Source organism: Juglans microcarpa x Juglans regia, chromosome 2S, assembly GCF_004785595.1.
Source record: "Juglans microcarpa x Juglans regia isolate MS1-56 chromosome 2S, Jm3101_v1.0, whole genome shotgun sequence".
Taxonomy (NCBI): domain Eukaryota; kingdom Viridiplantae; phylum Streptophyta; class Magnoliopsida; order Fagales; family Juglandaceae; genus Juglans; species Juglans microcarpa x Juglans regia.
The window spans coordinates 24333590-24405678 of NC_054597.1; the positions used below are offsets into that span (position 1 = coordinate 24333590).

General features: G+C 35.2%; 4 protein-coding genes, 2 long non-coding RNA genes and 1 other non-coding gene across 8 annotated transcripts in view; 2 read left to right on the top strand and 5 right to left on the bottom strand.

Annotated features, from left to right (window-relative positions):
- LOC121251664 overlaps positions 1–2300 on the bottom strand; it is a 15157-nt gene extending 12857 nt beyond the window's left edge. For both annotated transcript variants that reach the window (XR_005938076.1, XM_041150974.1), the window contains exon 1: positions 2096–2300. The gene's annotated coding sequence lies outside the window, so the exon portion shown is untranslated. The remainder of the gene's footprint in view (positions 1–2095) is intronic.
- Positions 2301–12256: 9956 nt separating this feature from the next.
- Positions 12257–14079, bottom strand: LOC121252576 (protein ALP1-like). Its single transcript, XM_041152285.1, has one exon. The coding sequence runs from the start codon at positions 13964–13966 to the stop codon at positions 12407–12409; it is 1560 nt and encodes a 519-aa protein (XP_041008219.1). The 5' UTR covers positions 13967–14079; the 3' UTR covers positions 12257–12406.
- Positions 14080–19206: 5127 nt separating this feature from the next.
- Positions 19207–24695, bottom strand: LOC121252471 (U-box domain-containing protein 34-like). The gene is made up of 9 exons (XM_041152138.1): positions 24362–24695; positions 23582–23703; positions 23381–23496; positions 22617–22738; positions 22290–22543; positions 22103–22204; positions 21284–21712; positions 19557–20297; positions 19207–19462 (listed from the first exon to the last, which is right to left on the bottom strand). The coding sequence occupies exons 1-9, from the start codon at positions 24519–24521 to the stop codon at positions 19268–19270; spliced, it is 2241 nt and encodes a 746-aa protein (XP_041008072.1). The 5' UTR covers positions 24522–24695; the 3' UTR covers positions 19207–19267.
- A 2872-nt stretch (positions 24696–27567) lies between these two features.
- Positions 27568–34279, bottom strand: LOC121252472 (lycopene epsilon cyclase, chloroplastic). The gene is made up of 11 exons (XM_041152139.1): positions 33789–34279; positions 32998–33169; positions 32274–32409; positions 32046–32156; positions 31848–31950; positions 31246–31389; positions 31046–31153; positions 30730–30826; positions 30518–30646; positions 28884–29016; positions 27568–27988 (listed from the first exon to the last, which is right to left on the bottom strand). Exons 1-11 carry the CDS (start codon positions 34086–34088, stop codon positions 27823–27825), a joined length of 1599 nt encoding a protein of 532 aa, XP_041008073.1. The 5' UTR covers positions 34089–34279; the 3' UTR covers positions 27568–27822.
- Positions 34280–36309: 2030 nt separating this feature from the next.
- On the bottom strand, positions 36310–36416 carry LOC121253765. Its single transcript, XR_005938484.1, has one exon. It is a non-coding gene; the product is annotated as a small nucleolar RNA R71 (small nucleolar RNA).
- Positions 36417–45929: 9513 nt separating this feature from the next.
- On the top strand, positions 45930–51323 carry LOC121251874. Its single transcript, XR_005938133.1, has 3 exons — positions 45930–46023; positions 50550–50557; positions 51313–51323. It is a non-coding gene; the product is annotated as an uncharacterized LOC121251874 (long non-coding RNA).
- Positions 51324–56440: 5117 nt separating this feature from the next.
- LOC121253625 lies at positions 56441–59114 on the top strand. The gene is made up of 3 exons (XR_005938410.1): positions 56441–56519; positions 57899–57942; positions 58762–59114. It is a non-coding gene; the product is annotated as an uncharacterized LOC121253625 (long non-coding RNA).
- The last annotated feature ends 12975 nt before the right edge of the window (positions 59115–72089 follow it).

The window sequence follows — 72089 nt, forward strand, 5'->3', positions numbered from 1 at the left end:
CATCAAACTTTCATGATCAAGACACAAGGGACTAGAATATCCTCCACATACACACACACACACAACATGATATAATAATAAATGAATATATTGTCAATGTACACCCTAGAAAGAAAATAAAAAAATGATGCAGCAATAAACAAGCACTTGCCTTTCAGGATATACAGCTGAATGCTAGAGGGGATACTTTCAAAAACAAAGACGGCCAAATTAAGTAAATCCTTTCAACTGCAATGTACCAGTTCTTCTTCACTGTGTGCTACCTGTAGCTTTTAACAAATTCCTCTCTTCTATGTTTTCTTGTACTGTTACTTGTTTGTCCCAAGTACTCTTTGCTATTCACTTTTTTATTTAAACAATGGCATTTCCATGTCCCAGAAGATTTAGTTGCAGCATCTCTGAATTAAACTTAAATATCACCCATACACCCGAAAATAATTCAAGAGTGACTCATAATCAAATTCTCTCTCAAATTTTGCAGGGGTAGTTGCTTTAAGTTCTTTTGGCAGATCATAGTTTTGTGGCTCTTTTTTTCTTGTTTCGAATTGATGATAAGAAAGTAAGTGAGCTTAATGTGATGGTATTTTTTTTTTTTTTTTTTATATAGGTAATCATAGAGATTTTATTAATAGAAAAGGCAAAGCCCAGGTACACAAGTAGTATACATGAGAAACACCTAGCTAGGGTTTACAACAATGTGATGGTATTTTATGATAAGCTTGTTAGTTCTTTTTTTTTTTTTTTCTTTTTTGAAGATGTTGGCTTACTTTGACTGGCCAAATCTTCAAATAGGGTTCCAAGACTACGAAACCACTGGATGACTGGAGTATTCACATTTTGATCCTTGCATAAATATATATATATATATATATATATATATATATTAGTTGGGACTCATATAATATGTAATTAAATTCAGATATAAGGGCTTGCATGCTGCATTGATAATAAAGGGAATCAACAACCTCAACTTAAACCTTGAAATACTTTACTGTGACAACGTAAATTTACAACTCTCTCTCCCCCCACCCCTTCACGTAAGGAGGGCATAACTTTTTTTGATAAGTAAAAATATTATATGTATCAAAATGAGTAACCAAGTACATGAAAACACCTTGCCCATAATAGAAAGCCCCTAATGACCCAAAAAGCCCGTGAAAAACAACCCAAAATACACCAAGCCGACCCAATCTCATCTCATCATTACAACTTTCCTAAATTCTCACACAAAATATAATAAACAATTCAACTTTTTCAAATCTCAAAACAATAATAATATTAAAAAATAATATTCTAACAATATTTTATTTAACTTTCAACTTTTATTTAAAACTATCTCATCTCATTTCACTATCCAAACGGGGAAAACAATTAAATGAGCCCAAAAAAAAAAAGAAAAAAGGGAAAGAAAGAAAAAAATACCCAATTGCAGGCTCCCAAACAATGGCTGCAATTTTTTACTATGACATAAAGTACAGTAAAACTATCCCAACTGATATAGCTAGTGATAATTAATTTAAGGAAAAAATGCCACCTAAGTATCAGTAAGGAAGAATATCACTTTTTTTTAATGATCTTTCCCAATTCAAAAATAAACCTCCACTCTTTTATTTTGAGCTACTATTTCCCTCAAGTTCACTTCCCTGGTTAAACTATTATCCACTAGTATTGCGCCCGATGACGGCACAACAAAATATTTTCCAATTTTTATCTATATCTGATTGTGAAATTTCCTCCATTCCCTAGGATCATGCTGATAAAGTCTCAAAAGAAAATTGATAGTTTCACATGAACTTTGGCCACTCCATAACTTTGAAAACACTGTTTTCTTTTTAATCTTTATTTTTTTTTCCCAATATCAGTTCATTGAACAGAACTTAAAAAATAAAAATAAAAAACCCCAAACCAATCCCAAACACCAAAAAACATCTTGGGCAAAAAAAGGGTAAACCCTAGAAGTCGAATCAACATGAAACTCCAGAATATGAAACCATACTATACATTGAATTAAGCAAAACAAAAAACTTCGAGGAAGAAAAAAAGTAACCCTAGAAGTAATATCAGCATAGATTAATATAGACAGGGATTTGTATACCTTCTCAATTGTGGCAACGGTGACGCTACTCGTTCTCGAGCTGCGACGATTCCGAGATTTAGAGATTCAAGAACTAGTTCCGAAGTGGAATATTTTAGAGACAGTAATGAGTTTGGAGCTCGATATCGAAGGTTCGTGCAAAGCTATGGAGGACGAAGGCAGCCGTGTGTTTTGATCGGCAATGAATCGGGCTATAAGAAATATACTGTCATGCCCATGTTTGGTTCCGTTGAGGATTTTAGAGTAGTTGCTCAAATAGGGGTATTGCTGGAATTAGAGGTGTTGAGCCGGCTTAACCAGCTCCCCAGTTTTACATGTGACTAATCTCTCTTTTTTTTTTCCTTTTTTTTTTTTATTTTTTTTAGAGAAACATGTAGTGCAGACCGGCAGAGGCACACGCGACTGAGTGCTAAAATCAATGTCGGATTTATTGCATCAAAGCAAAAACAAGTGAAATTCGTTCATCAGGCCTGAGAGAGGCTACTAACAAGTTGGAAATGCATTATGGATTCTTCCATGAGAAATCGGACTGTATCGTTTGGATTGGAAGATGAATTAAGATGGATTGTAAATAGTAATGAGATAGATTATGAATAATAGTAAGATTTATGAATTAAAATTGATGAATAGTAATGACTAGTAGTAAGATAAATTGAGATGAGTTACGAATACAAACCGATATACTCTAATTTATACCGTTCACTTTATCCTCTTGATGTGTTAAAAATACAAATATAAAAGAGTAAATGAAATTCAAAGTTTTCATCTTCATTTTTTTGTGTTGTCAGACCCGTTTTGTTATGAATATATATTTTTTAAATTTTTTAATAAATCATGTAGCATCATGACACGTTAAATGAACAAAATGAATGGTATAAATTAAGATGTACAGTAACATTATTCTTCTTCTATTAATTAGTTTTATTGAGAGTGGATGGCGGATCACCCGAACCCACCAGTCTCAATGGGCATCAAGACAGGCCCAATAGGAAGACGGGATGTTGTATTAAGCGTTTTAACCAAGCATATAGATGTTGTATAAACATTTTTCACAATACAACTCAACCTATATAATGTTTAAAATTTTTGAGTGGTTTGAATTCAGAGATAAATTGAGATGATTTATAAATAGTAGAATACAAGTTGAATTATTTATTATATTTTGTGTAGAAATTTGAAAAAGTTGTTTTGGGATTAAAAAAAGTTAAATTGTCTATTATATTTTGTATGTGAATTTGAAAAAGTTGTAAAAATGAGATGAGATGAGTTGATGTGGGTTTTGAATTCAAACGAGGCCAAGATTTTTGCTCTCTCCCCTTGTATTCTTTCCAATTGGCGGCACTCTCATTTTTCCTCATTGTCTTCTTCTTCTAGCCTCTCTTTCTCTTCTTTTCCTCTTTCTCCACTCTTCTTCTCCATTTCTTTCTTCTCCTCCTCTTCTTATCTTTTCTCTATGTACAAATTCAAAGCTTAGCCGTGGGTCTTCTCCTCTCCCTAGATTTGTAGATTTTTTATTATGAAAATGATCGAAAGGCTGGTTTAGATATGTAGATTTGGTACGCGGGGTTTGTAAGTCTTGGATTTGGATATGTGAATTTTGGATTTAGGGTTTGTGTTAATGTAAAAATAATATGATAACATATTCTTTTGACAAAATTCAGTCAAATTGAGTAAAGTTTAGGTTGAAATTAGAGTAAAAATACAACAACGATAGGTTTATTAGACTTAGTGATATCAACCTAGTCGGAGTAAAATAGTTTTACCTCTTAATCCTCATATCGATGAAGGTGATCTTAGTGGTTTTAGAAAGCTGATTCAAAGTTCTACAACTTCACGTTTCATGGATATCTTCAAATTCCACCAAGTCAAAATGGCTAGGGAATGAAATTGAGAGGACCTGTGCTAGAAACTAGATCAAGCAAATTTAACAAAATCTGAGATGGATCACGCTTCTACAATCCAAATTTGACTTGACCTTAACCCTACCTATTTAAGCATCAGGATGCATGATTTTTGTAAGTAACGTGGGCATATTTTTAGGAATCTAATATTTATTTCTTGTGAGGGAAAACTATTGTGAGATACTAAGCCTAAAAGCCAAACAATTTTCTCTCCTATATATAGACCATCCCTATTGTTCTTTCAATCGCTTTGTTATTGGGTCGTTGCTAGTGAGTTCTTGGCGTACTACTTGAGTTCCAGTAGATCAAACGAGGTTATTTCAAGTGGGAAGTGATCAAAGAGGTCGAAGGTTCAGAGCTGCCTAGATGCAAGAATTGAGTGAGTCATTCATAGGATTGCAAATTAGGCTTAGGCCTTGTTTAGTTACACAGATGAGATGAGATGAGAAATATATGAATAGTAGTGAAATGGTTTGTGTTGGAATAGTGGTTTGACTTCTTGTTGAAAATGTCATTCTAGAAACTTGACTTGACTGTGGCTCAACCCTAGCTCGAGTGAACTTCAGACAGATTATTCGCTCGACGTCCGCTCGAGCAAATGTTTTAAAAACCTAATTCTTGCGCCGTTTTATATATAAACATACTTTTGTTGAGGGGAGTGAGGCCATAAAAGAGAGAGAACTCATTTTGTGATATTTGAGAGCTTATTGGGTGTATTAGAGCTTTAGAATTGATGAGTGATTTGTGATACCTTTCTTGTACTCCATCTTTGTTAGTGAATTCCTTTGAAGATCGACTCCGCCAGTGGACGTAGGCTATCGTTTGAATTCGAACCACTTATATCTTGGTGTATTTGTGTGATTGCTGATTTTTGTTTCTATTTTGACTCTGATTTGTTTCTGCTATTACTTTCTTTGCATCTAATTCTTATCATCTCCACTTGATCCCAACAAACTGGTATCAAAGTGTCATGCTTTATGGTAGATCTCTGTTCTTGAGATGGATTCGATGAAGTTTGATGTAGAGAAGTTTGATGGTCAAAATGGTTTCAGCTTGTGGTACATCAAGATGAGAGCCTTGTTACCACAACAAGGGTAGGTGAAAGTCTTGGAGGAGAAGGTGCCGGATGAACCTTCTACATCAAAAAAGGAAGAAGAAGAGAAAGCACATAGTGCGATTTTGTTATCTCTTTTTGATGGAGTTTTGCGTGAAGTGGCCGATGAAGAGACTGCCTTGAGTCTTTGTAGGAAACTGAAAAGTCTGTATTTGAAGAAGTCACTCACCAACCATTTGTATTTGAAGCAATAGTTGTACAATCTCCTAATGAATGAAGGTACTCCTATATCCGATCATCTAGTTGAATTTAACAAAATCATTATGGATCTAAGGAATATTGATATTAAACTTAACGAGGAAGATCAAGCAGTAATTTTTTTGTGTTCGTTGACTATGTCATTTGATAATTTTGTGAACTCAATTTCGTACAGTAGAGATACCATCTCCTTGGCGGATGTAAAATTTGCTCTGAATTCTAAGAAGTTGAAAACAAAATTTGGTGTACACAGTGCGGATAATGAAGCCGATAACTTGTTTGTGAAATATTCCTATGGTGGTAGATCTGGTGGAAGAGGTTTGGACTAGGGTGGAGGTAATTCCAGTGGAAGCTCTAAATCTAACAAGAAAAATTTTAAATGACACTATTGTCATAAATTCGATCATTACAAGAATGAGTGTCCGAGATTGAAGAACAAGGGGGAAGGTACAAGTTCCTCTAATGTTATTAGTGTTGTTGAGAACACTATCAACTCTGATGTTGTCCTAGCAGTTAATGGCTCTAGCGGTCGTTTTGCTAACAAGTGGGACATGGACTCAGCTTATAAATTCCATATGTGTCCTAGGAGAGATTGGTTCAAAAAATTTTAAATGACATTATTGTCATAAATTCGATCAATACAAGAATGAGTGTCCGAGATTGAAGAACAAGGGGAAGGTACAAGTTCCTCTAATATTATTAGTGTTGTTGAGAATACTATCAACTCTGATGTTGTCCTAGCAGTTAATGGCTCTAGCGGTCGTTTTGCTAACAAGTGGGACATGGACTCAGCTTATAAATTCCATATGTGTCCTAGGAGAGATTGGTTCACTATCCACGAATCAATCAGCGGTGATTCCATTTTGGTTGAGAATGATTTGGCTTGTGATATTGTTGGGATCGGTTCAGTCAAGATTAAGATGTATCATGAAACCATTAAAATTTTGTCTAACATTCGGCATATTCCATCTTTGAAGAAAAATTTATATATTTGGGCATTCTTGACTCCTTTGGTTATCATTATTCGGCTAAAGGTGGAGTCATTCGAGTCTACAATGGCTCTTCGGTGATAATGACAGGGAAGAAGACAAATGGTCTTTATTTTCTTCTTAGTGAGACAGTGATTGGTGCAGCTACATCTTTAGACATTTTAGATTCAGGTGTTACTCATTTATGGCACATGTGATTGGGCCATATGGGTGAACAAGCGTGGTCATTTGTGAATAGATAGTTTTTTGCTTTGTGTGATCAGAAGACAGGGAAGCTTGATTTTTGTGTTGGCATTGTATTTTTGTGAAGCAGTGCAAAATCAAGTTTATTGTAGTCTTTTTGTTCTGATCTTTAGGTACATTTTGTGCAAGGTGGTGCCCTGTTCTTAGTCATGTTGTTTGATGACCATTTTGATAAAAGGCTGGACTTGTTTTCTGAAGCAGTGAGTGACGCGTTTGACACGTTCAAGCACTTGAGAAAGTTAGTAATCTACAACCAAGAAGGTAGAACATTTTTCAGACCGTACAGTTGGATCCACTCTACAAAAATGGAGTAACTGAACGAATGAATCAGACGCTTGAGGAGAGCCCGTAGTATGATTTTGAGTTTGCCAAGATTGTCTACAGATTTGAGTAAAGCGGTTAACACAACTTGCTATTTGGTGAATCGTTCTTCTTTTACAGCGTTTGATGTCTTCCACAATGAAGGAGAGCAGAGTTATAGCAAAAAGGTGGAGTTGTTGGAAAAGCTTCACAATATAGTGTAGGTGGTACTCTAGATCATGCTATTGGAAATGAGTATGATTTTGATTTTGGTTATGGCGCACAGTGAGAACAAGTCTACAGTTTTGTCGTGTATATAGAGGAGACAGTTTGGCCACCTTTGGGATATGTTCATGCAGACTTTGTGGTGTTCTTACTTTGACAAAGAATACTTGTTGTTAGTCTTCGTGTAAATCAGAAGTTGTTGTTCAAGTAAGTAGTCTATATCGTAGTGCGTTTGTCTTTGTGTGAAGAGATTGAGATTCTTCATTAGGACCAAGCCTCTGATTTGGTCAATTTGTCTATGGACTTGAAGACTTTTGGATGGAAATTGAGTTCTTCAATGATAGATATTGTATTATGTTTGGAATTTATGGAGGAGTTTGTTTTCGATCTTCTTGGTGTAGAATTCACTTATTTTGTTTAGGTTTGACGGAACTCAAGCCAAGGTGGAGATTTGTTGGAATGGTGGCTTATTTTTTGTTAAAAAGACATTTCAAAAACTTGGCTTGGCTTGGCTGTGGCTCTACCTTGGCTCGAGTCAATTTTGGCTAGACCTTGACTCGAGTGAACTTCAAACAAATTGTTCGCTCAACATTCGCTCAACAATTCACTCAAGTGAATGTTCAGAAAACCTAATTCTTGCACCATTTTATATATAAACATATTTTTGTAGAGGAGAGTGCGGGTAGAAAAGAAAGAGAACTCCTTTTATAATATTTGAGAGCTCATTGGGTGTATTGGGATTTTGGAATTGAGGAGTGATATGTGAGACCTCTCTTGTACTCCATCTTTGTTATTCCTTTGAAGATTGATTTTGCTAGTAGATGTAGGCCATCGTTTGAAGTTGAACCATTTAAATCTTGGTATCTTTGTGTGATTGCTGATTTTGACTCTGATTTACTTCTGCTATTACTTTCTCTGCATCTAATTTGTCTCTAGATCTCCACTCGATCCCAACAGTTTGAGTTAAGATGTTTTATAGGATTTTGAAAAATGAGAAAGAAAAAGTTGAATAAAAAAAATTATAAAGTTAAAAAAGAGTTAGAATATAAATATTTTAATATTATTTTTATTTTGGGATTTAAAAAAGTTGAATTATTTTATGTGTTTAGTTTGGAAGTTTGAAAATTTTCTAATGATTAAGTAATGATTAGATTAAAAAATTAAAAATTTAAAATTGAAAAATGTTTGTATTTGTTATGTTTGGATGTTGAGGTGAAATGAGATGTGATGAAATATTTTAAAATGTTTGTAAAACAAAACCAGACCTTAGAGTTTGGCCAAGATTTATGAGCGTCTATATGTAATCATAATCAATTACTTCTATTGTAATCTATAGTGGATTCAACAGTGGTGGTTGAGCACCCAAAGTGATTTTTCTTTTGAAGTTATGGGAAACTTTTTCCTTCATCACCAAAATCCCGTGTTAAATGTTTGTACTACTTTCTTAGCTTTTGGTATGATATCATGCGTTAATTGTCAATTAATTTCTATTGTGCATGATTTTTTAGTTTCGATTGTTGGAGATCGAACGAGGGGCTGGAAAATACATTCAACAATTTGGTGGTGGTGGGCAATCAAGTGGTCATTGTGGATGGGAGGGGTGGGCTCCGACGGAGTTGGAATGCCCACCTCCAACCTCCGACTCCAACTGGGGTCATAGGTCAAAACTCCCTCCGACTCCGACTTCGACTTCGATTGGAGTCGGAGTTCGACTCCGATTAGAGTTCGAAGCTCGAAGTTGGAGCTCTGATCGAAGTAGAAAATGGGCTTAAGCGAACAATCTGTGTGACATTCGCTCGAGCCACACTTGAGCGCCACTCGAGCGAACGTCACCTGGAACAAAAAAAAAAAACTCGATTTTTACAAAAAAAGTCAGAGTTCGGAGCCCACATGAGCTCCGACTCCGAACTCCGACTACTAGAGTTGGTGTAACTCCGACTCCGAATCTGAATTCCACAAACTCATAATTGGAGCCTTGTCGAAACTCGAACGGTGTTCGAAACTCGAAAATTTTGCCCACATAGTGGATGGTCACCCCGCCCAGGCAAGGCCAACGGTGAGGGAGGGTGCTACTCCCCCATGTAGCAGCAGTCCTCCTTTTATAGTATCTAAAAGAAGGATGAAGTCATGAATTCCAATATTCATATATGCATCTTTTTTTATAGTAGCAAACAGGGAAGAGGAAGATCATAGATCTACAAAGTATTGAAAAAAAAAAACGTACATGCTAGAAAATAAAATTACCAAAAAATATATATTGACAAATTAAAACAAATGTTGGGATGTATTTCTTTGGTTTTAGGAGCATGGGAGAGGAAGATCATAGATCTGCATGAGCGTCTATGTGCACAAATAGAGACAAACAATGGAATTACTGTTCATTTATTTCAGAATTCTTCTACTTAACATCCTTTCACTACAGCTTGCTGATGTAGGTATGTGATATAGGACTTCTGAGTATAATTTTTCTTTATTATTCATGCCTCTATCCGTGTACGTACAGATGTCTGTTTGCTTAGCATGACTCAAGTCCTATACATACATGTAAAAATGAAATTCAAATATCCCGAAGTAAAGTAAATCCTGCCAACAGTGAATGTCCCGAGTGAATAAATAATGCATGTGTAATTATTATTCACGTTAATTGAGTATTAAAAAAAATTGAGATTAAAATTATATTTTTCTCAACAAAATTTACAAGTATGTCATTATTTATACAATAAATTTCTTATCATTGTACTTTATATAAATGTAGAAGCTCATAATTCTTTTAGGTACAAGATATTAATTTTCATATTTTAGTTATTTAAATGTTATTGATATATTTATATCAAGAGTTTTATTCAATATACATAATTTGTGTGTATATATATAGTTAAAATATAGGGTTTCTACCTCTCTATATAGTCGGGTAGTTCTCCTTCCTGCACCCCCACCCTGCCTGGGCAGGGTGGCCATATCACCGAGCAATGCTACATACAGTCCCTATTTAGGGACTGCAATGTAAGCCTAGGTAATTTTATCCTTATAAAATTACAAAAACATCCCTCCTAAAATGATTTTTTTTCTCATTTAATAAAGAGTCTACATATATAGTCCCCGAGTGGGTACTGCAAATAGAATTTATCCATATCACCCCTTGTTCCCGACCCTAGCATGCTCCATTTATTTATGCCCTATTGATTGGGGTGTTACCCTTATGGCGGACTAATTGGATAGGGGATATGTGCCAGTCATACTAACATATATTATATAAAGAATAAATTCACGTAATTATAACGTCAATTTTATGAATTTGATTTTTTCTTCAATTTCAATGATAAATAATCTTCGATTTTTCAAAAGTTCTAATACGTCCTAGAAAAATAAATATATTGCAAAGGAATTGAAAGTAGATGTTGAATTGTGAAAAAGATTATGGTTTTCAAAGTGTATACAATGAAAGCAATGCACTTTTAAGGTTGTTATGGTTGTGGTTTTAATGCCGTTATAACCTCATGACTATTTGCAGCTGTTACTACCTCCTTAGAATCTCCTTCAAACACAACATCAGATATTCCCGGCTCTTGTCACAAAGTAATTAACTGCCCTTCTAAGGGCACAAACTTCAACTACAACAGGTTTAATAGAGTGGTTTATGTTTAAACACACAGAGGCCATCAGCTCACCATCATTGTTTCTGATCACAACTCCAATTCCCCCTTGATGTTTTTGTTATCAACTGCAGCATCCTTAAGATGACTAACTTAGGCATCAGAGACGATACCTTATCCCAAACCCCGAGCCACACCCATTTTTCTGATTTCAGGTGATTGCACTAGGAGGGAGCATGATCGTTGTTGGTGTGCGAAACACGTCATCAACAACCATAACATTAGGCAAAGATACGTGTTGTGGGTAAGTCAGTAATAATGTAAACTAGAGTGAGAATGCAATTAGACCAAAGATGATAAATACGTGTTGTGTGCTAAAGCACCGATAATAAACAATACAACCCAAATTTTTGTGGATAGATACAAGACCTCCTTAAGTTCAGCATCTTCCTTTCCCCCTTAACACCATACTGTTGTTTTGATCAATAAAACTTCACAAGGCATAGATGCTCTGGCATAGTCTCAAAATTTCATGTTACTCTTCTTCTTATAACAACTATTTGTTTCCATAACGTTGTAGAACCAGGTATGATATACAATATAAGCTACGCCACTATCAATGGCAGGAAAGGTGTTGATTGAAGTCAATCTTTCCAGGCACTCCTATCAATGGCAGTAAAGTCGAAGAACATAAAAAGCAGCAGCTGTATTAGCGCAAGCAGCTGAAATTTAGGTCAAACCTAATGGGACAAAAGAACGACGGGAAAAAAAAAAAAAAAAAGGTCGTGACAAATTCATTATGGAAAAGAAACGGGTGGACATTATACAATAGAAAAAGACATAAATTCTGTTAAGATATAAAATAAATAATAAAATCTATCTCTTCTCATCAGTTTAAACTTTTAAGATAAGTGGTGATTTTACATGATATCAAAGTAGAGGTCTTGAGTTCGAACCCTGACTCTACACTCTATCCCATTTAATTAAATATTTCATGTGTTAGGCCATCCATTAAGGAGGAGTCTAGCTTACACGTGAGGGAGAATGTTAAGATATAAAATAAATAATAAAATCTATCTCTTCCCATCAGCTTAAGCTTTTAGGATAAGTGGTGATTTTACAAATTACTCTTTGATAAATTTAAAAGAAAAATTCTATCATCATTCCTACATCACATATTATACATAATTTTTTATTTTTTTTCTTAACAAATATGTGATGTATGGATGATAAATAAAAAAACTCAATTAGTTTAGTAAGAATAAGATCAAAAAATAAAAATAAAATAAATGTACAATATGTTATGTAGAATGATGAGTAGTAAAATCCTTCAAACCTAAAGTTAAAGTGGCCTATGATTTGGTCCTGTGGACATGAGCAAATCTATGTGATTGATAAAGGAACAAACGGTTTGACTGCCCATTTTGAAGTCTAGGTGAGCATTTAATCTTATCTATCTCTGTGTGTTGGATCATCTAATTGGGTCGAGCAAATGAGGAAGATTTCAATTAGACAAACGACATGTCTGCATAGACCCAAAAATAAATAAATAAATAAATCAATCAAATGGAGATATTGCTATGTTGAAGAAGAAGAAGTAAAAAAATTTGTTAGATGGCAAAAAAAATTATACTTAAAAAAAAAAAAGCCCGTTCTTTCTGTACAAATATGAATAGCTATATAAACGAGCTATAGCCAAAAGAATGACAAAAATCACAGTACAAGAATTCCAACTAAAATCTAATCAACTAAGATGAAAACATCTCATCTGTATTGTAACTATAACGAGTGCCTGCTTGGCCATGGTGCAACAGATCGTGAGCAATCTGATCCCTAGCCTGTACTGAACCCACGGACCTCAAACCATTCTCAGAAATCATTTCATCATCAAAAAACTCAAATTTCAGAACCGGATCCATCTCTTCATTCCTCATCTCACAGATATTGTGCAAGACACAGCAAGCCCCAAGAACCACTGGCAATTCTTCGAGTTTCACCTCTGTTCTCTTCTGCAAGCAAGTCCATCTCCCCTTAAACCTCGCAAATGCCTCCTTGGCAACCCTTTGAACCTCCCCGATCTTCTCGTTGAACGCGTGCTGACACCATGTGAGGTTCTGGTGCGTGTATGGGACTAAAACAGAGTCCGTGAGAGGGTACCCAGAATTCCCAACAACCCATACGTCCTTCAAGAGCCCCATCTGGGCCCTCTGGCTGAGCGCAGACTTCTCCAACACCTGCTCATCAGGCATCGAACCAGGCCAACCAATGCAAACATCAGTGAAAACTCCCCTAGGATCGACAACCCCCTGAACTGTTATAGAGTACGAGGTCTTCTGGTTCCTCTCTGTGTGCCGCTTGTTAAAGTAAGCAGCAACGTTAACCTTTGGCGCTTTGATGGGAACATGGGTCGTATACATCGAACCGCCAATGTTCGGTATCCCCGAAAGTAACGTAAACTCATCCTTAATGATCTTCAAATTATTCTCGTCAGGCCATTGGAGGAACTTTGGCATTAGAACACTCCGAATCGCGGAGCAAACCTCGAGAACAAGCTTGTGACAAGTGGATATACCCAACCCGAACCGCTTCGACACAAGTCGAAGAGGCTCACCTGTAGCCAATCTCCATATGCACACCGCAACTCGTTGGCGGACCGGAATTGCATCGCGGAGCATCGTGTTTTTCTTAGTAACAACGGCTTCGAGCTCATCGCAGATCATGTTGAACGTCGCCTTGCTCATCCGAAACGCGCGGCGGAACTCCTCCTCGGGAAATTCCGGGTGGTTGTGCTGGTCCCACCAGTCCTTAGACCGGTCCTTCACCCACAGCCGGCGATGGTGCTGCTGGGCCCCTGCTCCGGTCGCCGCAGGCTGCTGTGGCGGACTTTTCGACCCGGCATTTTCCACTGCAACCGTGGCGGCGGCTGAAACAGCAAAGCGTCGGGTCCGTTTAATCCTTGATGAATCCAATTGCTCCAAATCAGAGTAATGGTTTTCGAGCTGGGAATGGTAATCGTTCATAACTCGAGTCTTCTGCTTGTGGGTGGCCTCGAAGAGGGCCTTATCTTGCTGAGCCTCCGTAACCCATAGTTCTTGTGCTTGCTTCTCCTCCTCGTTTAACAAGACTAACGAAGTAAGTATCTCCTTCAACGCGCTCTGCTTCGTTTCATCTTTATCGCCGCCATCGCTGTCTTTCCTTCGCCGCTTTATCGAATTGTTGTTCACATTGGAATTCTCCATTTCTTGAAATAAACTGTAGAAGTACGAATGATCTTCTTGATTAAGAAATGGGAAAGAACCAATTTCCATCACCGAGCGTGAGGAACGAATGGAGAGAAAGAGAGAGAGAGATATGTGTGAAATTGTTCGATGAAACGTCTGACCGAGAATGTGAACACCAGAGACTTCTGATTATGGGAAGAGAAGGTTAGAACGAAGATATATATACGGGGGGCAAAGCCTGCGATCAGGTGTGAACGCGGAGGATGAACCGCGTGGCGCGTGGCGCGCTATGAAGGTCACTCGAGACTTTTCGTAAAAGATCATGTGGGGGGCATTTTACGCGGTTGGTAGTTTTGTGAGCTTTATCTGGAAGATACACGTTGAGAAAAAGCGAGAGGATGTGGGGAAGTTTCCTTGCGAGCGGTCAAAAGGATGGTGTAGGGAAACTGCAAAATGCCAAAAACAAAGAGGAATATATATATATATATATTTAAAAAGAATTTAAAAAAATAAACTAATACTCTATGAATTGGGTTATTAAAGATAAATAACATCTGTAAAATAATAAAAAAATTTTAAAATTAGTCACTATTCACTACTCCACATCTTATAAAATAAAATAAAAAAATTATAGATTTGAGATCTGAGAGTGAATAGTGACTGACATAAGCCTTTAAGAAAAAATGTTTTTTTTTTTTTTTTTTTTAAAGCCAGTCTTTCCCAAAATTTGGTCAATAAATATTTTATTTTAATGGGGTCACAATTAATAAAGCAAAAGAATATTGTAAGTCTTTGGATATTTATTTATTTTTTTTCCTTCAAAGCCACTCTTTCCAAAGTTTGTTCAATATAAATCTAATTTTTTTTAGAACTCGTTTTTGCAACATAGAAATTTACGTGCCCAATCAGACCAATCAAAAGACGATACATGTCATATTAAGTATAGTCAATATTTCAAAACTAAAAAAAAGAAAAAAATGCTACTTAGTAGCATCCCATTTGAAAACCATTTTTTGAAACCACCAAGAAAAAACTAAGTGTTTTCAACTTTCTTTCATTTTTTTTTTTCATTTTCTTTAAATGAAAATTACTTTTTATTGACGTTTGCCGTATATGATTGGAAGAAAAAAAATAAAAGAAATAAAAGAAAATATTTTTGTTGATAGTTGTAAAAAATGGTTGTCAAATGGTGCCTTAAGTAGTATGATCCTTAGAAAAAATGCACAGTCAGCATGAATTATAAAAAAAATAATTAAAAAAATACATAGTAAAGAAAAGTTTCACACAAAATCAAGTTATAAACTTTAGAAAACCAACAAAGTTAAAAATTAAACACAAAAGAAATTAGAAAACCTTAAAAAAATTAAATAAAAATTATAAACTAAAATTTACAATAACATTCGAAATTTCTAAAAGACATAAATTTATAAAAATTGTTTAAAACATTATTAATAAATTTAAATAATATAATAACTATTAAATAAAAGTAAAGTAAATTAAGAAAAACTTATAAAGACAACAAAATTGAAAAAAGAAGATGGCCACCAAGGGCGGTGGCCATGGATGGTCAACCCTTTGGGCAAGCTGCCCAAGTGGTTGTGAACAGTAGCCACCCCATAGGTAGCCCCAACGAGACCCAGTGAGGCAGCCAACTGCCATGTTAGAATCATCTTTTGATTAAGAGTAATATTAGATATAGTAATAGGTTGTTCAAATGTCGCATACTTCTTTTTAAAATAAATGAGGTTCATCATTAAAAAATAATTTTTTAATGTGGATTTCCTATTTACTCTTTTTTTTTTTAAATAATTGCGCGACGCTTATATACTCTATGACTGTAAATGTCATTTCTCTAATTGATGGTACTAGCAGGCGGCCCAGCGTTTACCGTTGGGCGTACTGCTAGTTATAAATTTTTTTTTTCTTTTGATATTCTTTCAAATATTTTTTTAACATTCTTAATCATTAACAAAAATTTAAAAAAATATATAATTTCACTAATAATCACTTTTTTAACCATTAAGTAAAAAATAAAAAAAATAAAAATACATAAACGTAAGATTGAGCGGTAAATTTGAGAGACTCCACTAGTATTTTCCTTCTCTAATTATGATGCGTAAGCTATCATGTCAACATTTTCAGTCAGGACATGCAAAATCTTGATGGAGTGATTATTTTATAGAAAAATGCTAGGTCACCGATATTTGGATATGATTGGGTCCTGATAAAATCTTTTCATTTTCTTTTTACAATTAACGAAATGTTTTTAAGTGGTATTGTGAATTTTTTATTTTCAAAATATATATATATATATATATATAAAGGAATAAAAAAAAATTGTTCCGGTCTCGTGCTATTGCTCCTATTTTACAACTTGACCATAACCACACGTGCTAATTTTAAACTTTTTAAATCAGAGGTATTAGTTTTGAAAACTACAAACCCCATGGACTTTGAACACTAATTTTCCCTAATAATATTAAGACGTTGACTGACATATCTATTTAGTATTTTTTTTTCTGGTCGTACCTTTATTTAATTCTTTCCCTACACATTTTGCAAAAATCATATTTTTATATTTTAAAAATATAATGCTAGATATAAATTTAAGCAAATCTCGTATAATATTTTTGAAAAAAAAAATAATATCCCTCATAATATTAAAGAATGAATTTTTTTCAAGTGAATTTTATTTTTTTAAGTCCCGTATGAAACTAACATATCTTGATAAAATAATATTATATGCAGTCTCAGAATATACAGTATTTGCATACTCTCTTAAAAAAAAATAAGAGTTTATTATTAAAAAAGTTAATTTTTTTATATGAATTTTAAATTTAATGATTTTTTTAAAAAAAAATACAAAAATTGCATACGCCAAAACTGCCCATGTTATTCTCTATATTTTAGATACTTAAAGCATTGACATTGGCTTCATCAAAAACCTAGTCAAATATAAAATTTGATGAATTTCATCAAAATAGGGCTGCATTGGATTAGTCAAATATATAAATGTGAAACTTTGAGTTACAGTAAATGGATATGTTTTTTCAAATTTAAAGGATTACTATTTACTCATCAAATCTATTTTTTATTCACTTTTAATCTCTAAAAATCTTTTTTATTCACGTTTAATTTTCAACCGTCTTATAATAATAATGTAAGAATTAAATTAAATTATTAATTAATATATAATTAATGTAATTGTAAAATATGAAAAAAATAAAAATATTTTTATTAAAAAAATAATATTATATTTTTATTTTGATGAATTCAATAATTAATTTAATGTGAAGTTATTATTAAGAAAATTTTTAATTTATAAAAATTATGTATTTTTTATTAAATTTTAAAAATAATTTTGATAAAATCAATGGTGTTAATACGGAAGGATATGAGCCAGATGTTGAAGTTTGGACATTTTCCTGTAAGAATACAAAGGTACAAAAGAGAAGCGTTGGGTCAGGTACGAGAATCACCGACTATGCAATAAAGTCAACCTATTGACAGCCACGTCGGAACAGAGAAAAAAGTCATCCCAATCACTACAAGTCATCCAAGTCAATGATGTAGACAAGTTTTTGTTGGTACTATTAACCGATTGTGTCATCCATTGCATCATAACTACGTGGAAATATATTATTATTTATAAATAATTTATTATTATTATTATTATTTATTTATAAATTATCTAATATCACGTCAACGTTCAAACTAGTCTTAAATAACTTTTAATGGGACAAAAGACTTGTGGGTGATCTCGGGAAAAAATCCATCACGATTTCTCCATTACAACAAGTGGAAAAGAAAATAAAAATAGAAATGGAGTTAAAATGTTCAAGTGCCGAATTTGTATGTTGGAGTGGTGACAAATAAAAAAAAAATATAGTTGCAACGACAGTTGACTTAACATTTCAAATCGGTGCTATCCTCGAATTTAGATAATTTAGGTTTGATTGGATAATAAATAATTTATAAATAATAATAAATAATTTGTTAATAATAATGAAGTAGTATGAAAATATTTAAAAATAATTGTGTTTTCTAATAGACCTTTCACAATATAATATTACGAGCCCTTAGAGATGAAAGAGAGATAAATATATAATATTACGAGCCATATATATTTTTTATTTTTTTAGTTTTATTCTTCTTAAACTAATTGAATTCTTCTAGTCATCATCCATACATCACGCATTTGGTAAGAGAAAAAAATAAAAAATTACGTATGGTGTGTGAAGATAATGAATAAAATTTTTCATAGTTTATACATATATTATTTAAGAGATTTATTACTTTTATCCCACACATCACACACCATATATATATTTTTTTTAATTTTTTAATTCATACTAAACTAATTAAATTCTTCTATTCATCATCCTTACACGACATACTTTCTAAGGGAAAAAAATAAAGAATTATGTATAGTATGTATAGAATGATGAGTATAATTTTTCATTATATAATATCTATAATTTGCTATATATGTCATATCTTTTAATAAGTACTATGTTAATTTTCTAATTATAGATTAGAAATCTAGATGCAGATCCGAGTACTTGACTATATCCAAATTCACATCTGAGTTTATAATACAGTCCAGATACCCGTTCGGATTAATCTAGTTATCACTTAGGTGAGTACTCAACTTCATACCGTTATAAAAATCCAATTACCTGAATCGCAACGAGATACCTAAATTTATATAAAAAATTGTTTTAAAGAGAGATATCACAAACATAAAACAAAGTTACAAACTGAATTGTTGGAAAAAGTTTTCGATGTTAATTTATTCTTTATTTTAAGTAATTAATGTAAATATTATAACCTTACTAGAAAAATGAATCAATCTGGAAGCTCAACATGTTGACTTTGTTAGAACTTGAATTTGGTTATTGAACCAAAGAGCCAACAATTTTTATTTAATTGAGATGATTTTTTTTTCTTTGCCAAAGGGGAGGCAGGGGCGACCAGCGAAACAACCCTCCTTAGGCATAACCATAAGAGCCTCTCCTCGCTATAGAATGTCCGGTTTGAGCCAAAGCTACTGCCCCAAGGGCGAACCCGTCACCACAGTACCTCCAAAGTATCTAGTTGATCCAAAGCTCATCCCTTGGCCCAAAGGTCAAGATTTACTCCACAAGTGGTTTCAACTTATATCCTGACTCGAATTTCTGACCTCGAAGCCATGAAATACCATCTCATACCAACTGAGCTTTGGTGGTTATATAGCTGCTTTTCGGCTCGAAGTTAAAAAATCTTTCAAATACAAGAAGAATGAGAGGTACAAGTGAAATAAACCCAAACTAAAAACATGTAGAAAATAAAAAATAAAATACTGTGGTTCTTTTTATTTTTTTTTGGTTTTCTGAAAGGCTTGATAATCTAGGCATGTGAAAATTTCGCACGTGACCTCCAGTCCTGAATGGCAGAACGTAGTGTGTGGTTTGGAGTTAATGTAAAATGCTTGAGTCTAAGCTTTGTAACGGGTGATACATCATGTTTCTTAAGCCATGCCTGAATTGCTTCATGCTCGTATGTAAAACCATCAGCAGCAATGTGTGGGTCATCCATGATTTCCTGCATTACCAATGAATCAACAAATGAGAGGAAAGCAATATTTGAAATTCAAGCTCATTTAACCAATTCTATCTGATAAAGTGCAAGATTTTACCTGTAGGATTGGACAGAAGTAGTGTTTTGGTGCATTAATATTATCTCTTGAACTAGCATTTGCAACATCACTGAGTCTTTTGAGGACTGGCAGCACTTCTGTATCAAGATCTGGTCTATCCCTGCATCTAAGTTTTGAACACCTCAGTGCAATTCGAGCTAGTTCCTCTGTTTCGGCCAATGGCCAACCTCTGACTGACTTATCTAAGATGTCAGGAAGGGAGCCCTTTGTCATGGCATTTTCAACAGTCAATGGAAGCCCATTTGGTTTGCGACCTGTTAGCAACTGCAGGGTTATGACCGCAAAAGCATATAAATCTGACTTGGGTCGGATCGTGCCAGTTCTCAGATACTCTGGGTCCATGTAGCAGAGTGTACCAGCAATGATTGAGTTTCTGTACTCCGAAATGTCGTCAGGCACAGTGTTGGAAATGATTTTTGCAAGCCCAACATCTCCAATTTTGCTTACATAATTTCTGTCTAGCAAGATATTACCTGGCTTTAGATCGCGGTGAACAATTGGCTCTGGTTTTGAATTATGTAAGAATGCAAGTCCACAAGCGATTTCAAAAACTATCTGGAATCGAACAAACCAAGGAAGTGGTGCTTGCCCATCTCGGTGGAAAATATATTCCTCCAAGCTTCCATTTTCCAAGTATTCATAGACCAGGCAAGCATTCTCAGGACAGGCTCCAAGCATCAATACCACGTTGGGATGTCGTAACTGGCTTAAAACTTCAACCTAAAAAGGATTGGGAGAATACAGAGGCAAACACTTGCATCATAATTGCAGCAACAAACCATGGATTCAGGATATTCAGCACTGAAGTAATTTGCAATCAAGGATTTATTGGAAGATGCCATTTAAAATATAAGAAAAGCATAGGTTACCAAATTCAAGAAGAGTTCTATTACAAAGTAGTAAGTTGAGAATCAGCTTGAGTGGTGCCATTGCTGGCACAATAAGTCAGAAATAAGGGGCTTGAAGAACTGAAAAAAGAAAGTCCTGCAAAAGGAAGGTCTGTCTGCAAGTGTTCATAGGGAGACCAAACCCATTTCCGCAAAACCAACTGTTTTACAGTTATGTTTGGCTCTTTTGGGGGTGGGTTCGGTGTTGAGGACAAGGGTGGAGAGAAAAGGGAGGGAGCATAGGGGTTCTCCTATGTTTGGTATGCTGCAAAGGGATGGAAAGAACCTACCAAAAGCACATGGGAGGGGGGAGGGGTGTGAAGGGAGAACAGGGAATCCCCTCTCCCTCACTGGCCACCATTTTGTTTCCTCTCTAATGCAAGGAAGAAGAGAAAGAAAATCTGCTGCAATGTTTTAACTCTTGCAAGGCCCACAACACAATCTGCTCTCTCACCAACTTTGTCTCCACAATCAAACTTCTAAAGGGCAAATAGCATTCCTCTCTTTCATTTCCATTACTTCCCACCCTCTTGCAACCAAACATAGTGCATGGACTTCGAGGGAGCTCAAAGGAAATTTAATAGCTTTCACTGATACACATGATATTATTGAGGATAATGGACATGGAATAAAACAAAGATGATTGTCTCACTTCTGAATTTCTAAAAGAAATTCAAGAATTCAACAACGGACCTTCGGTAGAAGACAGCAGGGGGATCGACTGAGTTTAGAAACATTACTGTAACTGAAAAGTGAAAAGGATCTAATCTAAAAATACCACAGTACTTATTAAAAAAAAAAAAAAAAACCAAAAAATACCTCTTTCAGAAACTCCTCTTTCTTGCCAATTGCATCATGACTTAGAACCTTAACAGCTACTGGAGTGTGATCAAGACTGCACTTGTGAACTTTCCCGTACCCACCTTCACCAATCACATTACTCTCTGAGAAGAATTCTGTTGCTGTCTCTATTTCATCCCTAGTATACCTTCTGTACCTCTTGTCACCAGAGAATAGTGCATCAACAATTTTCTGTTTCTCCAAGGACTCCTTGAGGGCATTCAGTTCAGCTATCTTCCTTTCGTAAGCCTCTTTAGCAAGCAAGTTTCTTGCCTCCTCAACCTCCTTTATGGCTTCCAAATACTTGGCTTTGTCTTCAGCAGCAATTTTCCTCAGAGTTTCTTCTCTATCTCGAGCAGCATTTACTCTTCTAGCCTCTTCAAGGCATTCAGAGGAAAGTAACTCAACCTGCAAATTGAAGAACCAATGGAAAAAGATCAGAGTTATATTAGATAGCTTAGATATAACACATTCCTTCTCTGAGCCAACCAAAATTACACATTCTTCTCCAAGATCTTTTTTATAGTTTAGATATAAGTATGTGATTTTGCTAACATAACACAAGAAACTTTGGATGCAAGTATGTTACTTTGGTCTTGAAATATACTACAAACCTAGTTTAAAACTGAAAGAACTCCTAAAATACTGATTTCTTATCTTTTTTTTTCCCCCTGAAAGGTTGGATATAAATAGAAGTTTAGTTTAAGTTTTTAAATCTTATACCTTCAGATCTTTGAAACATCACTAAATAATAAAACATCCACCATAATATCATTTATCAGCATTATGAACCCTTACTTTTTTTTGAGCATGGACCAGCTCTTCACAAGCCCGTTTGTACATGGCAACAGTATTCTGAATTTCAAGTTGCAGTTGTTCTACTTCAGGCTGAATACCTGTCTGCACAAAGGTACTTCATATTATACTCGCACACTACAACAACAGAAAAATCGAAGAGTTGTATAACCGTCATAAAATCTTTTACCTGCCCAGATTTTGTAGAGGAAAAGGAATTGCAGTGCTTAATCGTTTCAAAGTCACCTTCAAATCTTTGATGATTAATTTCATGATCCACACTGGCATTGGTAAAAGAATCCATATTTGTGAATGCTTGAGAATTTACGTTACTAAGCTGCAGCATTGATGATGTTCCAAAGCTGTCGTAAACCTTGGGTTCAACAGAGGGAAAATCAAGCCTAGATAGTTGTTTAGTAATGTCACTGGAACCTTCTTTATTATCTGTAAGAGGAATGGATAAACAATTAAGGAAGTGACAAATTGTTGCCTGATATATGATGCACTTTCAACTTACCACCAGTGGATAAGGAATCGGCTGGTTTTGCGAGGATATTGTCTCTAGATACAATATAAATATTGCAACTGCCAGTTGCACATCTCAGAACAGTTGTTGGTACCCCAGGTCCCTTTAGCTTCCTAAAAGCAATTGTGTTAAATCTCAGAAGCAGTACCAAAAAGGCAGATTATGAAACAAAACACCCCTCCCCAAAAGAAAGCTGCAAAAGTGTAAGAAAAGTTAAGGAACTACAGTTATGAGCGTCGCAAATTTACCATAAATACAGCCGAAGAAGGGCTTCATCAGATTATACTTACCAAATATTTAGGACTTGGATGTCATTTGATTATCTTTTCATGTAGCCAAGACTTGTTCTACTAAACACACACTTATAAACTCCCATGATTAAAATCCTCCAGCTATGTTCCCATGAACTCCACTAAGCAAAGGAAGTAGCATAAATACTAGAGTAATGCCTAAGTTCTAAAATAGCTGAGATAAAACATCAGATTGTACGTAAGATATCAACAAAAATAGGTTGTAATAACATAGTTTCTTTAGACATGAGAAGACATTTAGACATCAGTGTCTTCTCAAGTGTAGTACAGGTGTCTTAGGCTGGACCTTCATGGTGTCCTCAATAAAGTTGATACAAGTTGTTCCAGTTAGTCATAACCTCACTGTTTCAATGATTTTATATCACAAATGGATATCTTTCTAACCATATGGATTAGCAGCATATAAAATAAAGCATGATACTCAAAGTAAGAATGATACCATACCTCATAACAAAGTTTGGAGAGCAAGATCCTAGAACTAAACTTTTAATTCCCGAAGCAGATACATATCTAAGGAGTGCAGTCCCGGGATCATCATCCTCCAGAAGCAAAGTTTCCATCTATACAAGTTACCACAATAAAATGCATACTTTCCTACAACCTCAACATGAGCAGAACCTAGCTTGAGCGAGAAGAAAATCTCACCTTTCTCGTCTTGCATAGTTCCTTATATGGAACAAATATCTTTTCAAACTCTAGTTTCACATCCTCCACGTATGTTGCCACCACATTCTCAGCCAGTTCTTCTACAGGAATATGCTCTCCCGCTGTTATAAAAAATTAAAATAAATAAACAACAGCCGACTAACGTGACATTGTAGCTCACTACCCCACAACTCAACAGCTATAAAATCAATGTCCAATTTCCAACAAATGTTGGCCCTTGATTACTTGTTTACTACGTTCTTTGGATGGGAAATTCAGTCAATTGCCAAAATCGTCCGTAATAGTGTCTTCGAAAATTCACCTCAGGCAGATATAATTCCATCAATGGTAATTGTCACGATAACACACGAACACCTACCTTCCTTTTGTTGGAGTTTTAAGAGTAAAATCCCACATCGAGTAATAACAACAAAAAATAAATAGACAGCATGATATTATTGTAACCCGACCCACTGATTTGGCCAAACGTAGTCTAACAATATGTGTTGGAGACTCTGTTTTTCTCTCCCAACATCGTTCTCTTCTCACATTTTTGTAGCAGCCAAGCAAAAGCCTTATAAAAAATTAACCCAGGCAAGGCAGGCGAGCGCCAGAAATCACTCAAGCAGAGAAAAACTGATTTGACAGCTTGAGTGTCCACGAGGCGAAGATTAGAGAAAATTGGAAACTTAGAACATAACGCGGTCCGGAAGGAATTCAGTTTTTTTCTCGAAATCAAACAAACGGAGCAGAGAGAAATGAAGAGAGAAAGGAACGTACATGGAGTCGGGATTGAAGCGATTCTGGGCATGACATGGACTAAGACAAAGCGATCGGGTTTGGGCATGAGATTCTCCACTGCCCAGCGAACCGCGCGTCGACTTCCTCTGCCTCCTCCTCCGCCGGAGCTACTGTTCACTGCGACCGCCACTGATGTCATCTTCGCCTGATCAAAACCACCGGCGAGGATCCCGAGGAGCTCTGGGCTTTTGAAGCCAGGTAGCCGGAAGAAGTGTTTTCTGCCAACGGGGAATGTTGCTGTTTTTTTTCAAACAGGGGAATGTTGCAGTTGACCGACATCAAAAGGTTGTTTCGTCATTTCGCACGTAGAAGAAGATAGGTGGATAATCAATAAATAAGAAAAAGAGCGGTGCTACAGCTTCGAGTGGCTTGTGGCCCGCTCGTTTTGACTTAGCCGTACTTTTTTTTAAAATTTTTTTTATTATTATTATTTTAAAATATTTTTAAAAAATAGAAAAAAAATAATACATTAATAGTTACTTTTTTAACTATTAAATAAAAAAATTAAAATATATAAAATGTCAAAATGAAAAGATAAATTGAATGGAGAAAGTAGTATTTTTCTAAAGGAAACTACTCATCTAGTGTTGGGTTTCCATAAAAATAAAATAAAATATTTATAAGAAAAAATTGTGATCTCCATTTTTTTTAAAAAAGAGTGCACGATATTTATATATTTTAAGATTATATCTAACATTATTCAATAAATAATGATATATATTATATCATTATGTTAATACATATCGATATGGTGTAACGTAGGATATAATTATAAGATATGCAAGTTTTTTACATTCATTCCTTTTAAAAATATGAATAAGTTTGAGATCCATACGAAAAAATTTATTTTTTACTTTTTAATGATATGTTTCACTTTTCTTTAAAGGGTGTATGCGGGTCTTTACATTTTAGAATTGTATCTAGACTTCTAGTATTACTCTAAAATATAATTTATAACATTATTGTAGAAGTATTTTTTTATTTTTAAAAATAAATTTCAAATATAATTTTGATTTTTAATTTTTTTGAGAATTCTATTTTTTTTCTATTTTTTAATTTAAATTTTATACTTTAATAATATAATAATATTTATACAATATGGTTAAGTGATTAGAGCATTCACAATAGTTTATTTATCTTATCATTTAAAATACATAACTAAAATTTACTTTTTTATTTTACTGTATACTATACATCAACTTATTTATTTATTTTTCATATAATTTAAATAGTCATTTTTAATTCTTTTAAAATATTTTGTCTAATTACGAATAAATTTACAATATCCTTATATCTTTTGATATTTGTAATATATTTTTATATACAGTGAGATATAATTCTATCATATACACATAAAATTAAAATAATGAAAAAAAATCAAAAAATGAAAAAAATGGGATCATATTATAAAAATGTTTTCAAGATATTTTGTAGAAGAGAATGAAATAGAGGTTTTTTTAGATGATTAACAATAAAAAGAATTTGCTTAGATGGTGAAAAGCAATGTAAAAGAAAATGAAATACAAATAATAAAAAATTATTTAGAAGATAAATAGTACCCGCTATATGAATGAAAAATAGAGGAAGTTTACGTGATCCATTGGATCTGGTTTTTAACCAAATTGTGAGAGAATTAGATGTATTTTACAACATCCATTAATTGTGAGTGCTCTTATTACTATATATATATATATATATATATGAGGAATTCTACTCATCATTTACTATTCACTCTCACACTCCATTTCTACAGTTTTTTATAGGATGTGGGATAGTAAATAGTGATTGATGAGAATAATTTTAATTATATATATATATATATAGAGAGAGAGAGAGAGAGAGAGAGGTAGGTTAATTAATGAGGCTTGGTCCAGTTTGTAATACAGGCGGGCTTGGTTGGAAACTCTATCCTACCAAGATGAACCTCTGTAAAAGGACGATATATAGTGGGGTGTCCTAATTGTCCAATTTGCTTGTCACAATCAAAGACGATAGAGCATGCATGCATGCCTCGTCGTGTTGTCCCTCAGCTAAAGATGTATGGAGGCAGTGCTCTGGAAGGCTTTAAAAGTGTTCTTTATCGGGAGCTACTGTTATGAATTTGCTAGAGGACCTCTTTGTTATCATGGATGGTGAAGAAATGGAACAAACTGTTGCATGCAGTAGTAGCCTGCAAGATCATATATACGTACATTAGGGTACTTAATTTCAGTCATCCTTGCAGTTTGGTCTCCCATGCCAAACAGCACCAAATCGATTTTAGAGCTCTTCAACAGAAGCAACCCGTATCAGAAAGGACTGCTTCAACTCCAGTTATGAAATGGGAAGTCAACTGAGATGCTGCGGGCTAGCAGGTCCATAAGGCCAGATGTAAACACTGCAGAAGCCATGCATGGCTGCTCTGCTGACATGCAACTTGTCTATGCCGACATATGGGGTTCAAAAGAGTGATAGATACTTGAGGGCAACTCTCTCCAAATTGTATTAGCCATTATGAGCAATGAGACTCAATGGAGTAGTAGATATGGGCTGTGGGCATACACCTGATTAGTGACATAAAAAAGACTCTTGTATTGCTCCATTAATGGGAAGTTAAGCATGTTAAAAGAGAAGCGAATATAATTAACAAATAAACAAATATAATCTATTAATATACTTATAATTTATACTACAATCAGTACCAAATGTAGTTATAGACGTAAGAACAAACATAAGGTATATGGTTATGACACCATATGAAATAATACTTCTACCATAGAGTTTATTATTTTTAGTGTATAATACATGCACCCTATACGCATATCATACAATATGCATATAGGAGATCAAAACACTCGTTCCTTTGTTATGGCAAATTATAGGAGACGTAAGAACAAATATAATACATGCACCCTATACGCATATCATACAATATGCATATAGGAGATCAATGCACTCGTTCCTTCGTTATGGCAAATTATAGGAGATCAATACACGTTTACGATGGTTCTTGCTCTGGTAGGAACACTTTTACGATCAAAACACTTTTACTTTGCCCAAAAGGAATGAGAATCATTAGTAAAAATTGATGGTACAATTGATTTTATTAACCTCACTATTTGCACATATATTTTTTCTGTAGTGAGGCATACCTGAAATTGCTAGAGAGAGAGAGAGAGAGAGAGAGAGAGATGTAGGGATAGATATATCAACGTATGACCTTCTGAATTCTGCTTCCAAAAATACCAAGTCTATATATGTGCAGCTTGAGATTTGGGTGCAAAATAACAAACAAGCATGTCATCATGCCCAGACTAGAGGAGATAAGATAGGATAGACACATCTATATATGTATACACAAGTACCTAACAATAGTCAAAAAGTGGTTGGGGGTCCTAGTGTTGTCTAAATAATATTCTTTTGATAGAATCTAGCAAGGGCAAAAATCACAAGGATACAGACTATATTGTAAGATATGTTCTTATCATGATTGCTCCAGTGGGATCAGAAAGAAGATGTCTAATAAGGCACTTTCTCAAATCGTTTGGTGCTATCACAAACATATAGAAGGCAAACAATACAAGGTCTGCCGAAGAGAGAGTCGAGCCAAGAAATCCCTGCCACATCCTGCAAGGAAAATACACCATCAACTATTCCATACCCTAGATTAAAGAGAAAAAAAATAAAAATAAAAGAAGCAAGCTTCACTGGCTTATCTTTGACAACAGTCTTTGATTGTAACTTTGACTATTCAGACACGCCGACTCGCCCAAAAGCTTAAACTGGTGAAAATTTCAACATTTTTTGTTTTTCACAAGTAAAAAGGAGGGGTTTCAACATTGGGACTTCCCAAGAGGTCATCCATCCTAATACTATTCTCACCCATGCATGCTTAACTGCAGAGTTTTGATGGGATCTGGTGTATTATTCTTTATTCTATTAGCCTCCTTCACATGTTGACCCAAACTCCCCTCGGTGAGTAGCACCCAACATGTGATATTTATAACTTTTAAATGGGAGGTATAGATGAAGATATGGTTCATAACTAGGGCTACTAGCTCCAATAACCATGATAAACTACTGCTTGTCTCAAAAAATGAAGTTGATGGAAAATGACGGATTTTCCATCACTAGCAAAGCATTGCTGGTCAGAGCTCACTAACAAAGCTTATCCATTCCGCATCTCAACCCTTTAGCTAACACCCTGAGATTAGTATTCCAATGACTCTCACATTGACTACTACCACAATAACATGAAGACACCCCTTCAAGTTTATCTATGAAGTCACATAATGCAAAGAATCAATTCATGTTCTGTCTCCTTTCTGTAGCCTTGGAATGGATCTTTATAGCTGGTCCTCAATATCATGGGTCACAGATTTTGTCAAGTTGAGTTCTATGCATATGCAACATGTAGTGTGCATTGTGGGAATTGCTAGTCAGTATTATTAAATCAAGAGAGAAACCAATATCATTATAGACAAAAAATCTACCACATAAATGATAGAAAAAATGATCATACCAATTCGGTAACCGAAAGAAAGTACGAAAGAATGTCCTAATGCCCTCGATATCCAGTTGAAGAATCAGTGCTAGTCCAAAGAGAAAGAATGCCCTCTGGCGTTTTCTTTCTTGTGGCCAGAGGGAGTTCCATGCTGAAACAGAAATAAAATTAACAGATAAAGAGCAAATTTTAAATCAGGAACAAAATCTTACAGAATTTTCTGGTAAGAAAAAGGAAAACCACAATAATAGGCTCATGATTACATGCCAAAGTTTCCAAAATCAATAATACACCTGAAATACAGCATATCAGCCAATACTTGCAAAAAAACATAAAATTATAAAAAAGATAGTATACCACCCAAGCATAAAATGGGACAACTACAAGTATCCAGTAAAAAATTACTTGATTTTGATTACTAGGTAGATAACCCATTCGCTGCCTTGTGCGTGTGTGAATAAAAAAACATCCATTATTGAGTGCAAGTTCATAAGCTTCATATAATGGCAGGCCAGCTCAATGGTAAGGAAATTTAGGCCATTGACTAAGGCCCCCACCCTATGCAAGGCCCCAAAAATAAAAGTTAGGTGTTTTTTTAAAATTTATTTTTCAAAAAAATAAAAATAAAAACCATTCATTAAATAAAATTTTAAATAATTTTTATATTTTTCAATGTGTGCAAGGCCCCATATTACTAAATTTAATATTTAATACAATGAATTATTTATATTTTTAAATAAATTTTTTAAGATCTTGCTAAATTGAGGCCTCATTTTAAGTTGTTGTATTAAATATAAATTCAAAAAAATTTATTTCAAGATTTTAAATACAATCTCATTTTATTGAAAATTTTGAAAATATTCCATATATTAATTTGTATTTTATTGTATTATAATTATGAATGACTTACTTAAATTTCGCCTTAAGCCTCAATTTGTATCGAGCCACCTTTGTATAATGGACACAAGTTTCAAAAGCATGAGAAGCCAAAACGTATATATATATATATATATATATATATATATATATATATATATAGAGAGAGAGAGAGAGAGAGAGAGAGAGAGAGAGAGAGAGAGAGAGAGATATGGGCTTCTTTTTTAGAAGTGAAATTCTGAGTAAAAAAGCATGATACATGCAGCCTAGGAACCACATATAAAAATAAGTTCTTTTTCAAGGGACATGAGAGATAAGTCATGGTCCATTCTTGTGAGGTATCTCACTAAGATGTAGAAGGTGTAATGCAATAAATAGCCTGTCCAAGCCCCAACTGAAGGGTTAGGAGCCAAAAAATATAGTTGCTAAAACAGGCAGGAAAGAGAACTTGTTGCCACAACCCTGAAAACATCACCAAAATAATTTGGACGCCATAATGGTATCAAACATTTTGAGGTGTAACTCTTATACAATATCTGGATAGGTAATCGAATTGAGCTGAAAGTAGGTTTCAAATATGTTATATCGGTAAATGCAGAGGCAGCCACGTCTAAGCTACCCATGGAGGAATATCAATTTTTTTTACTGAAAGGATGATTTTTACTTCAAAATATAGCAAGTGATATGCACATAACAGAACGATTGACTCGGATAAGTATCTGCCCCCCCCCCCCCCCCCCCCCCCCAAAAAAAAAAAAAAATCTCCATGTAAATACCTTGCATTGAGATATTTGCATTAAGCTGTTCATAAGTAGAAGCATCCTTGGAATGGCTCTGCTTCAAAATGTTTGCAATTACAGAAGCATATTTTGGAGCTTCTGACAAAGATCTCACAACTGAATAGCCTGTGCATTAAAGATAGAAATATAAGCGAATTTAATTTGAACAGGTAATAGAATGACATTGTCCAATACCTGTATTTCCTTACCCGTTGCTGGATGCACCATGCTGGCAGCAGCACCAAACGCAAGGTTCTTTTGCTCTGTATTTGGTAAAGATCCACCAACTGGGATATAGGACCATTCCTACATAGAAGGTCCATTGTAGTAAAAAAACCCAAAATCTTGGAAGCATGAGTTGGTAGTAGATGCAACAGGAATATTGCCAGTACAAATGCTCATGCCATATTGTGGACTGACACGTGTATCTTTATTTCATGGAAATGTGTATATATATATATATATAAAGATGGCCATTCTTCTAATAAAAATTGTGAGCATCAATGTTTGGCCAACTAATGTTACCTCTTCATAAGTTTTTGTAATTCGGATCCCCATTGTCTGTAACCTTGACCAGAGTTTTTCCTTCAACAAACCAAAAGGCATGGCATTTTTTGAAGCCAGACAAGTTTCCTGCATTTCAATCCCTAAATATTTACACATAATTCTGAGAAGTAATCAACCAAAAAAAAAAAAAAAAAAAAACTAAAAAGCATTGAGTAAACCTCAAAGAATACTCTTGTTGGTGACATGGGCATGGCATATAAGAATGTTGGATATTCTGCTTCTAAACATGGAACCTTTTGTTTCATGTAGTCCCTGTAGTCCATGAAAACCATCAGGCTGGGATCATATGGATTGTTTTCAACCTGAAATTGTAAGAATTGACAAGAGTTATTGCAACCAAAAACAAGAAACCAGCCTACATATAAACCACAGGAAAACATAGATGTAGAACATGATTGCTTCTTTGACAGAAGGGTATTCACACAATTGCACAGCTTGCAGACAAATACCTACAGTTGGCGTAGTTTAAGATACAATGAATTGATGTTTATTTTTTATATCATAATGAAACAAAAATATCTCTCTCAGTGAACACCATACCAGAAGTAACCATGCAAAGAGAACATCCAGCAATGTAAATATTATAACATTTCAGATATTCCATGATAGCTTTTCAACAACTTTTTCAAGAAATGCAGGAGATGAGAAAAACAGAGCTAAGAAAATAAAGATAAAGGATATGAGGAACTATTTGTAGCAAGCAGATAGATGCAGAAAAACTAACCTGAATCTGTTAATTTAAGTATAATCTAATTCCTACCTCAACGTCCACACCATAAGCCGTTTGGACAGACACCTTTGGACCACCCACCTCATACTGCAACAACTTTCCCGAAGCTGCTCCTGACGCAACAGTAGCAAGCCTATAACACCATGTTAGAAGTTTGAAACAAGGTGTGATAGATAAATTAGAGATATTCATCTACTCCAGAGTGAGAACTTGAAAGTAAGACTGTACCTGCAGTGAACAATAATATTGTGTTCACAGGCTACAAGACTGTGGCCATTAGTAGCTTCAACAATTCTTTCCACTTTGGAACTAAGATATGAAACACCTGACTTGACACACCTAGGAGAGATTATTACAAATTATATATCTATAAAGTACCATTTCCACAACCACCAACGAGTAGAAGAAAAACTAATAACAGAGATCATAGTGACAAGAAAGTGGGACCTGTCTTACCTTCTTAACAACTCCTCATGGAGCAAATGTCGACTTACACGTCCATAGGCACGACCAATCAGAACGGGATCATGGTCATCAAGATATACGATGGTATCCTGCCAAACATGCTCAATACAGCCTTCAAGTCCAAGATCTGAAAAATAGAACAAGTGGGTTCAACTTAGATGCCAAAGAAACTACAGTTTGGAGTTTTGCCAGAGCTTGATGCATTTGCAACATTGTTATAAAGTTCACCAGTAACGTGAATTCGCTCCCTAGCTTTAGAGTAAATGACAATGACTAATTTAAATTCCTCAAAAATAGAAAAAGAAAAGAGAGCAAATAGCTCACTGGTTCAGCAAAGGCATGATCAAATATAGTAAGCTAATTTAGAAAGAGAAATACATCTACATCCTATGCTGAAGAAGCAACACATAAAATGCATTTGAGAGAGTAACTAAATATGGAAGAGAAATTGAGAGAACATTAAGGGTAAAGCAGCCACCCCGGTATATGCTCCAGCGCAAATGTGTAAAAGAAAGTTGGTGTTCCTATTCACACTACTAACGAAAAACATTTGTGGACAAGACATTTGGCTATAAGTAGACGTAGGATTGTAGGGCAAAGTCAGCACTCAGCTACATATTACACCAGTTCCCTGAATCCCTAGTATAAGAAGAAGAAGAAATAGTATACAAATAATACCATTGAAATGCGTCTTTGTTAGAAAAAAAAGTGATACCTTTAAATTCATCCTCCCACACGCCGTAATTATTTGTAAAAGGGAGATCTGGACCAATAAGTCCAACTTTGAGCCCTAACTTGGCTGACTCCGCAGCCAGAGCAAGCCCAGCTGGACCACAACCGATCACCACCAAATCCAGTACATTCTCCCCTAATGATATAGCTGGTAGCTGCATAAGTAGTTCATGGTAATAAATTGATCAGGGAAATTCCAACATTTCCACAGAAAGACATACAGATACAAGATATTGCTACATTCATTTCGTACATTTAATCCATTTAGAAATAAAAACAGGAAAATAGAAATGTAATTCATAAAAAAAAAAAGAAGTTAGCTATGAGCGCCCTTTTATTTGTTTAACAGACGGAGTAATTCTCATGTAAAGTCTACTACTATCCGATGCAGGATTTAACCACCCGCATTCGCATTCAATGTATATACTCCATCAATATGAATTTCCAGAACAATTCTGAAGTGGTCAAAGATCTTATAATTTTTCATCACATGAAACTTTCAGTCCGGCACAACCAAACTCATCGAACTTCACTAATACATGAGAAAGGACAAGTGCATTACTTGGCTTGGCACGCTAAGCTATAATGCATGTAACGAAAGCAGTCTAATCTATCAATAAAAAATTCCGTACTCACTTGTATACTTTACTTGGGCTATGCCAATTTACTTGGAATAAATTCTCTTATTATCTTTAAAAAAAAAAAAAAGCCCCCAATGCAACAGAGTTTCCCATTTTCGGAGCGCGCGGAAACGAAAACAAACGTATAAACTACCTTATCGGAGAGTTTAGACTGCATTTCCATCGGCTTGTTCTGCTGCATTTGGACAAAGAGAACCTCAGACCCACCAGCCTTTACATAATCTTCCTCTTCGGCGTCGAAATCCACAGCCACGCAACTCTCGCTCCCGGTACGGGCCGCCGCCCTCACTCGCACGAAATGCCGGTACAAACGGAAGCTGCGAAAAGAGGCTTGCTTTCTGGAAACCGTAATTCCCTGAGACCTCCGAAGAGGGAAAAACGACACCGTCATTGCGGCAAGGTTCCGAGCTCCTCCAAGCCCAAGGCACTCCATCTTTGAACTTGCTGACTTTCGTTAAGTTTTCGTCCTCTTCCTCCTTCTTCAGGAACCCGGCAATTGAGAAGCTTTTTGGTTTTGCAGTATGGTTGAGGCAGAAGAAAAAGGAAAATGGGGTGTTATGGAAATAGTAGGTAGCAGAGTCCAGAGAGTGCGTCTGAAAGCCTGTTCCTGAGATAACACTAACGGATCAAAACTCAAAAGGATAGGGAATTGTGTTTTTATGGTGAAATTTTAATTTGCTGACGTGTACAACTGTCATCCGGAGTTCGCCACGTGCGAATACTTGATTGGTAGATGCTCTGGAAAGAAGCTTCCCTTATCGTTTTTTTTCCCTCTCTTTTCCTACGTGTTAATCCCTTTCGTTTCCGTACGGTTCGCTTGGCGGTTTTGCCATCAGGTTGAACGACTATGCTTGGATTACGTTGGTGCCCATCTTTTTCCTTACAAAAATTTTATTATACTTAATTTTTTTTTGAAAAAAATAGCAGAAAAAGGTGCTAGAAATATATTTTAAAATAAAAAAAACCGTAAAAAAATAATATTAAAAAAAACTATTCTTGGGATAATTTCCTTTTATGTTAACATCTATATTTAGAAACTATTTTCTAGATTTTTAGGCTAGATTGTAGCCGCAATTATTTTGTTTCTGGATTTGAGTTTTGACTTCTATTTAATTCCATCTTGTGGGATGAAGAGTGGGTCTTTTGTTGGTGAATCTTAGTTAGAGTTCTGAATCAGATATTCAGAGTTTTTATTTTTATTTTTGAAGTGTTTTTTCGAGAATGTAAATTTGGAGAAGTAAAGGCGAAAGCCGAATGCTTCATCAACCGACATTAACAAAGAACACTAATTTTATTATTTTTATTTTTAATTTCATTATGAACTAATTCTATTTTCTAGAGTTTTGATGTAACCTAGTATTGAACACACATGTTATATTCTAAGTTATTTTATTTTTAATATTTCCACGATTGAGTGTTTATTCTTTATTCTTAATGCTTACAATTTTCCAGTTAACTATTGTTCAATCTTTTGGATTGCAATGAGACTGAGAGGTGATTTACGATTAAAGTTCTAGGATTAAACACCATTAGTTGAGTCAAAACAGAAATGCTTTACCGCAACTAGTGTGATTTAAAAAAAAAAAAATTCAAAGAACTTAATGAGTCTCCAATTCGTTAAATTCACATAGAGATATGGAGTTATTAGTTTGAGATATTTTTAGTATTATTCGAGAGAAAATATTGAATAGTTAAGAGATTTTTATCATCAATTTGGAATAATTGGTATTCTATAATAAGGAAGAATAAATTGTGTGAGATTTGCTAGGTGAAGTAAAATGCTCTAGATTTACTCTCATTATTTTTAAAATCTTAATTTTAATGTTCTTTTCTTCAGTTTAATTTAGATAAACCATTCTTCAAATTTCGATTTTCCAAATAGTAATTAATTTAGTCAATTTCAATACTCAATAGCATAATTATTTGTTGTGGGTTTAATAACTGTTTTCTCTAAAACACTTTACTACTTGTTACGATTCTGTGCATTTGCAGATTATATTTTTATGCGAACAAGTTTTTAGCGCCGTTACCGGAGAATAGTTATTTGTTATTGATATTGATACCAGCTAGACTTTTACTACTTTGAATTTTATTTTATTAAAAAGAAAAAAAAGAGATTTAATTTGATCTCAGTTTGATATTTTTAGACATCAGAAGTGCATGTGCCGACCTAGATCATTAGAGCATATGCTTTTCAATCTCGAAATTGAAAAGACCTTACGTTGGATCAATAAAGAGAAAAAGAAAGAGGTTGTTGCCTGTGAAGTTAATATGGCCGACCAGGAGCAGAAGGCGCTAAGAGACTATGCGATGCCCTCGGTCAATAGAGTGATATCCAGTATAAGGCGACCAGCTATACAAGCCAATAACTTTGAGATCAAGCTGGCCATCATTCAAATGATCCAACAAACCATCCAGTTTGGGGGCTATCACAAGAGGATCCTAATGTTCATATTGCGAGTTTCTTAGAAATTTATGATACTTTTAAACACAACGAAGTGATAGATGATGCAATCCGATTGAGACTTTTTCTATTTTCACTTAGGGAAAAAGTAAAATTTTGGTTGAATTCTTTGCCGCCCGACATCATCACCACTTGGGAGGAGTTGACACAAAAATTTTTAGTAAAGTATTTCCCTTCGGCCAAGACAGCGAAATTAAGGAATGATATTACTAGCTTCACCCAATTTGAGGGTGAATCATTGTATGAGGCGTGAGAGAGATACAAAAACTTATTGCGCAAGTATCCACATCACGACTTTCCCGCCTAGCTTCAAATACAGACATTCTACAATGGTTTGGGACCCACAAATCGATCCATGGTTGATTTGGCCGCTGGAGGAGCATTAATGAGTAAGACCCATGAAGCCACTTATGGACTTCTGGAAGAATTGACATCCAACAATTATTAATGGTCTGCGGAGAGAGCAATGCCAATGAAAGCGGTTGGAGTCTTTAAACTTGATTCTATTACCACACTAACGGCGTAGATGGCAAATCTTTCACAACAACTAGGTAAGATGAACGTTAATGCTATTCAAACTAATGTTGTTTGTGATTAGTACGCAGGAAATCATTTCAGTATAGATTGCTAAGTGGGGAATCCTTTTGTCCAACCAAGTCAAGAACAAGCCCACTACGTGTCAGAACAATCCTTATTCAAGTATTAATCTAATCTCTGTTTTTAGGAAATTGGGTATTGAAGAAGTAAAGCTGACCACCATCTCTCTACAATTGGCGGACAGATCTATCAAATACCCGAGAGGACTCATTGAGAACGTATTGGTGAAAGTTGATAAGTTTATCTTCCCCACCGACTTCATTGTACTTGATATAGAGGAGGACGAAGAGATCCCTTTGATATTGGGCCGACCTTTCCTTATGACGGGGAGAACTTTAATTGATGTCTAGAAAGGGAAACTCGTTTTGAGGGTAGGTAAGGTGCAAGTCACATTTAACGTGTTTAAATCCATGGAATTCCAGTCCAAGGTACATTCATTCCTGTTTTCAAATAAGTGACTTAGACATGGTCAAGGCCGACGAGACTTATGAAACTGAATTTCCAAAGCTACCACTTGAGGTATGTCTTACTCACTTTACGTCTATTAAATCTGAAGATGAAAAAGTTAAAGAGTGTGAGACATATTTGGAAGCTACCCCTTCCCTTTCTCATTCAATAAAACCGAAAGTGGAAGAGCTAAACTCATCTCAGACGACGTCACCCAAGCCTAAACTCAAGCCACTTTCATCAAATTTATGGAACGCTTTTTTGGGATAGGACTTTACTTTTCTAGTTATTATTAACAATTCATTGAGTAATGTAGAGGAAGAGAAGTTGTTGAGAGTCTTGCGAGAGCACAAAATGGCTTTGGGTTGGACCATCTCGGACATCAAAATAATTAGTCCTTCAATTTGCATGCAGAAGATTTTAATGGAGAATAATTTTAAACCGATTGTCCAACCTTAGAGGAGATTGAATCCATCAATGCAAAAAGTGGTGCATAAAGAGGTATTGAAGCTTTTAGATGTCGGGATCATTTATCTAATCTCAGATAGTGTATGGGTAAGTCCAGTACAAGTTGTCCCAAAGAAAGGAGGGATAATTGTGATAAGGAATGACAACAATGAACTCATACCGACCTGGACAATCACGGGATGTCAAATATGCATAGACTATTGAAGATTGAATGATGCAACTTGGAAAGACTATTTTCCATTACTGTTTATTAATCAAATGCTAAAAAGACTTGCCGGCCACGCCTACTACTACTTTCTAGATGGACATTCTGGTCACAATCAAATAGCCATTGCACCCGAGGATTAAGATAAGACCACTTTCACATGTCTTTACGTCCCTTTTGCATATAGGCGCATGCCTTTTGGTCTGTGCAATGCGTCAGCTACTTTTCAAAGATGCATGATGTCCATCTTCTTGGACATGGTGGAAAAATTTTAGAAGTCTACATGGACGACTTCTCGATTTTTGGTCATTCTTTTGATAATTGCTTATCTAACTTATCTTTGGTTTTGTAGAGATGCAAGAAGACAAATCTTGTTTTAAATTAGAAAAATTGCTACTTCATGATCAAGGAGGGAATAGTGCTCGGTCACCACATCTCCTTCAAGGGAATTAAGGTCGACCGAGTAAAGATAGAAATTATTGACAAACTCCCAACACCAACCAATGTGAAGGGCATGAGGAGTCTCTTGGGTCATGCCGGGTTTTGTTATCTGTTTATAAAGGATTTTTTCCAAATTACTAAATCTCTTTGCACTCTGTTGATTAAAGATACTTGATTTGAATTTTCAGATGAATGCTTGCATGCTTTTGAAACATTGAAAAATAAATTAATTCAACACCTATCATTGTGTCACCGAATTGGAATTTGCCTTTTGAATTAATGTGTGATGCTAGTGATTATGTTATAGGAGCTGTTTTGGGGCAGAGAAAAAATAAAATTTTTTTATGTTATTTATCATGCAAGTCAGACCTTAACAGGAGCTCAACTTAATTATGCTACTACTGAAAAAAAATTATTAGTAGTTGTGTTTGCCTTTGACAAATTTCGTCCTATTTGATAGGTTCAAAGGTAGTCGTCTACACTGATCAATCGGCTCTTAAATACTTGTTGTTGAAGAGGGATGTCAAACCAAGACTGTTACAATAGATTCTGCTACTACAAGAGTTTGTTTTGGAAATAAGAGATAAGAAAGGTACATAAAATGTAGTGGCCGACTACTTATCTCGCTTTGAGCTTAAATAGGCAGTCGGCGAGGATAATTTTCTAATTAATGAGACATTCCCGGACGAGTAATTAATGACTATACAAGTTGTTCTATGGTATGCCGATATGGTAAATTATTTGGTATTCAAAATTCTCTCGACTGAAGTTCTTCTCCGACTTGAAATACTATTTTTGGGAGGAACATTTTCTATATCGGTACTGTGCTGATCAGATAATCAGAAGATGTGTGCCCGATGAAGAGATGAAGAGCATACTTAAACACTGCCACTCTTTGGAAGCGAGCGGCCACTTTGGTGGAACAAAAACAGCAGCAAAAGTTTTACAATGTAGCTTTTATTAGCTGACTATTTTTAAAGACTCTTTTAATTTTGTTACTTTATATGATCATTGTCAAAGGGTTGGCAACATTTCTAGGAAGCATGAGATGCCTTTAAACAATATTTTAGTGATTGAATTATTTGATGTTTGAGGTATAGATTTCATGAGTTATTTTCTATCCTCATATTCTAATAAATTTATTCTGGTGACTGTAGATTATGTCTCCAAATAGGTGGAAGCGGTCGCTTTGCCAACCAATGATGCAAGGGTCGTGGTGAATTTTTTACGGAAGAACATCTTTTTCCTATTTGGCACTTCGAGGGTCATAATTAATGATGATGGAAAGCATTTTTGCAATCACCAATTTCAAGTGCTATTGACTAAGTATGGAGTTACCCATCATGTGGCGACACCATACCATCCCCAAACAAGCGGCCAAGTCGATGTGTCTAATTGGGAGTTGAAGCGCATATTGGAGAAGACCATGAGTGTCTCTCAAACAGATTGGGCGAGAAGGTTAAATGATGCGCTATGGGCTTATCGGACAACATTCAAAACACCGATTAAGATGTCACCCTATCGGCTCGTCTATTGAAAAGACTGCTATCTACCCATGGAGATAGAACACAGAGCCTATTGGACGACGATGACACTGAACTTTGATTTACAAACAGCTAGCGAGGAGAGAATACTGCAATTCAATGAGATGGATGAGTTCCGAAATGATGCTTATGAGAATGATCGGATTTACAAAAATAAAACTAAAAGAGGGCATAATAAGCATATTCTGAGAAGGAAATTCGAAATCGGGCAGAAAGTTCTATTATTTAACTCAAGACTTCGACTCTTCCCAGGGAAGTTATGCTCTCGGTGGTTGAGACCGTTTGTGGTAACCCATGTCTTCCCCTATGGGGCAGTTGAAGTCTATCACGAGACAAAAGATACATTTAAAGCAAATGGACAGAGATTAAAACCCTATATAGATGAAGACTTTAACTTGAAAAAGTGCTCTATTGATCTCGCCAGTAATACATGCTGAGCGGACAATATCTAGCTACAAACTTTAAATATAGCGCTTTTGGGAGGCAACCCAAGTTTTTTTTTTATTTTTTATTTACTTATTATTATTATTTTTCTTTCATTTTGCAAGAGCGAAGAGGCGAGGAGATCTCCAAGGAGTACACAGCTGCACCTTTAAGGAAAATATTCAAATGACAGAACTGGACAAAATCAGGGAGCATCTCTTACCTTCTCTCATTTTCTGCTTTAGTTTCTCTTCCTTTTTCCCATTGAGGACAATGTGATATTTAAGTTTGGCGGGAAATGATATTATTTATTTTCAAAATAATAATAATAACAACAACAACAACAACAACAACAACAACAACAATAATAATAATAATAATAATAATAATAATAATAATAATAAACAATATGGTTTGATGAATAAAAAGCCTATGATAAGAAAAAGATTGAAATTGATTATAATTTTTAGGAAAATTCTCATTGCTTAAGTCTAGTCGTTATTTCTTTACTTGATCTTACTTAATTTGATATTTTCTATGTTCAATGAATGTTTCTTATGATCATTAATTGTTTTGAGTACCTAGAGAAATTTTATGTAAATTTTATGAATTTATATGGTCTCAACTTACTCTAGAACTTGTTTGATTACACTCGAGGTGAAATCCTAGACAAAATATTACTAGGGAAATAATTAAGGTATTCTTTGGACCGATTGAGCATTTCAAGCTTACCTGTTTATTATCTTCATCTCTAGTCGCCCCTTTGAGATTTATTGAAATATATTTTGGCCTTATATTTTTTTTTCTTGTAAATCTCGTAATCCCTAATCTATTTAAGCTTAAACACTGATATCCTTACCTTTCAAGCAAACTAAGTTTACACAAAGTCACTGACTCACAAGAGTATAAAAGGCAAGAGAGGTAGAAGGTCTACAAGTAAAGTAATTATAGCAATATTATCAAAATCATAAGTTTGGAGGCATGAAGAGTCAACTCGTCTATTGTGTGGCCTATAAAAAAAGGCCGACGAGAGTCATCCACAAAAGACGGTCGAAAAAGTATGGAATATTTCCACAAAAAAAAAGGAAAAAAAAGAAAAGAAAAGAAAATGTCTGACCTATCGAATAGAGGGGTAAAGAGAGAGACACTTGAAAGTGTAATAAAGAGAGGTATGTTGAGAGATTTACAAAGATTGAGAATAGATGCTTGTGTTAGAAGTGAGAATGCTCTATTTATTCTATTGATATTCAAACTTAAGTTCTCTTGTTTTGATTGAATCTGACATTTTCTTTGTAGCCCTCATCCTAGCCTTACATTACAAGCTTAATAAAGATTTATTGATCCCTAGTGATAGTTTCTGTTTTACATTAGTGGAGAGTGATTTTAAAAGCAAGCCTATGGAGTTTTTAGAGATCTATTATTTATTTACTTGTTTGTATAAAACTATCCGGGAAGCTAATAATGAAATGTGAATGATAGGTATGCATGAATATGGGGATGGATAATACGGTGGAATTAGGTTTTGAATTAACTTTTGAACTTGATTGATTTTGAATGATTCCTTTGAATTTTAGACTTTAGATATTCTTTGCGGCAATAAATTTTGTGAATCAAATCAATGCTTGTTTTAATTGTCTTTTTTTCTTCTATGCTAGAGGGCGAGCAAAGCTTAAGTTTAGAGGTATTTGATAAGTGTGATTTTGATGTGATTTTATTATTTTATTATTTATGAAAAGTATCAGTTTTCATTCAATTTTATTTATTTTATTTTATATTTTATTTATTTTCATGGATTTGAAAAAATGAGAAGATTTTAGTACAAAAGTAGAGTATTTTGGTACAAAAGAAAAGACTAAAAGATCCAAACCAAATAGAGGCAACAAGATCTAAAGAGAGCCGAGGAGATTTGGGCCATGAGCCTTGTACCGCAAGAAGCAAAGAGAATAATCGTTCCTCTCGGTAGACGAGGAGACCCAATGGCGATCAGAATAATCGAGAAGACTTGGGGGCCAATCTAACTGATCAAAGACCAACATCGTGGGCAATAGCCAATAAAGGCGAGCAGCTTCACCGTTCGGTAGGTTGGTGAGATGAGTCTTCCATCTCGGTCAGGAACCTTACATCTTGGTGATTAGGCGAGGAGACCAGTTATATTTAGCGCACATAGCATCTACCCGATGGGATCTTCCCGAGTTCCGTAATCAATTAACTGACTACCAAATCCTCCCGATCTCTGCAAATCAAGCCGCATATCACTGAATATTCCATTTTAGATAATTTTGATATTTTTGGGATAATTTTCTTTTATGTTAACACCTTTTTTTAGAAACTATTTTCTAGATTTTTAGGCTAGATTGTAGCTGCATTTATTTTGTTTATGGATTTGAATTTTGACATCTATTTAATCTCGTCTTGTGGGATGAAGGGGGTCTTTTGTTGATGAATCTTAGTTGAAGTTATGAATAAGAGATTGAGAGTTTTTAGTTTTTATTTTTGAAGTGTTCTTTCAAGAATGCAGATCTGGGGGAGCAAAGGTGAGAGCCGAATACTTTATCAACGACTTCAACAAAGAACACTAGTTTTCTTCTTTTTATTTTTGATTTAATTATGAACTAATTCTATTTTCTAGAGTTTTGATGTAGCCTAACATTGAACACACAGGTTATATTCCAAATTATTTTATTTTCAATATTTCCATGATTAAGTGTTTATTCTTTGTTCTTAGTGATTACAATTTTCTAACTATTATTTGATCTTTTGGATTGCAATGAAACCGAGAGGTGATTTGTGATTAAAGCTCTATGATTAAACATCATTAGTTGAGCGAAAGCAAAGATACTTTATCACGACTAGTGTGATTTTCAAAAAAATCCAAAGAATTTAATGAGTCTCCAATTCATTAAATTCATATAGAGATATGGAGTTATTAGTTGGAGATATTTTTGGTATTATTTGAGAGAAAATATTGAATAGTTAAGGGATTTTTATCATCAATTTGGAATAATTGGGATTCTATAATAAGGAAGAATAAATCATGTGAGATTTGTTAGGTGAAGTCAAACGTTCTAGATCTACTCTCATTATTTTTAAAATCTTAATTTTAATATTATTTTCTTCAGTTTAATTTAGATAAACCATTCTTCGAATTTTGATTTTCCAAATAGTAATTAATTTAGTCAATTTCAATATTCAATAGCATAATTATTCCCTGTGGGTTTGATAACCGTTTTCTTTAAAACACTTTACAACTTATTACGATTCTGTACACTTGCATATTATATTTTTATGCGAACGATGCCAGGTTGAAAAAGTGTTTCTTATTGTTAGAACTATTTCATATAACACAAAGAAACATAAGCTAAGAGCATTCTCATTGGCTTAGCCATACTCCAACTTTAGTTAAAATTTAGCTAGTATGACCCTTAAAAGTCCCACATTGTATTAGAGATTGGTATATAAATTTGATTACGAGCTACAGTAACTCAAAAGATATGTTGAGCTACAGTAACTTAGCCAAATGAATTTTATATTATTTCTCACTCTTTTGTGAATATATTTTGTAGATATCTTAATCTTTTGTATTTGAAAATGAAGTTAGTTTAGGCTGATAGATGGATTTTTATGTATTTTAATATATAGATTGTTGAAAATTATGAAAATAAAAATAAAAAGTATTTAAGAAATAAATAATGCATTAAATAAGTAGATAAAAGAAATTTAAAAACTAATATTATCTTATTATTATAAAAATTGAGATGGCTAATCCAACGTGTAGATCAAGTTTTGAGTGATTAGCAAAAATTTAAAAAGTGACATATTAGCCAAATTTGTCTAAAATTTTACCTAGACCAATGAAAATGCTCTAACCCATTAACTAAGAAAGCTCCTAATAGGGGTGTAAACATCTCGGTCCGGATCGGAAAATCTGATCAGATCGGACCGAAATGTACATTCGTTGGTTTCGGTCCTTAGGTTAGAGAAATTCAAGAATTGGTCCGGTCCCGGGGTGGGATTTTTTCACCCCGAGCCGAACCAACCGATAAGAAAATATAATAATTTTTAAATATTTTTTTATAAATTATATATATTATTTTATATAGTAGTTATATAAGTAAATTATGTAATTTTCATCTAATCTATGACAATTGAAAATATAAAATGTTAAGTAATGTCAATTAACTAATAGTCTAATACGTTGATATAAATTATGGTATCAATTTGCATAATGCAAAGATACATCTAGACTTCTAGTATGTACACCTAATTGAAGTAATGAAGCAAATTTTTTGTACAATACATAAGTTGCTTGTAAGTATGAAGTATCCATGGTCATTAACCATATATACTTCATTCAAATATTAATATAGGCCATATGCATTAGATATTTAGATATCATAGTACAATTTGTATCATACTATTAACTGTTAATTACTAAGTTGACAATATAAAATGTTAGATGACAATTAAGTATGAAGTATATATGTTCAATGAGTCAATGAAAATTATTCATTAATAATTTAATCATATACAAAATGTTAAGATTTTCATATAGCCAACTATACATTGACCATCACAATATATTTACATACACATACACTACATTAGTAACAAATTAACAATTAATATTATAAATAATTACTTTTTAATGAGTTAGTTATATAATCCACAATTTAATAAGTTAATTTTTATTTTAGTACTTTAAATAATTTTGTTATTAATTTTTATGCCAAAAATAAAACAAGAAAACATGTTCCCAATTTTCATCTGAAACAATGCTGTTTAGAATGAAATTAGGTCTAAATGGCGCCATTTAGATCCAATTGACTCTGGTGGATGAAAGCTGAGTTGCATGAAACTGTGTTGTTTCACGGAACTTAGTTTTTTTTTTTGTTTTTCATATCCCTATATTGAAACGACAGTATTTTGATTAAAACTTAATCCAAACAGCGTCATTTCATTATAAGGTCAACACAAAATTGTTTAGGTCGAGTCCCGACTTCACTCTCTCTATCTCTCATCTCTTAACTCCCAATCCCTTTAGAAAAACCCTAGCTACCAGCCCTCATCGTTGTCGCGGCTCCAAGCCCTGCCGTTGCAGCTCCTTGCTCCTCCATCACATAGTGACATTGCATATAAGGTATGAAATCCATTTTATACAAGTTGCAGATTTCTATTTAAATCTTCAACCACATGAGGGAGATTAATCCAAACGGAAAAATGAGGGTTTTGTGAATTGGGTATTTGGGTTTGTGAATCTATTAGCATGTTTTGTACAAGGATAATGATACTCCACCCAATACTCTACAACTTCTTTACCTCTCTCACGTGATTTTTTTTTTTAAAATAAAACCAAAAGCAGTCCCCTCCCATTAAAAAATCAGAAACCCCCTCCCCCATCTTGACCCCCCACCATCTCTGCCCACCACCATCGTTCGACGACATTGTCTCAGGTAAGTCTCTAATGTGCCTCCCACCTCTACTCTCTCTCTGCAAAATTAAATTTTTCTGCCGCCATCTTTACCTCTCTCAAGTTACAATCGCCTCTGTTGCTATCTAGACTCCAACTGCCGCCACATATAGCCGCCTGAGACACTCCTGAAGGCAAGCATAGTCACGTCTCTTTCTCCTTCATTCATACTCTTGATGTGCCCTAACTCCACTTGTGCAAAAATTCCTAAATTAATCCACCCCTAATTGGTTTCGATTTTCTCTCTTCTTAGGTATTTTCTAACTTTCAAGTGCTGCAATTCTGAGTTTCTGGCTCTTGAATCTTCAATAGGTATTCGTTTTTGTTGCTTCTTACACTACTCTGTGAATTTTGCTGGCTTTCGAATAATGGGTTGTTCTTAATTTACATGCGTTTTGGTTATTTACAGTTAATTTGCATTTTTCTACATTGTCTCTATTCTCTTGTGGTTGGCTTATGGTATAACCTGTTCTTATAAGTTGTTTCTACAACTTGTAAATTAATTCTTAGGATGTTTATTAGACTGTTGTTCACTTATAACTCATTGGGTTGTGGGAGAGAGCTTGATTTTGGGTTGTTTAGTAGTGAGTGAATGATTTGCCATGGGGAGTTAAGAGAATTGGACATTGTATACCCAGGAATGAGAACAAAATCTTGGGTCCTCAAATTTAATTTTTCTTTGAAATGCACCTTTAGGCTGTATTTTAATTATCATTCAGTAATGGAATTAGGATTCAGTAATGGAATTAGGTTTCTAACAAATTTCATTTAATTAATACCTTTAGCTTGGGAGCATAATCTTGGGTCTTTCAGTTCTTTTAACTTTTTTATGGTTGAGCAATTTACCATCTTGAATATAAACCTCATTTTCATGTATAATTTTTTTTTTAAAGATTATTAGCAAAATAGAGAAGAAGCCTTAAAGACACAATAGAAGTGAAAAAACTGAAGCCTTGAAGATGCAAAAATAGAGAAGAAGCATTGAAGACACAAATATATAGATTATTATTGCAGATTATTAGCAAAAATAGAAGTGAAAGAACTGAAGGTGGAATGTAATTTTCCTCTAAAGAAGAAGCCTCGAAGACACAATTATGGATGTGGTTTGGAGTTTAGGATGTGATGTGGTTTGTACTTTGGGAAGTGATGTGGTTTGGAGTAGTTTTAAATAAGCTTGGAAATGTTGGATGCACTTTTTGAACATTGGCCAGATTGATGTTGTTGTATATTTTGAACATTTTGTTTTTTGTACTGGTGAAAATATAGTGTAAAGTTTGAGATTGTTGTACTTGAAAAGGTTTTATACAGTTTTGAAGTACTTGTGGCAATACATTGTGTAAAATTTGGGATTATAGATTGTTATGGTAGGCTTCACCACTACATTTTGTTTTTGGAGTAGTGGAAATATTTTTCAAAGTTTGGAATTATGGCACCATTGTGAGTATAGGTAGCTTTCGGAGTACATTTGACAATGAACTTTTTGTAGTTCATTGATTTTACAAGATTATTTCAATGAATAGTGTTTACGTGCATACATTTTGTATCCGATTGTACTGTTAGTTATGATCAACTATCATTTTGCAAAGTCTTTGAAAACTCAAAATGCAATTCAAGTTCTATTACTTGTGAAAGTAACCAACATGAGATAACAATAAAAACTCTACTTATAAAAAAAAAAAAAAAAACAACACAAAATAAATGTTTGAATATTATTTTAAGTATGTTACAAATCATGATATCTCTAAATAAAGATGAAAATTCATTCATATTAGCATTCAATGTGTACCATTTACATTCGAACTATGTCGATTGATCACAATTACAATCCCAAAAAAGTCCATGACAATAACTTTATCTTATCTATACATTACAACTTCGTATAAAAATGTACACGATACAACTAACCTTCAACTGATATGCTAAACCTTATATTTTGTCAAATACGGTGCATATCATAACAAAATTTTAAAAACTATACATATCACAACAAGATTCCAAAAACTATCCACGTGACCTATTACATGTTGCAATTTGACCAAAGTAACATAATCCATCCATCCATCTCATACTGGTGCTACAATCCCAAACCTGCATTATAAATAGAGTTGTAAACGTATTAACTGTTAATAAAGAACTTATTATTATATTTTCTAGAATAATCCAATAAATATTGAAATTAATACTTATGAATATCAATGTCTACATCCTGAATTTCTCAAGAATTGCAATCATCATAGTGGTATACAAGTTCGAACAAAGGTTGTTGCACCTAAAAAAAAATGTTAAATTACAAGTATGAAAATATGAAAAAAAAAATCATAAGGCAATACCATAATTGACTGAAAAGTAGAGGTTGTCGCAAAAGACATCCCTGCATTGTATGGTGAAAGTAAATCATGTGTCATAGTAAAGTGGGCTGCTTGGCTCAGCTTCTGTTAATAGTAGTATAATCAAACATTAATGTCGATATTTTCAAAACAAGTGAAAACTTAGTGAACACAAACATTTTATCACCAAATCTCAATTTGACTACTCTTTTGTCTTTTTCTTGATTTTACTCTCTTGACGACTTTCTCAACAAGTGATTATTTCCGCTTGGATGGTGGCCTCCCTTTACTTCGTATTACTTTGAGACTAAGCAATTTACCACTTCCCATCGTCTTTGTTGGAACAATTCGGGTCAGAGTACTACTATCGCACATAGACTTTGGTTGGATCCATTGTTGCTTCAACTCATCTAACTGGCTCAACAACTTGATAAAATCTTCTTCAGTGTTGGATGCATTATCGGCGATCTCATAAAATGCCTTAGTTAGTTTACACAATCGTTGTGATTTAGGATTGTTACCCAAATCATCGTAACTAGATCTAACAAGGGTATACGTTCGCCTAATGTCTTTCCTCTACCTATCAATGATGTAATATGAAGGTAACTCATCTTTATCATGGAATGTGAGCACACGAAGGATGTGCCTACACAAAATGCCCTTGAATTCAAATAAATTGCATGTACGCTTTACTTCAAACTCCTCATCATTGAAATAAACAACAAAATCTATCTATTTGATTAATTTGTTACTTTTACTCTATCCGTAACTTGGTATGTATAAATTGCACCTTCACGACTAATCAAAACTTGGCAACAGTATAGCAAGCCTCTAAACTCATCTTGAACTTCTCAAAACTTTGCATTCGTATAGACTTCCTGAAATTGCCTCTCAATGGCATAATGGCTTATGCATGGAATTTGAGTGTGGAAGGAACTAAAATCAGCTACACTCTCGTTCTCAACCTTTCATCTTGGGGCATTGTCATACTGATCTATAAACTGCTTCAATGTCATTTTTGAATAGACATAATCATAAAAAAATGCATTTATACCTTCACTTCATTGCGTGGTTGACATGCCTGCCCAAATGACATTTCACATGGTGGTACCCAAAGATGTCGTTGAGAATATAGCCACTCCAATCATACATTATAATGCAGATCATAAGTATCAAGCAAATGCATCCAAGATTTTTCAAAGTCATCATGATTTAAGGTGTCATAAACACACTTGTGCAGGTTGCTCTTAATGGCCTTATATCGAGATTTGCAGCAAATTTCTCCTATACTTTTTTTATAATATGGTACAAGCAAAATCGATGGTGAGAAAATGAAAACACTTTTGCAATTTCATTTTGCATTGCTTGAACTTGATCTATAATTACTGCAGCTGGAGCTCGACCATTCATGCACTTCAACCATGATTCAAACAACCATATAAATGTCTCCATATCCTCACCTGACATGAAACCGCATCCAAACAAAATTGATTGACCATGATGATTAACCCTGACAAATGGAGCAAATGGCATTTTATATGTATTCATCAAATATATTGTATCGAACGTGATAACATTCCCAAAATATTTGTATGCAACCCTACTTCGGGCATCTGCCCAAAAAACATTCCTTACTCGGAATTCATCATCCACATCCATCACATAATAGAAGCCATCATTTTGTTTTTGCATTCTAATGAAGTATCTTTGTAGAGCTTCAGCACCTCCCATCCCAAGTCGAAGTAGTCTTGCCTCACGTATGTAATTATGGGCATCTCTCTCCAAAAGTGAGATTTCCATAACCACCCTACTTCAACAACCATAGAATTGTAGCTCTTGCTCAACCCTATCATCGTATTCCAATTGCTTCTTGTTCACTGGATCCAACCTCTTGTGAAATCTAATATATCTAGCTTTTTCGGGACTTAGGAGATGTGTGTGCTCGAGCACAACATGGCTCAAGCAAAACTCGCCCTCAAAATCTAAGATTGCATTCATTCTGGCCTTGCATCCTTTTTTCTCTATAGGCCTTGGCTTCAGAATATTAGACAACATGCTTTTAGATGTGCCTAGACATACACATGCAAGCGTGAAATACCTCACCTTCCTATCATCTCCAGTTTTGGAACTCCTTTTTGTAACACCAAAACCAACTTGTTTCGCATATCTTGTATAGTATGCTCTTACTTCTTCTTCTGAAGAAAATGACATTCCCACCTTAGGCTCTTCAACATCCACATTTTTTCATTAATATTCAAACTATCATGAACATTCTCAAAACCTTCAATGCATTTTTCCATCTTTTTTGATTGACAATGAGTGTGACTCGCAAAATAATCTAGCAAATTTAAATAAATAAAATAACTATAAGTTCATCTATTTGATAGCATAGTTCATTAATGTAATACATAATTTCACATGCTAATGGTAAATCAAATACAAAAGAATAAGGGAAAGATGGAGCTCTCATTCGATGCTTTTGTTTATTAAAAAACAAAAGCCGTGCAAGAGGTCAAGAAGTTGTAAAGCTATGGGTGGAGAACCATTGTGTGTGTGTATTTTTTGTGTTATGAAAATGACATTTTATTATGTAAACTTAACCATAGCTTCTTTACATAGGATTTCAAGAAGGTTTGCAAGAAGTATGGTGAAGGGTTGTAAAACCTAATATTTCTTAATCTTCCAAATGATGCAGAATGGAAAGTAGGATTTGTGAGATGTGATGGTGGAATTTGGTTATAGAAGGGTTGGCAAGAATTCTTGGAGTATTACTTTGTGAAGCTAGGGCACTTTCTAGTTTTTAGATATGAAGGAAATTCTCGCTTTTAAGTACTCATATTTGATGAGAGTGCAACCATATATCATAAGTGCATTTTGGATGGTGTTTGGTAAGCTTTCAATTTGAAACCCACTTCATCATCACAAGTTCTACCATCTTCATATTCTAGATGATTTACTATTAAAAGATAGAACAAATTTGTGTAGAGATGCTTTATTTCTGAACAAAAGCACTACCCAAATCCAATTCTATACTGAACGAGTTTTTTATTAACCATTTTAAAAGTTTTCTACTTCTTACTTTTAGAATATACCATCAAGATTTGCAGAGATATTTGAATATGAAACTTGATGATGTGGTCCTTAGGGTTTTAAATGGCATAAATTGATTTGTTAAATACATTTCAAGCAAGTTTTTATGTACGAAGGAATTCTCACTCGACAATAATCTAGGAATTTTGCACAAAGAAAAGTTAGGGCACATGCAAGGGTGGAGAGGGATGAAGGGTTTTGGGGCTTACCAGAGGCTCATGGAGGTTGGGTATGGTGATGCTGGAGTCGAGATGGTGACAATAGTGACAACTTTAACTGTACAGTACTATTTTCACTCAACACCCATGCAGAGAAAGAAATAGAAAGGGAGAATGAGAGAGAGAAAATCATGGTGGGAGGTAGAGGACAGAGAGAAGAAGAGAAACTCACCTGAAATGGTGCCAAACGGTGGTGGTAGGTGGCAATGATGGAAAGAAAATGTGAGGGAAGGGAGAGTGCGGGGTAAGATGCGTACACTGGAAGCTTCAATAGTTTTGAATGTAAGATGCATAAAGGGATGGGCTAGAGTACATTAGTTTCTATTAAAATAATAAAAACACACGTGAGGGTAAATCAGTTGTAAAGGAGTGGCTGAAGTATCATTATCCTTTGTACAATAATATTCTTAATTTCTTATTACATTATCACTTGGAATTGGAAATTGGAAAATTTTCCGCTGAATTTATGTGAATCCGTGAACTCCATTATGTGAATCTATTGCTTGGCATGCTTGATGCTTGCTATTTCAGATTTGTGTTAATTTTCATTGAACATAAGAATGGATGGGGTGGAGCAGATTGTTATGTTCTTTTTTTTTTTTTAATTATTCTTGAAGAATATAGATAAATTATAACTGATTGTAGAGCAGAATATGATCAATATGTTTATCATGTAATTGATATTAGTAATTAGTGATTGGAATATTAAACAAAATGGGATTTAACAATTTGACTTTTAAATTTTTAATGCAAAAGTTCTTTTTATTAATTATTAGGTGAATGATTTGGTAAATCTTGATTTTTAAATGCAATATATATATGTATATGTATATGTATATGTATGTGTGTATGTATGTATGAATGCATGATAAAAATTGGGGTTCATATTTGAATATGAATTGATACCTGATTGTTTTTGTTTAGGGTAAAGTTGATTTGATTCATGAGAAGTGAAGATATTTGCTTAAATCTTGTGTACTTTTTTTTATTTATAATTTTTTTCAGCAGCTAGTTATGTTGAAACTAAGATATTTTTGTTTAATTGTTTATGTTTTTGTAGTAAAATCATTTGATTATGTATTGTGACTTGTGGAGAGTTGAAGACTTGGAGTTGTGACTTGTAGACTTGTAGAGAGTTGGAGTTGTGGACTTGTTGAGACTTGTGGAGAGTTGAAACTTGATGATTGTGATGATGTATCATTGTGTTGATTTCTTTTTGCTTATTTAGGTGGTGGTTAAATACATTTTATGTTATTATAGTCGTGAAGTAATTTCTAATATTGTTTTATAAGTACTTAGTAGGTTGTTTATGGCTAGATGGACTGTAATCATTTTTAAGTATATTTTGTCATTATCTTTTTTGATTTTTTTTGTTTTACTTGGAATTTTTGTGTTTGGAGTCTTTGGACATCATATTGTATTTTTTAAAATTATTTTGCATTTTGTTTTGAATTTTATCATGAATCTATGATGATTCTTTCCGTTAGTAGGGATTAGATAGGAAGTTCATCTGTGGATGGAAATAAAAACCCGTAATTTATATATATCAATGTTCCAAGAATGTTGGTGATGCATGTATGTATAAATTTTTCAGAATATTTAACTTTCGGCAATTAGTCAATAGTTACAGTAGATTCTCCACATCTGATTATTAGTTGATGAATCAACCTTCATTGAGTTTCCGGTCCGGTCCCTTAGGGATGTTCGGTCAGGTTTGGTTTTGGAAAAAAGTGGACCGAAAATTTCAATCCATACTCCCCCTAGACCGGACCATTTACACCCCTAGCCTCTAACTATACATTTGACCTAAAACGTACTTCTTATTACAAACGTAGCTTTATTCGAGACTAACATGTACTTAAGCCTATTTGGTCATGATGGAACCTTCTTCACCAATGCTTCTATTTAATTATTTATTTTTCCTCAAACCAATTCTTAAAAACACAATCTCAATCTTCATGCACTCGGATTGCACCAAAAACATACGAAGACAAACCTTTAACTTGCTTCAAATACCATCATATTAATAATATTCCCAACATAAAGATTGCTTACAAACTTAGAATCTGAAATCCTTAAAGGAAGAATCATGGCACTTGAAACTAAACGTACCTTTAACAATCTATGCATTCCTATGGTTTTCTCTTAATCCTTTAAACAATATATATATAGACACACACACACATAAACTTTAACTCAAAAGACTCCAACAATATAAACTAATAATATATATACATAACGTTCTAACAACTAACTTATAACCAAATCTTAAGCCAACACTTTCGAATAATCCATCTTTTTCATACACATCCAAACAATATAGAATAGTGTTTTAACTCACCGAAACCTCACACTTGAGTCTTGGCCTACTTTACTCCAAATCACAACTCTTGATTTCTCACTAAATGAGTGTGGATTGCTATGGATCGAAAAAATAAATGGCTGGAACTTAGAGTGTATGCGTGAAGAGAGAAAATGAGAGGAATAGGTTTCTCACAAAGTGGCTCTCGATTTTTCAACAAATAGTGGATAATGACAAAAAATGCTTGGGTTTAAATACTCCCAACACTCTCTCTTCTTTGCTTTAGCTGATTGCTTATTGGACCAACTCAAATTTCTCATGACTAGCTACTTCCAAGCCGACTTGTGAATATTGGACAAGTAGTGATTTGTGGCAGAAAAATAAAAGGGCAGTGGCTATAGGTGTGTTGCTTGATTCCCTTTTTTTCTCCCACAAGTTTGTATCTTAAATGACCATTGAGTATCCATGCCATCTAATAAAAGAATCCACTCAAAATAATTACTAGAATTCTTGAAATCCTATTGGTTCAAGTGTAGTAAGGTGCATGCATAGGGCTCCCATAGGTGGCTCGACATAGCTCATTGTGTCCTCATTAATGATGTGCAGTTTTTCCAAAATTTCCTTAATAAATAAGGGTATCTCCCCATTAAATGATTTGAGTACATATTAATTAAGACTCTCAAACATAAATGCTAGATTGCCATTGGTGAGAGTGGGCGGCAACGATGCTAAAACGAGTGAGGATTTCAACAATGGCCTATAACTCTTAAATTCTTTTACCAACCACACACTCAAGATCCAAATCCTTATTAATGGACTAACCATAATGATTAAAGAAAAAAATGGCCAAAGATTAAATTCTCATTGGTGGAGGTGGACGGCACATAGTTGAAAAAAGTGAGGCTTTGCTTGTGGGTTTCAGCCAGCCCTAATACTTTTTCCTCTCCACCTTTTGTCCAACTTTCTTTTGCTCATAAACAAGATCTAGTCTTTAATAATTGCATTGGCTAATCATCACTAACTATTAACCAAAAAGTTTCAAATCCCTAAGGGCACAAGCATGCTAAGCATGTGAACAAATCTAAAAAATATCATAAAGAAGAGTTATCTTACTATGTGTCAAGTGAAATGATGCAAATGGATCTAGAGTGACTTAGTCATAGGTTAAAACAGCCAATGAATTTTATCCAAGTGGTCAAGGAAGGTAGGGGTTCCAAAATGAAGTGGCAAAGTGGTCTGGCACATGTCAACTCTGAATTGGGCCAGTTGGCGCCACATCATCACAAAAATTATTATCGCACTGAAAATTCTTAGATATTCTAACCAAGATGATGGTTCCAATATTTTTGGTGAAACTATACTCCTAAATACCTTGAAAAATTATGGAGAGTTGGGCCAATTAATAGGTTGCCCTAACTTTCTTGGGCCTAAGTTCGACTTCCTTGCCTATATGCTCAAGTCCAAGGTCCATGAACGAAATTATAAGTTCTCGCTTTGGCTTGGGGTATCATAGTCACGAAGTAAGTGACTCTCTTATCTCTAACCATAGCATGGTGTACAATAAGAACTATTGTTCCTTGACCAGGCACGAGGGTGAGGTTGTACAACCAAAGGTTGCTAAAGGTAGGACTGCCACATTGGACGCCACTGATCATCTTATGAGCCATGTCAATGACTTGGAAGAATACTTGACTTAGGCGCAGTGAAGGCTTAGGAGGCCACACTATCAAGGGAAGCATGAAAAGAAGTTGAGGATGCTATCTTTGCTTTACTCACGAAAGAGGTTGGATTGTAGTCCATTATAACTATCCTGAAGAACCATAACTTGATCTTTACTCGCGAATTGAAGGAGAAGCAAGAGGAACTTATGGGCCAAGGAGAGGGAATCTGACCATGCCAAAAACTTCTTCTCGCCTGGTGATAGAGGTGGCCTTTCGCCTCAACAAGTGCATAGAGATTCTGCAGAACAATCTTGAGGACTAAAATGGAAAGATTCTTGTGGCCGGATTCAAATACTAGAAATCTGAGGTGCTCATTAATTATCTTCTGACCCAAATGATAGATGTCATTTGAGTTTGCAATGACATTGGGTCGATAGTTTATAACCTCAACTTCACCATGTGTTGCGACTACGTGGTTGCAAACCTTGATGTAGATGTCGCCTCTTTGAGTGCACTTGCTATTAATTTTATAGGGATAGTTAACTAGATTCGAGTAGATTAAATTCTTGATGTGTAATACCCGAATCCTACTACGTAGGTCCTTACGTCATCTATTAATATTTTTAAGTTAAATATTTTAAGATAAAGACTTTTATTATTTTATTGTTTATTATTTTATTTTAAGATGGCTTTTATTTTTTTTAAAGTGGGTTACTAAATAATTTAAGGATATGTTTTATGACTTTATAATATTTATTTAAGCCCTCTATTTTTATCTAATTGAGAAGTGACCCAAACCCTCTCAACCATAGGATGGGTAGGTGAGAAAATATCTCCCTATGCTTGAATCCCCACTGTCCATCCTTAGCTTGTCAAAGAAGCCTTGACTAATCAACTCACTTTTCTCTCAAATTGAAACTGTCGGCTTCCTCAAGAAGTCAATTGGACTTCTTCCTCCTTCTCTCATCCGTCGGTCTCAAGGCATACGAAAGAAAAGAGAAAACCAGTCTCCTTCTTCACCCAAGAAACCCTTCGGTTTCATCCAAGCCGCACGATCCCTCTAATTTCTTCAAGCCGATCTCTCTCATTTCGTGAGCTTAAGATTTCCATCGTAAGTCTTCAAGGAAATCGACCTGCTTTGGGTCTTTTGGATTTCTCTTCCTCTTCTCATCTGCTATGTTTCTATGGCTCGAAAAGGGGATCAAAGCAGGTGATGTTCCTTCCATAATATTTTCCTTGCAATTGAGATTTTGCTAAGCAAATTGTGTCTTGCGATTTGGGGGGGGGTTTCCGGATTTCTGTGTTAGCGGAGTAATTGTGATAGTTTCTTGACCAGTTTCTTGTTGCTTCTCTAGTGTTTAATCTAGTGGGTAGTGACCGAACCCCTGTTTTTCTGGGCTGACCAAGCACCTTGAGGTTGCTTTGCCGTGTGTTGTGCTCTGTTCTAGCCGTGTGTGTGAGTGTTCTGTTTTATGGTTCCAGCCGTGTGTGTGTGTGCTCTGTTTTGAGGTTGTTTTGCTATGGGTCATGTTCTGTTTTGGTGTATTTCTTAGTTAACTTAGTTAGCCTCAAGTGTTAATTATTGGTATGTTGATGTATAGATATATGTATGTGGACAAGAAGCTGTGGGTGTGTGTGTAGGTTCTGTTTTAGTGTCCTACCGTGTGTTGCACAAAGCAAACTTGTAGTCTACCCTTGTGTTTTATCGAGTTTAAGCCATGTTTTAACCTTGTTAAAGTCATGTATTTATGTGTTAAATAAATGGAGTTAAAGTTTATAGTTTAAACATGTTTCCCTAAGATTTACGGCCTAAGTAAGCCACCAAGACTTTTAAATTAATTTGGTAAGCTTACTTTAAGAATTCGTAAAATTACTAAGAGTTGTATCTCTTTATTGGGACTGTTTTCAGAATATGTATACATATATAAGGCTTTCTTGAGTTTTTACCACTCTTATATTGTTTAATTGTATAGATAGGATTTTAATTAAGTGAAGGATGTTTGAGCCATGAAAATACTAGAACTTGCTAGCTGCCCATGCCTTGTAAAATTCTAAAATTATGTTCCATCATGGAAGCCTAAACTAGCCCTTTTACCCCTTTTGCTCAACCTCACTCCTTGGCTAACCAAAGATAAACCTTAGTAGGAAGAACCCTTGAAGAACAAGTGACAAAAACCAACCTCTTGCAAGCAATTGTCTTTTGTTAGAATTATTTTCATATGAGGTTGCAAAGCTGTCAAAATGCTCCCTTTGACGAAAATTCCAGATTTTACAATAAATTCTTATTCTTTTACCTTTTCAAATAAATCCCTATCATGCATACATTTTAACTTATGACTCCTACCCATCTCTTGTATAGAAAATAATAGCCTTTAAAGAGGGACAACAAGCAAGCTTTATATTTTCATGGGTTTCTTAAATGTCGGAATGAGGATACTAAGAGTTGACTTAGTGCCATTTATGTAGCTAAATGGGTTAAGGAAGGTACTTAAATTCCAATTTGGAATTTAAGTGAGCGCGTAAGAGTGTCGGATAGTAAGGCTTAATGTGGAATGAATTTTAATGTGTTCATTTCATTTCATTGAATAGGAGTGTATTTCAAGATTCAAGGAACCTATTTGTAAAGCATCGAGGTAAGTAGTTATGACCATACTCCTTACACACAAAGCACTCTTATGAAAAAGTCTCTCTCTCTCTCTCTCCTTCCAAATGTTTCTCTTATGAAAGAATAGATGCATGTATAGTATGTATAAGCCTTTTTTGATAGCCCCTGTTAAGTACCCTATTAATTACCATTGTGTGTATATAAGGTAATGCATCATGAGATTTTATGCATACTCTCTTAAATAATTATGTCTTACCTATATGTAGCATGACATGAAACATTCTTTTTAAAGAAACGCATATGCATTGGCACTAAATGAAGATAATGAAAAAATTAATTTTTCTGAAGAAAGGAAAGGAAAAGAAATGAAAGCATAAATGTATGAATGTACGTAACGGCCATATGTATGAAAAGGGTACCAAATGAATGGGCAGATTGCAATGCCGGGTAAGTAGTACTGGTAGTGCACCCAGTGCTGCCCCCTATGAAAATGGATTCCCAACCTGCGGCCGCGGGCGGGATCCTGGTCCAAAAGACTGCTAACCTCAACACACAGGGCGTAATAGTGTGTACTGGCCCAAGAAAATGAAATGTAAAGTAAAGTCATTTTTTTAAGAAATGTTATGCATGAAAGCAAGTAATGTTTATGCATGAAAGTAAAGAAATGTTTATGCATGAAAGTATAGCTATTCTTTAAATTGTTTATGCATGAAAGCATTGTCAAGAACTGCAATTTTCTATGTATGCATGTTTTCAAAAGAAAGGTTATGTGATTAATAAGTTAACGGCATGGTGTACTGCTTACTGAGTATTAGACTCACTTTGTGTTTATGTTTTAAACGTCCAGGTATGAATGATGAGGCTGGGGAGCTAGGCACTGCTGAGGAGGGAAGGGCTGATGCTTAGAATTCCCTATCAGTTCAATTTTAATGATAATGGTTATGTCTTTATGTTTTTATGATGGGTCCCATGTTGGGACGTTTTGTTAGTTTGACTTTAATACAATATGTCCTTGGGTATGATGTAAGTATTATGGTGGGGTGATGGTAATGATGTAACTTCTATAGTGGGGTGACGGTAACCCCACATAAGAAGGTTAAATGCCTTTTGGTATGTGTTATGGGGATGGAGTCCCCTTTTTGTTGGAACTAGCGATGTTTTAAATGAATGAATGATGGACTCTGAGAGTCCTTTGGGTAATATGTTGAACAGATTGTCTATCAGGTGCTTGCTTTTAAATTAGGAACGTAGTGTACATGCATGTCATGTTCGCGCTTATCCCTTTACCCTCATAGAAATAATAATAATAATAATAATAATAATAATAATAATAATAATAATAATAACAACACTAATATTAATAAGGAAAGAACAGGTCTCAAGTCGTGATCCCGTCCTAATAATGGGATGGGGTTGTGACATAATGTATCCAATGATTGCCTGCTTCCTCTGACTTAATCACCTGATGAGATTTATCTCTCGAGCAATTCATGATTGCTGGCCTTGTTAAACTGTTTCTTATTTTTCTACTTTTCTTGTATTGCCTTTCTTTCTTTTGTACTTTGAGGTGTGGATGTTGCATTGCATTTTGTTGTAACCCACTAAAATTAATGAAGTAGTCTTTTGTTAATTAGTTTCATTGTTCTTACATGTGTATACTTTAATTACATGTTACTTTCGGATCTTGACTTTGAAATCCCATACACATTTCATGACCTTAGGACTTTCTTGGCTTGACAAAAATTTTTGTTACAAGTTATTCTGAGTTTTAGAACCAAGAAGTTAACAGGGTGATGATGCAAGCACAGTGAGCTTTGACATTACACTACTCAAGGAGTCTTGGCATTATAGACATTCTTCTTGAGTCCTTGACTATAAGTTGCTCTAAACTTTTACTTTAAGAAGACAACTAGGAGACGATACAGACCCAGCAAGCTCCAATGTTGAAGTGCTTGGGGAGTTTCCCCATTATAGGTATTCCTCTTCGGCGATGATGGAGGCCTTGCGAGCTCCAAGGTTAAAGTGCTCAAGAAGTCTCACTATTATGGGCATTTCACTTGGCCACGTGTTGTGCCGAGTTTTAAGTTCAAGAAGACAACTGAGCAATGATGTAGGATCGTCGAGCTTCGAGGTTAAAGTGTACGAGGAGTCTCACCACTATGGGCACTCCCCATGGCCACAAGCTTCACACAGTGAGCCAATATTGGAATAGAAACATGATGATCTTTTTTCATTGATGACAAAATTTAAACAGTTTATACATGAACTACTCCTAGATGTTTTGCTTTCCAAGAGTATGGTGGCTTGCCCTCGATTTCTAATAGCCTGCATGCTTTTAATTTGTTGTTGGCAACTACAATATACGTCCCTTCATAACTTGGTTAGAACTTGTTGTCATTTTGCCTTTTGGTCACCAACCTTGAAGGACCGGGGTTGGCTCTTTTATTGTAGCCTTCGCATTTGATAGTGGTACACATTTAAGCTTTACACACTGATCTCCATTGGTATGACTATCTTAGTACCAAACATCAGAGCGAAAAGAGTCTCCATGGTCAAAGTGTGGATTGTCTTTTTGTATGCTTTAGTACATCATGTAGTTTTGTGGCCCACTGTCCCTTATCTTCACTAACCTCCTATTTATCATCTAGAATAAAAGTCTTGTTGGTCGTCTTGACTTGCCCATTGACCTAGTGGTGTCTGAGAGAGAAATAAAAGTTCTTGATATCTAGCTCCTCACACCATGAATGGGAGGCGTCATTGTCAAATCACTTCCTTTTCTTGGTAATGAATCAATATGGAACTCTAAATAGGTATATTACCTCCTTCCACAGAAATATGGTGACGTTAGTGCTCATTATGGTCATCAGTGTTTCGTCTTTAGACCACTTGGTGAAGTAACTAATAGTCATCATTTCAGACTTTACCCCTCATTTCCCTAGACAAATGGCATAATGACATTCACCCCCAATTGTGCGAATGACCAATGAACTATTGTCGCTAATGGGCTTTTAGAAATGTTGACATACCACTAGCAAGACTAGTAGCTTCTCACTATCGCTTATGCGTCTTTCTGGATGTTGGGCTAGTAGTATCTAACCCTCCTCACCTTTTGAGCCAATGCATGTGCTCCTAAATGGTTATCCATATCCCCTTATGTATCTCGGCTAATACACTCCCTTCGACTTTGGAGATGAGTCTCATTAGTGGCATAATGAAGCTTCTTTTGTAAAGAACATTGCTGACTATTGTAAAATAGATGGCTTTCTAGCAACTAGCTGTTCTCCAAGTAGTTAATCACTGATTGGCCGTAGTCTATCTCTAGGTGGATGATTGTTGCTACATTCTTCCCAACTGAAGGTTGTCCAACAATTGTTTTGACACCTCCCAGGTGTAGGGTGCTTCCTTGAATTATGGCACTAGCCTGTAACAACGTATAACATACGTGTTTCTGCACCATCCCCTCTTTTTTGACCAACACTACACCGACGCAGTAGGGTGAGACTGACAGGTATAATTAAAAGATCTCACCATTTTGAGTTTGACTAGGGATTGGAGGGTTGGTGACATAGCCTTTCAGTTCATCAAAGGTAACCCTACATTCCTTGTCCAAGATCTGCATTTTTCACAACTCTTTGAAGAATGAGAGACTTATTAGTGGCTCAGGATATGAGTCTCCTGAGTGCGTGAATTTGCTTGACGAGCTTCTAGACCATTGAGTGTTTGTGGGGTCTCCATTTCTAGAATGGCATTGGTCTTTTCCAAGTTGGCCTTTTTTCCCCATTCTGAGAGTATGAGACAAAGGAACTTGCTGGATAATGGATTGGCTTCATTCTGTACTGGCGGAGGACTTTGAACTCCACTCCTAAATTCCTAAAGTGGTGAAACCTTTATTGTCTCTTCACTAGCAGGTCTTCCACATACACTTCAACGATGTGCCCTATCTACCTATTGAACATTTATTGTACCAATTCCTAGTAGGTTGTCTTGAGATTTTTCAACCAAAGTGGCATGATGTTGTAGCTATACAACCCTTTGTCAGTTATGAATGTAGTCTTTTTTTGGTCAATCTTACTTAGCTTAATTTGATTATATCCTAAAGAAATGTCCATGAAGTTGAGGAGTTTATGTCCGACAATGTAGTTTACTATCAAGTCGAGGAAGTTATCTTTTGGGCATGCCTTGTTGAGGTTAGTGAAGCCTAAGAATATTCTCAATTTCCAATTTCTCTACCTTACCAGCACCACACTTGACTACCAATTTGGGTAGTGCACTTCTCAAATGAGCTTGACTCGAAAAAGTTTGCTATTGCTTGATATTTCTTCATGGAGAAGTTCTACCTTTAGTGTCTCTTCTGCTTGGCTAGGGGATTTGCAAATAGCCAAGGTTTTGCTATTGGCCGCCACATGAGCTACAACGTCATGTTGTTTTGGTTGAAGAATGCCGAGAGCATAATTTTATACCTTTTCTCACTCCCACTCATGCAAGCATGTCAAGTCTGTAGATTTTAGTGTTCTACTTTTAATATTTATGTAGAGCAATTGTTGTACCTCCTATAATCACGACAAGTTTGGCACATAAGAGTTCACAATTTGATGCCTGTCGGTATGATATCAAAACAAATGAGTTGTCGAAAATTCATATAAAAATTACCAAATATAGGCAATCACAAGTTATTTTACATTTTTTTAAACATGGATTTAGTTGTGAATTTAGTAGAACATCAAATTAAAAAAATGAAAATTACTATTTATCATCCCTTTAGCCATCATCTTTTTATTGTCCCCTATCATGATACTAAATGATTGTAAAACTACCTATCATGATACTAAATGATTGTAAAACTACTTGTTACTTTTATCTTATCTAGAAATTATTTTATGCCACATCAATCAATGATGAAATTTCTCTTTAGAAATAGGAAAATTTGGTTATAACTGCACGTGCTTTTGTCCATTTGCGATTAGCCACATGTGCCTTTTGTTTTTGGATTAACCTTACGTGGAATTAAATAATTGAGATTAAATCCCTCCATCACATTTTTCATTCACTTTAGTTAATGGATGACATGTGGCATCCCGTGAACCTACCATTTGTCAAGCTATTTTTTCTTATTTACAAAATTTAAAATGAAAATATAGAAATCAATTTTAGTAAATGTTTATTAAATAATTCAAAAATGAAAAACCAAAAAAAAAAAAAATAATAATAATAATAAAAAATTGGAGGTTTGTAGGAGGGAACATCTCCCCTCCCCATTGGGGCCACCACGTGGTAGTAAATGAAGTCAAGTTACTCAAGTGGTGGCTACATTCGGCTACACACAGAGTGGCCATGCTCCACCGTTTGGGTGGCCAGATCTGACCATTGGTGTGGCAATACCATTACAGTGGCCGAATTTGGCCACCCATGTGCTGGCCATATTTTGGCCTCCAAGAAGTGGCCAAACGCCCAATTTATTTATTTATTTTTCTGACTTTTTAAATAAAAATATTAAAACTTATTTTTTTTTTTTAGATTTTAAAAATAAGAAAAACAAGCTTGGCACGTGGCATGCTCACCGGATGACATGTGCCACCATTAATTGAGATGGACGGAAAATGTGATGGAGGGATTTGATCCACATTATTTAATACTGAAGGATGAAATCCAACAAAAAGTGCACAAAGCTAATCACAAATAGGCGAAAGCACATGGTAGTTATGACCAAATTCCCTAAAATAATATCCTGAAACTATATCATTATTATAGTGTTAATTGTAAACTCTATTGATATGAAGGTATTTAATAATTATTAAATTTTAGTTATAACACATTGACACAATAAAGAGGAAACAATTATGTACTTTCTATTGTTTTTCTTTTAAATCGCATTAGTCACCATTACATGTCAAACTCTTATTGGCCAAAGTGACGAGGGACCAAAACTTTATCATTTCGTTTCTTTGTAAGTGTCTTTAAAATTATTGGATTAGATTATAATATGGATGATTTGATACTTCCAATCTATCATAAACATGATGTAAGACTACAATTACTTGTATAAGTCTTTTAATCATACTTTTTAAATGATATTTTGTTCCGACTATTCTGGCTAGGATGCTCAGTTCTGATGTAGTGTCTGACACACTATACTTTCTCATTCCGTTTTGCTCTAAATCCCAACCCCATCTTGCCTATTTCGACTATCCTGGTCTACTGTAGCCATTTCAATTGGAATCCACATTTCATTCCAGACTGTTTTTATGGCAACTTTGTAATTTTCTTGAGTTTGGATGAAATTTTTGTAAATTTAAAAGCTAAAAGGAATTTATTTAAGTTTTTAGTTTTTATAACTTTAAGTATGTCCCATCATTCTCTATTTTCTTAAGTCTTATTATTATTTTTTTTAATTTTTAGCTATTTTATTTTTTCTTCATTGTTTTGCGAGTCTCAACTCAATTTTGTGTTTTTTTAATATTATTTTTTAACACAAATATCTCTACTATTTTATAAATCATCAATTCTATTATATATATACGCACATACATGCATACACACACACTTAGATATACATGTAATGGGTGGAACTAGGAGTTTTTTCTTAGGGGGCAACCAATGTAAAGCCGTAGATTCTAGGAATGGGCAACTGGGCCTAGGCCCCAGCCCATCGTGTATCCCCCCTAACCCGCATGGTATTGAGAGGATAATTCGCCCAATTTACTGGGCAGGCGGACTAGGTAGGAAAAAATATCTAATCAAGTGGGGTGGGTTGCAAGTAGGATATCCACCCGCCCACCCGCCCGCCCCACCTTTATATAAATAAAAAAAAAAAAAACTTAATTTCAGTTTCTAGCTTTCTAACCTAGTTGCCCCCACTACATCTCAGACTTAACCCATGGATCTCGAGCTTTTATACGACCTTCTTTCTCTTCTCATGTTTATACTCTTTCCCTTTTATTCTTCTTCACATTTATTCTTCTTTTTCTTCTTCATCTTCACGTTCTTCTTATTCTTCTTCTTCGGATTATTCATCCTCATCTTGTCCTTTTTCTTCATCTTCTTCGTGTTCTTCATGTTCGTCTTAGGTAAGTCTGACGATGTGGTTCTCTGGTCATGAACTAGAGATCCATGACCATACGATGTTGTTCTCTAGTTGCAAACCAGAGACCCACGACCGCATGATGATCTTTGGTACTAAATTGATTTTTGTTCAATTATGTTGGATTTTCGCTCGATTTTGGTTGGTTGCTTTCATTTGGTTTGATTTTTGTTGGATCATTTATCATTGTTAGATTTCTGTGATTTTTTGTTAGATTTGGACTTGTAGTTTGGACTGTGGATCGTGGTCTCTATTTGCCTTTCTCCCTATCACTCTCTCGATCTTCGTCTCGGGTGGCCGAATAGCTTGTTGGCCAATCTGCTCATCATCCGGCTAGGCGGGGCCACCTGCCTGTAAAAGAAGAGGTCGGGTAGCAGGGATGAGAAGAGGCTTGTTGCCCAAACAAGTACAGGGGCTGGAATGGCCAGCTACCTATCCATGTCGGGTGGGCAGTAAACTTAGTAGATTCACGCGGTCTCCCTTTATATATGAATATGCATGCATTACTAAAGATACATTCAAAAGCATTGAGTAAAAAATCATTACTGAACTCATTCAAAAGTGACCAATTTAATAAAAAGCTCTACATTGCTCCACAAATCCATCACAATGCACAAATGAAGATAAAAATTAAGGGAATAAAAAATAAATTTTTTTGTTGAGTGTTGAGATTGAATGTTATAAAACCTATATAATATAGATCAGGAATAGCTAGATTAGCCACTAGAGATATGTTGCATTCACTCTAATTATTAACTTAATGGTGATCTAGATGTAACTAACAAGACCAGCCAAAATAAACTAGTGGAAGATTTAAAGGAAAAAAATGTAAAAATAAAACTGGGAAATGACATCGTAAATTTACCAGATGTTTTCCTTTTTCTTGAATATGTATCTACTTGCATAGACACCAAAAAAATCTTGTAAAAAGAGACCAATAAATCTTCTTGGCTATTGTGAGATATGAAAAAAAAGTATCATGAGAGAAATTTCATTAATGACAAAAAATATGTGCAGGTAAGAAAAAATTGTTATGAAAAGAAAAGAAACTTTAGAAATATGAAAAAATAAATTATACCAAAAACAAATAAAGGTTATAGAGAGCTTGTTAATAAACAAAAATATTTTAAGGGTAATGATAAACGTGCAACTCTTTTATAACTATTTTACAACTTATTTTTAAACAACTAATAAAATCATGTCAATACATTAAAAATAAATTTTAATATTACGAAACTACTTGCCATTTCATGTAGAGTTAATAAAATAGTAGTAACGTATCCTTTTTCATATTTTAAAATGAGATTAATGGGCTAAATGTTATGTCTTGGGGGCCAAATAATCTTATTTTGTGGGCACCTTCAAAAAAATTAGCTAGTTTTAAATTTTTTTTTTTTTTTTTTGAAACAAGGATTTAAAAGATTTTTGAAACCAGCTTTGTGTTCCCCCCCTATGTATTTATTCTGTAAATTATTAGTTATATATAGAGAGAGCTAATTATTAGTTATATATATGGACGTTGCTACTATGTCATCTAGCATGTACCGCTAAATGTGCTCATAGTGCACTTACACTTTCTTTTATTTATTTTTTAAATATTTTTTTAAAATTTTTAAATATCTGTAAAAAAAAATATAAAAATCCACTAATACTTAATTCCTTAACAACTAAAAAAATTTAAAATAGACGAACGATCAAACTGAGAGGAAAAACTCTGGCGGCATAATAACATTTATATATATATATATATATATGAGAAATGCTACTTATTATTCTCACACCACACACCAACATGTGATTTTTCATTTTCATCATTCTATTTATATACACATATTTACATATCAATATGTGTGTTTAAATAAAGAGAAAATCGGCTTAGGAAATCTGCTCCTAAGCCGATTTTTTACTCCAACACCACACACCTGGCGTGGCGAACCTGGTCTAGTCGCCACGTCATGATTTTACACCCAACTCCACCATTGTGCGATCCCTTTCCCTCAGAAATTCAAATGAGTACTCCTACACGCAGAGATAGGTCTCTCTCGTCTTCCCCTTCATCTTCTCCTACACACAGAGAAAGGTCTCGCTCATCTTCTCCTTCGTCCTCTCCTACACATAGAAATCATGTTCGGTCTCTTCTCCTAGGAAAACCCTCGTTGCTTTGTCATTTCCTTACCATCTGACTACCCTCTCTCCCTCTCTCACTTCCGTAGCCATCCCTCCCTCATGACAAGAACTTCCCTCTCAAGCCCCGATTTGTGCCTGTGTCCCCAATTTGTGAGTCGATAGTAAGCTCGAGGAAAGTACTACATACTACATCCAGATCTCTGAGTCGAAGACATACGGTCAGTGTCACCTCCATCATGGTAAGTTTTCAGCCGACCCTTCTTTTTGCTTCCTCAGTACAGTGATGTTGTGTGGGTTTTCTACACTGAGTTGTGTTTAATTTTTTTTTTTTTTTTTTGTATGGAAATTGTTTTCTCTAAATCGTGGGTCAAATGTTTTGATTTTTTTGGTTGTGCCAGCCAACTGTTTAAAGGAACTGCTGAGTGAAATGGACAATGTGTGTGTCCATGTTTGTGTCGATCAGAGTAAAAACTGACTTCCATACTATTATGCAACAGAGCTTTAAGCTGTTAGTTTGCACATGCTTAGCTACCCATTCAAGTTGTCACTTTTTTTTTTCCTTTCAATTTGTTTAGGTGATGTGCATTTTTCATATTGTTATGTTGTTAATGTCCTAAAAAATGTGATTAGTGCATGTTTCACATTGTGTGTGTTCATGTCTGTGTTCTGGTTTGGAAACCCATTGTGATGAAAAAATAGAAGAAATCGAAGCTAATGGGAAGAAGAGATTATTTTGGATTGTTATATCATCCTCTTTTGTGGTCTTCATGATGATGAAGGATCTATGTTGGTTTTGGGCTTCCTCTTCCACCTCATACATGGATTGTGTGTATGTTAAAACCATGTTAAGTCTTTGGTAGAAGAACTATGATCTGGGCCAAATGAAAGGTGAGACTATGTATGTTAAAACTAGGGCTGAGCAAACATTCAAAAATCCAACTCTAACCCCGACTCCGCTCCAACTGTGGCAAGTCGGAGTCAGAGTTGAAGGTGGAGTCAGATCGACTCCGACTTCGCTTTGACTCCGACTTTGACTTTGCCCTCCGACTCCGAATCTGTCTTTGCCTATGATATTATACATATGTTATAAAAAATATATTTATTTTTCTATACATTCATCATATATATTTTATATAACTATAACTTATATGGTTAATTAAATTCAATAATAGTATGAGCTAATTATTGTTCCTAATTAATATACTTATACTATAATATAAGTAGACTAAATTGACTAATAATAGTGTATGACATATGTAAACATCTACTAATGTATAAACAACTAATGTATATTAACTAATTGTAATATTAATGTATATTAACTAATTGTAATACTAATGTATATTAACTAATTTATAATAACATTTAATACTAATATACAAGTTTTCAAGTTTTGTCTTGGGAGAGTTTTCTCGTATCGCTATTAGTCTCTCTCTTAAAAAGTTTTCTCTCCGTACATTTTTGTTCCTGCTTGTTGTTGGTAGTGGTGCGTTAATGGCAACAACGCATTGTGGTGATTAGGGTTTTAGTCCAGTCTGAGTTATTGTGTTGGTTGGCTAGGATGGGGCTGTGCAGAGAGGTGGTTATTGATCAGAAAGTTTTTGAGTTCAGAAAAGAGAATGATAGGTGGTGGAGAATCACTGAGAGCAGTCGCCGTGTGGTGAAATATATTTCTTTGGACCATGAAGCCCTGGGATGGTTGGGTTCAATGTTAAGGGAATGTGCAGCTACTTTGGGCTCTGTAGAGTTCCTGAGAACTCGTAGAAAGGGAAATAATGTTTTAATGGTGAGGAAAGGCTGTAACAACAACAACTGCTTTATCTTCATTTCGGAATTTGGGCATGAAAAGAGGAGAGGTATGCTTTTGGTGCCGGAGGGAAGGAAGGGAGAGGGGTGGAGGAACTTTGGAGTTACTCTAAAGGAGCTCAATCCTCCTTCCTCTGTTTCGAGTGTGAGAAACAGAGCTATTATGTTTAAGGCTGGGAACCTGAAGATGGTTAGGGGTGGTGGTGGTGCTCTTTCATGGACGACTGTTGGGGCAAAGTCGTACAGTCAAGTGCTCCAAACACAGAAGGGTCAGGCTCGAGCCCTGAGTGCTGGGCTGCCAGGCATGGGAAGTTTAGAGATCGTGCATGGCAGTGTACTGTTGGGGCCAAATCAGGAAAACATTTTAAGTGTGCTGGGGGAGATGGAGAAAAAAGTGGGGAATTTATTAGAAGAAATAGATTGGTTGAAACGCTGCGTTAAGGGTAAGGAGGAGTTGAGGTTGGGTATGGGTTGTGTTTTGGGTATTAGTGAAGAGAATGGCTTGGGCCGTGATTCGGGGATAGAGTTGGGCCCGTTTGTGGGCTGCGATAGACCTGTGCCTGGGCCTGGTCATGGTACAGGCTCGACAGTTGAGATGGGCTTGGCTCTGGGTCAAGCCGTAGGCCCAAAAAAATGGCAGGCTAAGCAGTTGATGACCGCAATATCGGCCCAGGTGCCGAGTCAGCCTTCGATGGCGCCGATAAGCGTTGCGTCGGTCTTCCCACCGACACATAAAGAACCTCTGGTAGCATTCGAGCTTGACTGTGTGCCGGTAGTCTTTCAGGCAGAGAGTTTTGGAGGATGGTGAGATAGAAGAGGAATCTGTTGCTATGGAGAACGTGAGGGTTGATCCTCCATCATCGCAAGGTGGGTTGTCATCGGGGAGTGCAGACTTAGCCGTGCGTGGTGGTTGAAGGCCCAAATGAAGTTTTTGGGTTAATCTCGTTGGTAGAGGATGGGTTTTTGGGTGACCTCCCGTCGCTGAGTCGTGGGCTGTTTTTGGGGGGCATGGAAGGCACAGTGGTGAGCCATGTGCAGTCAGTTGTGTCGGAACCTAACATCCCGATACTGGGGTCTCCAATAGACCCTCTATCACTGGAGATGGTCTCTTTTGAAGAGAATAAGGTTGGGGATGGAGCTGTAAAGTTAAAATTGTCTGTCCCTGCCAGTGGGGAGCCTAATTCAACATGTGGCTTGGAGTTGGCTGTTTTTACACCTGCAAATACTGGTGAGGTGGGGGCCATTCTAACTCTTTTGTGTACATTTCCTCCTAGTTCTAATTATGGGAGCGTTTCATCAAAGTGGGTTTTCAAGAAAGTAGAAGAGATTCAAGCTGTCATTGGGATTTTGTTTGGAGGCTACGAAGAACAATTTAAGGCTCTCCTTGTAACTCTTTAGGATAGTCATTCGAAATCAGCTTCAAAGTGCGATAGAGAACTTAAAAAGTTAACGTGCTCCGTTAACTATGATGTGCAAGAAGGGAGTGGTGGAAGGGATAGATCGAGAGGGAGGGGCAATATAGTTTTATTATGAAACCTAAGATCCTATCTTGGAATGTTCGGGGGCTCAATGATCGCAATAATCGCTGTAGTATTAAATCGTTATTGCGGTTGTGGAAGGGGGATGTAGTGTGTTTGCAAGAAACAAAGTTGCGATTCTTTGATAGAAAAATTGTGAGAAGTTTATGGGGATGCTCATATGTGGGTTGGACTTATTTGGCCTCTATGGGAGCCTCAGGTGGAGTGTTACTTATGTGGGATAAAAGAATGGTTGAGATGATTGAGGAGTGTATTGGAGAGTTCTCGGTTGTGACTCTTTTTAAAAATGTGGTTGATGGATGGGAATGGACATTTGCAGGCTCTTATGGTCCTAACATGGATAGGGATAGGAGAGGTTTGTGGGAGGAGTTAGTGGGTATAAACTCCTTATGGGATGTGCCATGGTGCATGGGGGGTGATTTTAACATTATTCGCTTTTCTTGTAAGCAATCAGGGCATTGTCAACATTCTATGGCTATGGAAGAATTCATTGAGTTCATTTTTTATTTAGATCTCATGGATCTCCCTCTGGCAGGAGGAGAATACACTTCGTCAAATGGATGGGTTTGGTCGAGATTGGATAGATTCCTAATATCTCCTTCGTGGGAAGCTAAATATCCAGAAGTAAGTCAGAAATGACTAACTCGAGTTAGTTCAGATCATTTTCCTATTCTTTTGGATTGTGGGGGTATTCACAGGGGGCGCAGATATTTCAAGTTTGAAAACATGTGGCTTACAACAGATGGGTTTGTAGAGATGGTACATGCTTGGTGGCCTCGTATGAGTTTAATGATACCCCTAGTTACATTCTTGCAGGCAAATTGAAGGCTCTTAAACAAGACTTGAGGAAGTGGAATTTGGAAGTGTTTGGTCACATTGACAATTAGAAGAGTACACTGATAGAGGAACTGCAAGTCTTAGAGGAGAAAGAGTTTTTGGGAGATAATTCAGAATATGTGGTATTGAGAAAGGGCATGGTTATAGCAAATCTGGAGAGGGTTTTGTTGTCAGAGGAGACTTCATGGCATTAAAAATCCAGGGCTCTTTGGTTGAAAGAAAGTGATAGGTGTACAAAGTTCTTTCACAAAGTGGCCAATTCACATAGGCGTAACAATGCTATTGAGACTCTTAAATCAGGTTCTCAAGTACTATCTTCTCCTCCTGAGCTAGAAAATCATATAGCTCAGTACTATGAGACCCTTCTTTCAGAATCGGTTTCTTGGAGGCCGATGCTTGATACTTTGCATTTCGAGGCAATTGACCCGCAGAGTGTAAGTGTGTTGGAGAGACCTTTTGTCGAAGAAGAGATTTATGAGGTCATATCTGGCATGACAAAGGATAAAGTGCCGAGACCGGATGGGTTTACAATCGGTTCCTTTCAAACCTGCTGGGACATTGTAAAAGGTGATGTCATGCAGGTTTTCAATGAATTTCATTCTTTCCAAAAGTTTGAAAAGTCAATGAATGCGACCTTTATTGCTCTCATTCCCAAGAAACATGGGGCATTGTCTATTGAAGACTTTCGGCCTATAAGTCTGGTTAGTAGCGTCTACAAGATTATTTCGAAAGTGCTTGTTAAACGGCTTAGCCTAGTGTTGGAACATATTATTTCCAAGTCCCAGAACG

What these genes read in the sequence shown, in the direction of transcription:
- LOC121252471 (XM_041152138.1), bottom strand. Translation starts at nt 24,521, where the DNA reads ATGACATCAGTGGCGGTCGCAGTGAACAGTAGCTCCGGCGGAGGAGGA. An exon ending in CGCTTCAATCCCGACTCCAT is followed by an intron (nt 23,704 to 24,361) that starts GTACGTTCCTTT and finishes TTTTTATAACAG; the next exon opens with CGGGAGAGCATATTCCTGTA. An exon ending in CGATTCCTTATCCACTGGTG is followed by an intron (nt 22,544 to 22,616) that starts GTAAGTTGAAAG and finishes TTCCTCTTACAG; the next exon opens with ATAATAAAGAAGGTTCCAGT.
- LOC121252576 (XM_041152285.1), bottom strand. Translation starts at nt 13,966, where the DNA reads ATGGAAATTGGTTCTTTCCCATTTCTTAATCAAGAAGATCATTCGTAC.
- LOC121252472 (XM_041152139.1), bottom strand. Translation starts at nt 34,088, where the DNA reads ATGGAGTGCCTTGGGCTTGGAGGAGCTCGGAACCTTGCCGCAATGACG. An exon ending in CTTATGGTGTGGACGTTGAG is followed by an intron (nt 31,390 to 31,847) that starts GTAGGAATTAGA and finishes TTACAATTTCAG; the next exon opens with GTTGAAAACAATCCATATGA. An exon ending in CAACAAGAGTATTCTTTGAG is followed by an intron (nt 31,154 to 31,245) that starts GTTTACTCAATG and finishes ATTGAAATGCAG; the next exon opens with GAAACTTGTCTGGCTTCAAA.